This window comes from Thalassophryne amazonica, chromosome 10 (genome assembly GCF_902500255.1).
Source record: "Thalassophryne amazonica chromosome 10, fThaAma1.1, whole genome shotgun sequence".
In the NCBI taxonomy this organism is placed as follows: domain Eukaryota; kingdom Metazoa; phylum Chordata; class Actinopteri; order Batrachoidiformes; family Batrachoididae; genus Thalassophryne; species Thalassophryne amazonica.
In genome coordinates, this window is record NC_047112.1 from 26,937,519 (window position 1) to 27,009,607 (window position 72,089).

General features: G+C 40.6%; 2 protein-coding genes across 3 annotated transcripts in view; both read left to right on the forward strand.

Annotated features, from left to right (window-relative positions):
- Positions 1-11,561: 11,561 nt before the first annotated feature.
- Positions 11,562-55,927, forward strand: rorca (RAR-related orphan receptor C a). Of its 2 annotated transcripts, XM_034179615.1 has the most exons (11): positions 12,821-12,836; positions 29,988-29,995; positions 43,028-43,113; positions 43,225-43,366; positions 43,492-43,932; positions 44,085-44,206; positions 45,743-45,875; positions 51,408-51,515; positions 51,693-51,803; positions 54,728-54,840; positions 54,927-55,927. In XM_034179615.1, exons 4-11 carry the CDS (start codon positions 43,258-43,260, stop codon positions 55,086-55,088), a joined length of 1,299 nt encoding a protein of 432 aa, XP_034035506.1. In that variant the 5' UTR covers positions 12,821-12,836; positions 29,988-29,995; positions 43,028-43,113; positions 43,225-43,257; the 3' UTR covers positions 55,089-55,927. The 2 variants fall into 2 exon arrangements, with proteins under 2 accessions (XP_034035505.1, XP_034035506.1); XM_034179614.1 differs by lacking the exons at positions 12,821-12,836; positions 29,988-29,995 and adding an exon at positions 11,562-11,860.
- Positions 55,928-66,166: 10,239 nt separating this feature from the next.
- Positions 66,167-72,089, forward strand: part of sh3gl1b (SH3-domain GRB2-like 1b) — a 37,646-nt gene continuing 31,723 nt past the window's right edge. Inside the window, exon 1 of the mRNA XM_034179617.1 lies at positions 66,167-66,429. Coding sequence (XP_034035508.1) covers positions 66,385-66,429 — 45 coding nt within the window. The 5' untranslated portion in view covers positions 66,167-66,384. The remainder of the gene's footprint in view (positions 66,430-72,089) is intronic.

A 72,089-nucleotide genomic window follows, 5' to 3' on the forward strand; every position in this document is an offset into this window, starting at 1 on the left:
CATTTTGGAATAAGGTTGTAACATAACAAATGTGGAAAAAGTGAAGTGCTGTGAATACTTTCCGGATGCACCGAAGTTTCACATCTTTTTAAAGAAAATATGCTGTTCTGCTTCATCATACAGCTGTGTAAGTGGTGACGCACCACATATTCCAGCCTAAATGTCATATCTGTTGTGTATGGGGAAGAAAGGCATAAAAATGATTTTTGAAGGGCAACATATGTTGTTAACATCAAGTGTCTAATCTGTATTCATCTTGAATTATTAGTATGCAAATTTGTGGAAATACCACAGTGACACACCAGTCACTCCAGTGAGTCCATGTGACATACCAATGATATAAATGAACGCTCCACTAATGAGTTATAATCACATTTTTTTTTAATCTGTACATTCATATGTAAATTCATGCTGATATGACAGTGACATGTATGTTGAACTGTTTAATCCACACGAGGTATCCAGTATGGAAATACAAACTTTGTATGGCTAAGCACTGATGAAATAAGGTCCTCAATTTGCTTGCAAATTAATGCAAAGTGGTGGTCTAAATGTTAAAGAAAGGGGCATGTCACTGGAGGGGTGTAGATTCCATCTCATGAGCAAATGGTCCAAATTTCATGACAGCTCCAGAAGTGGGTGAATCTGTGGCATTATTATACAATGCTTTTTAAGAAGAAAAACTTTATTTGCATTTGTACATTACATAAACTGAAATTTGTCCTCTGAATTTAACCAAGCCTACCTGTAGTTCGACACAATCTAAAGGAGTAGGAGTGGTGAGCAGCCACAATCTGGCACCTGGGGACCAACACTGGCTCTGGGGAAGAAAGTGCATGAACTGAATGTGCCAGTTTTGATGGTGGGAGGAAAGCAGGGTGGTCCTAACCTATGCAGCAAACATGAAACTCCTCAAAGAAAAGAACGGACCTTTGGTGAACCTTCTTGCTGTGAAGTAAGAGTGCTACGGTTATTATCTCACTAGACTTATAACGACAAGGACATTCTGGCAGTTTGATGTGAAGTTTGCAGCCGTTTGCCACCCCCGCGTCTCAGTCATGGTGTTGTGTGGGCCGCCAGAAGAGGAGGTACTGCTGGCCCACCACCAGAGGGCGCCCTGCCTGAAGTGCGGGCTTCAGGCACGAGAGGGCGCTGCCGCCACGGACACAGCCGGGAGTGACAGCTGTCACTCATTAATTCCTGACAGCTGTCACTCATTCTTCATCATCGCACACCCATAAAACCCACGCTCTCTCCACCTCCATCGCCGAGATAATCGTACTTCTTTGGAGGTAATAGACTCAGCCGTTTGTGTTTTACAATATAATCTGTATATTGTGAGTGTTTGCAGGAGTACCGGTCCCTCTGTCTGTGGAAGCTGAGTGAGTGCTGGACGGCACTCTTTTCCCCTGAGGAATCACTGTGGTACTCTGCAGAATATTGAGTGAGAGGTGGAGGTGGCATTCCCACCGTTGTTGTTACGGGGTGTACACACACCCACACTTGACTGTCTTTGTTCTTCGCCAGCAGTACCAGATCCGACAGTCGGGGACGGTGATCACCTGGGAATTCGGGACTTGGCGGCTCCAGTATTCACCAGGTTCGGTGGCGGCGGAAATCGTGTGGTTCCGGTTCATCTCAGGACAGACGTCTTCTATCCTCGAGCCTGCCCACACGTCACCTTTGTGGATTGACTGTAATCATATTCTGAGATTGTCTGTATGTTCATTGTGCACCTTCACAACATTAAATTGTTACTTTTTGGCTCATCTATTGACTGTTCATTTGCGCCCCCTGTTGTGGGTCCATGTCACTACACTTTCACAACACATGGGGCTGTGCCCGCGTGTTGCTTTGTTTTTGAACAGGCCCAAAAAATTGTCTAACCACCATGCTGCCCCATCTGAAGGATATAGAAGGATGCATTCGAAATGAAATGCAGCCCATCTATTTGTGTAAATATCATATTCTGAAATATCTATTCCACATAACAAAGCCATGATATCATTCTAATGTTTCACTTCTTAATTTACAGAGCACCAAATTACAACATATGTCAGTTCATAAGAAACATGTTTAGGTCAACAATGTTAAGGAAGAAACTTCCTCTGTGTTTTTGATTATAGGAAGAACTGTCAAGAAACTAGACTCAGTGGGGCAACCATCTGCTTATCCATGCTAAATATGGGGAATTGACAAGGTTTTATCAATATCAATAACCATAAATGATATGCTTAGTCCGTCTGATTCTTTATCAGTTCCCTTTGCGATTCCTAATGACATTTTTGTGTGGAAAAATGGAGGCCTACAACAGGTTTTCCACATCAATGCAGCTGGTTCTGTTGTTGCTTGAGTTTGATGTCAGGATGCCAGAAATTACATCACAGCACATGATTCTGCAGTGCAGTAGTGTCAGAACAACGTGATTCATTGATGAAAAGAAATTCTAAAGTCTAAAAGCATACAATTCCAATAGATTGAAAAAACTGAAACTGGTTCTCCATTCCCATTCTTACTAACAAGTTAGAACAAAGCAAAACACAGATTTGTCCAAACACGCAGTGACAGAAATGTCACCCACTAAGCAATCATATCCAGCCTAGTGTTTGTAATGACAAATGTCTGAAAGGACAACCAGGATGTGAAGATTACAGTCCCACTAAAATAAAGTGCATTTAGTAAGTCACCAACTGTATTTATGCCAGTTCATGAAATTCGACATTTCCCAGTTGTCGCTCCAACCCTGCTGCCCATTTCCTCCATTTCCTGCAGGAGGTTTAGGAATTCAAAAGTTGCAATATGAACTACACATATTTCAAACCCAATTAGACATGATGTAGCATGAGTTCATTCCTCCAGAAAGTATTCCCACCGCTTCACGTTTTCCACAATTTGTTACAGCCTCCACAATGGAGTAAATTCATGTTTTCCCTCAAAACTTTAGTCACAACACCCCATAATGACAACATGAAAAAAAGGTTTTGTAAATGTTTTGCAAACTTATTAAAAACAAAACAAAAAAAAAACCCTAAGGAATCACATGTACCTATGTATTCACACCCTTTGCTCAATACTTTGTTGATGCACTTTTGACAACAATTACAGCCTCAGTGCTTCTTCAATATGATGCCACAACCTTGGTGCACCTATCTTTGGGTAGTTTTGCTCATTCCTTTTTGCAGCACCTCTCAACCTCTATTAAGTTGGATGGGGAGCGTCGGTGCACAACCATTTTCAGATCACTCCCGAGATGTTCAATTGGATTCTGGCCTTGGCTCTGGCTGAGCCACTGAAGGACATTCACAGAGTTGTCCTGAAGCTACTCCTTTGATATATTGGCTGTGTGCTTAGGGTCATTGTCCTGTTGAAAGACAAACCTTCACCCCAATCTGAGGTCAAGAGCGCTCTGGAGCAGGTTTTCATCCAGGATGTCTCTGGACATTGCTGCATGCATCTTTCCCTCAATCCTGACTAATCTCCCAGTTTCTGCCGCTGAAAAACATCCCCACAATATGGTGCTGCCACCACCATGCTTCACTGTAGGGATGGTGCCTGGTTTCCTCCAAACATGACACGTGACATTCGCGCCAAAGCATTCAATCTTTGTCTCATCAGACCAGAGATTTTTTTTTTTTTTTTTCATGGTCTGAGCATTTTTTAGGTGCCTTTTGGTAAACTCCAGGCAGGCTGCCATGTCCCTTTTTGTAAGAAGTGGCTGCCCTCTGGCCACGCTACCATACAGGCCTGATTGGTGGATTGCTGCAGAGATGGTTGTCCTTCTAGAAGTTCATACTCTGTCCAGAGTAATGCTGGCGCTCTGACAGAGTGACCATCAGATCCTTGGTCACCTCCTTTACTAATTAACCCCCCACCCCCACCCCATAGCTCAGGTTAGACGGGCAGCCAGCTCTAGGAAGAGTCCTGGTGGATCAGACAAAGCTCACTGTCTGTATTACTGTCAGACAATAAGTATTTATAATTCATAGTGTAAACATATCAGTGTGCAGAGCATGTAAAGTATGCATCGGCCCTCTGATGCCTTTCATTTTGTCAGTGCCGACTCTAATCTCAGTGATCCACAAGTGGTGACAAGTCAGTCCACACTGAAAAAAAATGTCTGGATGTACATGATTAAGGGACCCTTCACACATAGTGCGAAGTTTGATCAAATGCGGCGAACCAGCGTGAAACAGTTCAAATTAGTGCACCACAAAACATCGCGCCAATGGGCGGGTGTGCACGATCCCGGTGCGAGAGTTCATGTACGCAACAATGTCTTTCGAGCAGGAGCACAGTGCAAGGTGCACCACATCGTGCCACTTATGTGGAATAAATAAAAAATAAAAACCAGCTGGTACCTGTGGGACCACATCACGCTGCTTATGTGGAAAACAGAAAAAAAAGAAAAAAAAACATCCCACCCACGGGACTCGAACCCACACCTTCCAAAAGCTCTGACTGGCAGTCAGAAACTTTACTGCTGAGCTACAGACCTGTCCTTTAAAAACTGCGGGAATCTGCCTCATATCAGGAAGGACATGGAAGTTGTTTTGTAACAAGGTTCGGTCAGATCGGCACACAGAAATGATCACACAGACTGCATTTTGCTAGAACAAACAGGCGTATATTTATTCCCCACAAAAGCAGTTACATCAAACACAAGTGGTTGCAGCGCATAAAATATCTCTTTCTCTCTTACCGTGACGCCTTTAAGGTGGAGAGCCAACACCTTCGGCAGAGTGCGCTTGTCAACCGGCTGGGCGTTCGCACGTAACCCGCAGCAGACTCTGTCGGAGCATGGCTTTGCCCCCTCTTTTCTAGTGTGTGCGCGAAGGGAGGGTGAGTGGCCATCTCAAACTCCCTGGCGCACATAATTCCTTTAATCAACAGGCATCTGAAAGTTATTTCCTCTTGCAAAAACATAATAACCCCAGCTCTTCACTCCCAGTTCAGAATGACCCCAGCATGCTTCACTCCCAGTCGTTAGTGGCTACAAAAACAAATTTGTGCAATTAGTGTAATAATAACAAGTACATCATTAGGGTTACTTTAAGACAGGGGCAAAACAACATAATCTTTTCTCCACACAGAAGTATTACAAAAAAAAATAAAAATAAAATCCCACACCATATAAAAACACAGCATTTATCAAGCGAGCAATACAAATATGATCCATCTGTTCCTCTGGTGATGACCCATGGTCACAGACATACAGTCATGAACTACCATCCCTGGTTCTCAAGACCAGCACCTAAGTGGCTCTACTCTACTCTTTTCTACTCTCCTATTTTACTCTTCCTTTTTTAGATACTTAGATATATCTTTGTATACTGGCATAGTTCCACCTTAGAATTGGAATATAATATATAAGATATACCTTACTGAATTTTCATGAAAGGACATGAATGAGAAGCAGTGTGCTCTGATCATATCCACATCTACTGGTCCGGCACGCCCTCTCACCCCGTGCATGTGTTCTCCCAGACATGCGTGTCTCATGGACGGCGCGCCGCAGTACCGACACCATGTCATTTGGAACAGAGCTCACGTGGTGACATGACGGTCAGATCTCCCGCTGTGTGTTTTTGATGCGCCGTTTCAACCTGGCAGGCTGTCAATGTCTGCTCCATGCGCACGCTCGCTTGCTGCAGCTTGTCACCACGGCGATATGTTTTTATTTATGTCCACATAAGTACAGCAATCAGACACACGCGTGTCACAGTGGACAGTTGTTAGTCCATGTCTGTGCAAACACAGTATACGATTGCATACGATTCCTGCTTCATGTGCACTTAATGCGCAATTTGACCAAATTTGCACTATGTGTGAAGGGGCCCTTAAACATGTATTGGCTGTCCATATGCTATTCGGACACCATTCTTTTTCAGTGCATGGCCCTTTAAGCCCATGCTTCAAGCAAAGCCCTCATTAATAAGCAAATTTATGCACACTATACCCCCCCCCCCCCAAAAAAAAGTACAAAATCTGCTCATGTCATGCTGAGTTAGTGTGCCCATGTGAATGTGTTCAAACAGACACAGTTGCAAATATGCATAATATTCTACGTACAATGTCCATAGTGACAACTGGCAGGGCATAAAATGGTTTAATTGTCCCTTCATAAAGAAACATCATCATCATCATACATGATGAATATGATGTCATATGTTTATATCACAAGAAAAGAAATCTTGTCTCCATCCTCCCAGTTGATCTGTGAATCTTGTGCCTGAATATGCTGGTCTGGGTTCCAGCCTGCAGTGATGATGTTGGTGTAGGTGGCACCGTATGGCACAGCATGGCACACTTGATGTGGACCTGGTGCAGTTGAAAAACATAGGTAGGAGCCAGATTACAGCCACACGAGGAGGCAGAGTGAGAGAGATTAGTGGGTATTTGAAAGGGGAGCAGGGAGCGAGGTTTAGCAAGATGAGGAAGAGGAGAGGAGAGAGGATTAGGGAAGCCAGAGTTGGATCCTAAAATAATCCTCTCAGTGCGCTCGGCTTTATGCGCTGTGGGTTCGCTCACCCGGTTCGCACTACTATGTTGTTGCATGCACAACCACGTATGAAACCGTAACTTCTGCTCCCACTGTTATCGTCATCCTCCTGTATGACTGATTTCTTTCTGTGTGGATCCACATCATGCACGCATGCAGCAATAAAGTGCACTCATTCCATCCACTTTAATCTGGGATCTATAAGTGAAGTTAAGCTCCTCCTTCTCTTTTCCACGCTCCATCTTCTAATTTAGGTAGTGCTGTGGTTATGTAAACTTAAGGGTCACGGGGTCAGTAACGCTGCATGCAAAACCCGGATGGATATGCAGGAGGCGCACACAAGCAAAGACACAAACTGTGCAACATAATATAAAGAAAATAGACAACTGGGAAGGAAAAAAAATATCTATCCACAACAATAGGAGGAAGGGGAAGTTTGTGTGATGAAAAAAAGTCTTTATGGGTTTTCCCAGCATTGTAATTTTAAACAGCACATTCCTGAGGAAGAAACATATTTTTGCTTTTGTTTTTTTATGAATTAAATTTCTTTTCTTTCTTTTTTTTTTTGATAAATGGCAAAATGGGAGACCTACTGTAGATAAAAGATGTAGACAGTGTAGCCAAGTAACCATACAGGCTCAGATAATAGACAGAGGAACATAAAGTGAGAAAAGGTGTTGCTGAGATACTGCAAGTCTGCCATTTGATTGAGATATGGTTCGGGGGAAAAGGTGTTCACACTGTAGGGGAAACCGGGGCACGGTGAACCACGGGGCACAGTGAATCAGCAGCTATATCTGCAAAACTACATATTTGCAGTAGTTATGCCATATTTTTATGCATAAAGATACCCCCCTTATAAATTAGCGTTTTGGATACATTAAGGGTAAAACTAAGTGGCAAGTGAACTCAGTTTTTTCCTATCAGAAGTAAATTTTGTGGATGTCAGTGTCTTTCTATTTATTTCTCACAACAGAGGAAAGGTGGCCCAAAAAAATGTTATTATTTATAAGACTACCCCGTCCAACTGATGAGTATGTGTTATGTCTTCTCCAGACTATCACATGCACCCGGGGCACAGTGAATCAGTCTAGAAAGTGATTTACTAAGCCCCAGTATCAAGTGGATGACAAATATTACTTGTTGAAGCTTATACATTTATTTTTCCATGAATTATTTCTATAATTTGTGTTTATAAACAACTGTTTTCACGTTTGAACAGAAATTATGACAGTTGTATTAATAATAGTTTCTGAAGGACTTACATCGCTATGTAAAACACTCACACAAATCTGGTTTGTTGGATTATAGTTTGTATATGCATCAGCATATATTTAATCATTTTGAACAAATCTTTTCTGTGCCCGTGAATTAGTGTCCGGGGCACTGTGAATAAAAATTTTTAAAATCGATTTTAAACACCTGTAAATTACACTTGTGGAGACATAAATAACACAGCCTTATAAACAATAACTTGCTGTATTAAATCCACAATAGAATGACCTAAACCTATGTATAATGTGTTTATGCTGCCACAAAACAACATTTCTGATCCACTTTGCCCCGGTTTCCCCTACATGCACGCGTGAAAGAGTAAGATGCGTGGGGAGGGGTGCGGATGGTCTATGTTGTTCCACTAACCTACATACCGTAATCTTGCACTTCTCCTTATTTCATAACAGTGCCGACATTAAACGGTATGTCTTCATTCTTCCCATGCTTCCAAATCCATTACTTTCATCTGCAATGATTTTTTTTTTCGATTATCAGTGGCCCTCATATCAAATGGAACCAAGATAGATAGAAACAACCCCAAATCACTAAAGGCTGGGACAGTATGAAAAATGCAAAATAAAAATAAAAAGTATGAACCCACAGTTATTCCATGTTTTGTGATACCAACTTCATTTCATTTGTTAATACACACCCATTCTGGCCTGTAACATATTCCAAACAAATTTGGGACAGGGAAATTTAGGGATAGCAATGAGGTTGAAAGAAAAAAAAGAATGTAATTTCATACAGGTAATGCCAACAGGCATTGTAATCATGAATTGGTACAAATGCAGTATCCATGAATGGCTCAGTCCATGAGGCGCAAAGAGAAGCTTAGGATCTCCTGTTTGTCAACAAATGCATGAGAAAATTATTGAAATGTTTTAAAACAATGTTCATTAAAGAAAGATTGGAGGGGAATTGCATATTTCTCAGTGCATAAATGGTAAGGACATAAGCCTAAAGTGAACACCTGCGATCTCTGATCCTTTCAGGTGGCACTGCTTCAAGAACCTCCATTCATCAATAGCTGATATAACTACATGGGCAAGGTATAACATTGGGAAACCTTTGTTAAACACTACAATATAGACTTTCACACTTTCCACTTAAAACTACTTTGCAAAAGGAAAACTTAATTACCCTTGTCCAGAAACAGCACTGACTTGTCAGAAGCATCTAGGTTGAACCATCACAGTGGAAATATGTATTGCAGTCAGAGAAATCAGTATTCCACACCTGTTTTTTTTTTTGTTGTTGTTGTTGTTTTTTGGTGGGGTGGGGGTGGAGTTGCACTCCAGACCAAAGATAAAAAGGACCATCACTGGAGTTATAGATAGATAGATAATGTAAAATTACATTTATGGTAACTGGAACGGACTGCATTTATATAGCACTTTTCCATGTTCAAAGCGCTTTACAATAATGCCCCACAGTCAAGATTCAATATTAGTTTATTTGTAGTTAAAAACCACATAGGAAATGAATGTGCAAAAAGCTCGGTGTGTCACACACAAAGAAAACAACATTAGACAGACATGGAACAAATAATCACATAAAGACACACTGACACTGTGAAATACAAAGTACAGAGATCAAGTTAAAAGTTAAGATCAGATAAATAAAATAAGATAAGGTGCTGTAATCAGGCTTAAAGTGCACTGTTCAGGCTGATCACAGCTTGTGGGAAGAAGCTCCTTGCATGACAAGAGGTCTTACACCTAATAGAGCGGTACCTTCTTCCAGAGGGAAGAAGCTCAAACATGTCTCTTCCAGGGTGGCCAGAAGGATCATTTATGATCTGAAGAGCTCGGTTTAGGAGTCTACTTTTGTTCAGAGCCTCCAGCACAAGCAGGTCACAGTTCAGTTTTTTTGGCCGAGTGGACCACCTTATATAGCGCTCTCTTATCTTTGACAGTAATGTTTCCAAACCAGACAGTGATGGAGCTAACAAGAAGAAGAACATTCTTCTTGAAGAAGATTCACACACCAGTGTCAGGGTGCTGCCACACAAAGTGCTCACTATGTACCAGGAGCAACTTGGGGATTAAGGACCTTGCCCAACGGCCCTTCGTGGTTTTCTGGTCAGACTCAGGTTTGAACCGAAAATTATTTAGTTTCAAGCCCAACGATAAACCACTAGACCATCACCACCCCAAATATCAGAATAAGTTCATTTTGGATGTTTATATTTCCTAGAATAAGTTCAAGTGCTCTCAAAGGATTATCATTCATTTATTCATTTATTGTACCTGCTTACTCCAGTTAAAGGTCAGTAGTGACAGGGCGAGAGGCAGGGTACACCTTGGACAGGACACCGGTCTATTGCAGTACATTATTATGGTAAATGAACTGCATTTATATAGCGCTTTTCCATCTGCATGAGACATGCAAAGTGCTTTACACTTGTGCCTCACATTCACCCTTTCACACAGATACACTCCCACACCGATGTCAGGGTACTGCAATGCAATATGCTCACTATACACTGGGAGCAACTCTGGGATTAAGGACCTTGCCCAGGGACACTTAGTGATTTTTCAGTCACACTGGAGTTTGAACCGAGGATTAGAGGTGGGTGGATCGATCCTAATATCGATACCAATGCTGGTATTGATATTGAACGATCCTCGTGTAAAAAGGTCAATACTCAAGCTTTTTTTCTCTCCCGCAAACACTGACTGCTATGCACACAGATTCATCAAAGTCTACTCTCTGTCTGTACGAGCAGCGCTGCGCTGTGTCACACAATATGGAGCAGCGCACCCTTGTATTGTGGTTTGTCAGCCCTCTACCTCAGGAGATTTTGTTTTAAGTTGTGTTGAGTGATTTTTTTTTAAACAAAAATGTTGATTGTGATAATAAAGTATTTTGTTGACACGTACAATGTTTGGCGAAATTCTGTCCTAGGTCTTTTGGATCCTTTGGATCTATGAAGCTTAAATATGAAAAAGTATCAGTATCGATATCAGTGATACCGGGCCTGTATTTACTTGGTATCGGATCAATACCAAACTTCCCAGTATCGCCCACTGGATCAATACCAAACTTCCCAGTATCGCCCACCTCTACCGAGGATCCTCTGGTCTGAAGCCCAACACTTTACCATAGGGAAAGTCTAGTGGGCTGATGGTCTAGTGGTTAAGACTAAAAACAAAATATACCCACTACTCAAATCTCAGTAACCAACAAACCTAGAGATGAGATTGTGGGCTCAATTTAGTCAGAGACCCCAAATTTCTATTACTGTGTAATCCAGTAGTGCTCTGCGTGTTGTTTATTATCATGCAGGAACGTCCTCTCTGTGTTGGACAGTCTTCATAACCATCAACACATACATGATCAATGCAGTATGAGAAGATGCATTAACTCAGAAGAGGTTCTCCCACAATTGACCACCACTTCTAAAAGGGTTCTGCATGCTTCTGGATTTGGTTCCAAACAGATGTGGCAGGTGCCCAACAAGCAAATCTCAAATGGTTTAGAGTTGGTGTTGGGAAAATGCTTATGATTGTGATATAATTTCTCTGAAATGCATAAAAAGTCTGGACAACTTTAAACAATTCTTCTGGATCCATGCAGCGGCCATTTGCGTACTTCTGGAATTCTTGCACAGCATGCAAAGTAGTAAAAATCAAGTGGGTGGGTCGGACGGTGTGTTCCCACGCTGGGTGAATGTTGTGTAGTCTGACACACTGCCACTCTTTCCCACGCACGCGAAAGCCTCCTTAAAAGCGCGCCGCCTCTCGCTCGCGCGCGTCAGCTCCCGGTGCACGAGGAGGGGTGACGATCATGTGTAGTCCACGCGCGAGACACCCAGCGTGCGAGAGGAGTGCGAGCTGCTGCTTTGTGACGACCGCGCGACACTCACAGAAAGTACACAGCTTTTAATAGTCGTATTTTATTTATTTGCTTGGAAAAGGACGGCTAAAAAAAAACAACAAAAAAAAACAATCCATATGAAGATTTGTTTTGACAGTTTCCTGCTGCTCCGTTTCGGGGCGAACAAGTGCGCCGCGCTTTTAGTTCTTGTCCGGAGTTTTATGACTGGAAGAGTTGGCTAGACTTCAACCACCGACATGAGGGGTGAGTTTGTGAATGTTATCACTAAAAAAACACTATTTATTCCGCATAATCGCGCATGTCTCGCAACTTTATCGCGTGTGTATGTTTCGGTTAGAAGTGCGTCACCTGTGTGCACGCGCAAGTGAAATAAAAATGGAAGCTTACAGGAAGCTGTTTCAATGTGGTTAGCGACACAATAACGTGTGTGCTTTGGTGAACAAACTGAGGCTTTTGTGAGCGTTTGTGAAGTTAACGTTGTTGCAGCTGCGGTTCCTTTATTTCGCCGGTGAGCGGCGGCTGCAGTTACGTAAGAGAGGGGCGGCGGAGGGATCCACAAGCTGTCAAAGCACACGCAAATCAGTGCGCCACGACTGTTTTACCACCCGGAACTATTTTTGTGCACATCACCCACTTTGGACTCTATTTTATGCTGTGACACGAGTGGTCCATTCACTGAATGTTCATTTCATTTATTTAGCACACAATCAAGTCACACATTACAAAAAAAAAAACAAAAATGTTCATACATGTATATATGTAAACATACATACATGCATACACATATACATACACATAACATAAAAATACAATGTGAGGATACATGTGCAGGGGACAAGTAGAAGCCGAAGGCTTATCAAAGACCTCTCCCAACAAAAACAAAAATGACAACAATAATCAAAACAATTATATCAGTTCATAATATGTAAAAGATGTAAATCAATCAAAACCAAGCAATATATTAACATTATAAATACTCATGTAGGAGCTTTAATTTTAATCGACTTTTGTATCTGTTTAAGGTGATGGATGGATTTAAAAGATGTACTGTATTATTGTGCACTTTGGTGGACTGCTGTTTATTTATTTATTTATTATGCGTGCACGTGGCCAAAGCAGCGCCTTTTCTTAGTTTTGTTGTGGTGTGTTGGCACTTTGCCTGTTATTGGTGTTTGTTGATTAGTCAAGAGGAGTGTTTTTGTTTTCAGCATCAGCAGCAGTGAGGGTGAGGAGATGCTCCATTGACCTAGTTCTGTCATTGTCAATCTCACTCCATTTGGTGATGGTTGGGCGATACGTGTGTGCGTTATCATTGATGACACACTGCTTTCAGGAATAGATGCTGTAAAGGCACCATGTACAATAAAGAACATGGATGTTTCCATTTGATGCATTGTACCAGAGTTATCTTAACCCTCTGGGGTCTGAGGGCAGTTTTTGGACAGTTCACTCGCCTGGCATAAATGTTTTATTATTGCTGTTAACAGCTCTCCCTGCATCCCACAATCAAGTTTTATGTCTCTTGTTTTTTAAGGACAACCTGTGCTTTCATAATATATGTTTTTGTTGTGTTTTATAAGTGTAATAAAGGTTTACAATCAAAAATAAGGAAAAAGGAAACCGGAAAATAATTTTACACACACATTTATTCAAAACACACAGCAAACTATAATAAACAACTGTTTTGACACTTTATAAAAGTAATTTGAGGTCTTGTGTGAAAGACTGTACAACAAAAAGGTTCAAACAATAAACACAAATGCACATTTTGAACAATATATCCAAAATGTCTATGCATTTTTTTTGTTTGTTTGTTTGTTTGTTTTTTGTCTTCGTGGTAAACGTAACAGAGTTATTCAGTAACATTCACGTGCATACTAGTGGAGCAATCCTGATAGCTACACACTCTTTGTTTGAGCACGCGAGATTGTCATCAGAGGCTCTCCGTCTGCTTTCAGTGATTGCTGTGCGTAATGGCGCAGGGCGAATTTGGAGCCCAATAGTATGTACTCATTGCAGCACCCAGGGGGCTATTCAGACGGGCCAGCCAGTAACATATCACTCCTGAAAACGATCTTTGGCTTTTCACGTGAGGTGAATCTGCCCTACGATTGGATTTTGGAAAACCATGTGACGGTGAACCAATTCCGATTGGACACTCGCATCGCGCATGTCATCACACAGCTTCTGTCAGGAGTACAAAGATGGCCGATGGCTGGCTCGAAAGTCTGCGGAGTTAACTTTTCAGCAAAAAAAAAAAAGTAAGTTTCTATCTCATATTAAAAAGTTATTTATAATTTAGTAAAGCTTGGTCTTAGCTGTCGTATACGACGGTGTCGGCCCCAGAGGGTTAAAGCTAATTTACATCTGCAGTCCCTTGGCAAGTCACAATTAAAGCATAAATAATAAAACATCACAAAAACATGAGCTGAAAGCTGCAGAGCTGTAAATCACCCACACAGACATATACACACAAACACATTCACAGTCATATTTTACATAATATTTCTAAAATCAGTGGTTACAGAGTTGAGTGTCTTTCAATAAATTTTTCAGTTTGTTCTTGAAGCTTCAATAGAATCAGAGTTTTTAATGCTGTCAGGGAGTTTTTAATGTTGTCACAGAGAAAGCTGACTGACCAAATGTAGTATGACAGAATTCTGGTAGATCTTATGCTGTTCCGGACGAATATTAACAAATTGATGTAATGGGGAAGGAGCCAAGCCATTTAAAATCTTAAATGTAAGACACAAATTAGAAAACAGTTTATAATTCTCAAAACTAAGCAGATGAAGCTTTTCTAGAATCCTGCAGTGGTGATATTGCATTGATTTGTTTTTATCTAGCGTTTTTAAGGTTTGTTTATACAGAGATTCCAGGGGTTTAATAGTTGTTTCTCCAGCCTGCCCCCAACATGTGGTGCGATATGACAAATGAAAAAGGATCATAGCATGCATGAAGGTCTTTGCAGCATCCATTGAAATGCAGCCTCTAATATGTGTAAAATGTATCCAGTTATATCTGATGGGTTTGGTAATTTTTTCACATGTGACTTAAAATTAAGATTTAAATCAATTACCACACCAAGATATTTAAACTTCCTCACAGTGTCAATCCTCTCAGCTTTTATAACAATTTCATCACTCGCAAACTTGTTGGTTTTAGGAAAGGACACTCCTTTTGTCTTACTTATTTTAAGGCTGAGATATGACTGGTCAAGCCACTCTGTGATCCTTTCCATAGCAGCTGTCAGCTTCCTAGTTGCTAGTTCAGTAGTTTTTGCATGTGTGTATAAAACATTATCATCGGCATACATTTGCAGATGCATGCCTTGACACACCTGTGGCAGATCATTAATATAGAGACTAAATAGGGGGCCCAAAACGGAACCTTGTGGCATGCTCATTGTACACTTAATATTATCAGAAAAAACATCAATAACTTAAACACATTGCATCCTATCAGATAAATAAGAAGCCACCCATTGCAGTATGTTACCTTTGTAATACCTGTTTTTTGTTGTTTTTTTTCTTCAAAGTGTGTAAATGAAATTCAGTTTCCAGGATGGCAACCACCCAGGCAGACAATCGGTCCATTCCCACATCTCTGAAATAAGCATTTATCTGCTGCAACCAGGTGAAATGTGGGCATTCCCTTGGCCTTATCCAGCTACAGCCATCCTCAACACTCCAGTGCCTGTGTGCTGAGTCATGCACAGAGAAATGCGCTACATGGCCAAAATGTCAAAGCAGACATTCGCTCCTAATGCAAGTGATGCTGCTCATCTTCTCTGAAAGTAATGGTTCATTTGATACAAAGTCATTCCGGCGCTACCCGAGGATCCTCTAAAACAGAGGGGTCTTGCACTGATTCCAGAAAGGGCTAAGAGGGTGCAGGTTTTCTTTGCAACCACCCATTCCACCCGGTGATTTCACTGATTAACGGATTCCATCTGCTCAAAGTGATGTTAATCAGTATTCACAACCTTTGCTCAATACTTTGTTGATGCATCTTTGGCAGCAGTTATAGCCTAATGCCGCATTCACACTGGGCGCGATCAGACGCCACAAATTCACGGGGGTCGCGTGGCAGCGGACGCGCCACCATCGCCCGGTGTGTCGCTCTGCTTTTGCTGCGAAAATTCGCCCCAGTGCGTCATCAAATAGGAGGAACTTCCATTCCACTCGCCGGCTCCGGTTGTCCGTCAAGTTAACATGACGGACCTTGATCACACGGAGCGAGTTGTTGTGGAAAGCTGACAAACATCATGAGACAGTCCCAATTCGGGGAGTATCATTATTTGCTGCAGGAGCTGCGTCTGGATGACGGCCGCTTTCAGTGGTCCTTCCGCCTCTCCAGGACCCAGTTTGAGGACCTTCTGTCCCATTCATGCGCGCACATGTAAACAATAAAAAAAAATAAAAATAAATAAAAAAAAACTCCGCTGCTTGCTGTGGGGCTGCTCCTCGCTCTTCCCCAAAAAACTGTTATAATTGTGTTTAGAAACCAGTGACCATTTGCTTTATTATACATCTGTGTAGTTAATTAATAAAATAATTTCCACAGACGATTCGCTCGCACGCGCATGTAACATAAGAAGAGAAAGAAACTCTGCTGCTTGCTGTGGGGCTGCTGCTCGCTGTTCCCCAAAAAACTCTGTCATAATTGTTTAGAAACCAGTCACCATTTGTTTTATTATACATCTGTGTAGTTAATAAGTAAAATAATCTCCACGGACGATTCGCTCGCGTGCGCACATAAGATAAAAAGAGAAAGAAACTCCGCTCCCGCTGCTGTGGGGCTGCTGCTCGCTCCAAAAACTGTCATAATTGTGAAATAAAGGACAAAAGAGACATAAGTCCTGCTCGCAGGCTGGCTACCAGAGACAGGACATGTTCACATCTTCATTCAAACTCCAGACATCTCCACCTCACTACATATTCAGTCCCTGATTGGTCATCGCGGCGCGACAAGACGAAAAAGTTCAGATTTTTCAACTTGGGGAGGAGGGCAGTGTGACGTGACACGACGCAATATCGCGCCACAAACACGCCAGTCGCTCAAAATCGCTTCACTCACGTTGCTTCATTCGCGTCCATCACGTCACGCTGCGTGACTTGGCGCCAAAACGCGTCGTTCCATAGGGATTACATAGCAACCTGTCACTGCTGTCGCTCGCGTTGCGCCTGGTGTGAACGCGGCATGAGTCTTCTTGAATATGATGCCACAAGCTTGGTGCATCTATCTTTCGGCAGTTTGCTCATTCCTCTTTGCAGCACCTCTCAAGCTCCATCAGGTTGGATGGGGAGCGTTGGTGCACAGCCATTTTCAGATCTCTCCAGAGATGTCCATTTGGATTCAGGTCTGGGCTCTGGCTGGGCCACCTAAGGACATTCATAGAGTTGTCCTGAAGCCACTCCTTTGGTATGTTGGCTGTGTGCTTAGGGTCATTGTCCTCCTGAAAGATGAACCGTCGTCCCAGTCTGAGTTCTAGAGCGCTCTGGAGCAGGTTTTCTTCCAGGATGTCTCTCCTGCATTCATCTGTCCTTCAATCCTGACTAATCTCTCAGTTCCTGCTGCTGAAAAACATCCCCACAGCATGATGCTGCCACCAGCATGCTTCACTGCTGGGATGGTGCCTCATTTCCTCCAAACATGTCACCTGGTATTCACGCCAAAGAGTTCAATCTTCTTCTCATCAGACCAGAGATTTTTGTTTCTCAAGGTCTGAGAGTCCTTCAGGTGCCTTTTTGCAAACTCCAGGTGGGCTGCCATGTGCCTTTTACTAAGGAGTGGCTTCTGTCTGGCTATTCTACCATACAGACCTGATTGGTGAATTGGTACAGAGATGGTTGTCCTTTTTGGTAGGTTCTCCTTTCTCAACAGATGAATGCTGGAGCCCTGACAGAGTGATTGTCTGGTTTTTGGTCACATCCCTGACTAAGGCCCTTCTTCCCCCGATCACACAGTTTAGACTAGGGTTGGGTATCGAGAACCGGTTCTTTTTGAGTATCGTTAAGAAATTATTTGATCCACCGATATCAATAGCCTTTGTGCTTAACGATTCCCTTATCTGTCTTTCTGAGCGGCCATTGTTTTTGAGGATGTTTGTCGGGAAAATGATCATTCCTCTACTTTGATTACAGACCCTGCAGCAGGTCTGTAATCAACCATTTCTGCAGCGCAACTCCACTTTGAAGCGTGAACCAGTGAAGCAATGCTTCGATCCACTAGCTTGTTGGTTCTTTGATTCACTGCTTTTCAGAAGCGGCAAGTCCGCTTCTTAACCCCTCACAAAGCCATTAAAATATCGTGAGTCACTTTTGTGCAGATTAAAGTCACAAACTAGGACTCTTGTCTTGTTGCAGTCAAGAAACTGGAATCATCCTCCATTCCGTTGGCACAGGTCCAAACGCTGCGCGGCTCTCTGCCGAGACAGACGCCGGTCAGAATTAATAACAAATCAGCGCTTTAAATAAAATGACACCTCTTACAAACGTTGTAATACAGATAAGAAACTACAATCGACTAAAGCATTTTTTATCCCAAAATGAGGTGTGCTGCATTCTTTATGAATTGCATCCTGATGTGCAGCACAGCCAGCTGCAAGAGCTCAGCTCAGATGTATGGAAAGACATTCATGCCAATAATGTCTGAAAGGAAATGCTTTTGACAAAAACTACAGATTTTGTTTATTCCTATTTATGTCCAGAGTTTAAGGATCCAGTAACCAGTTTCACATTTATTTATTTATTTCATGTCTCAATAAAATGTTGTTCACTTTCAATTCAATTTCAATTTAATCAGCTTATAAAGCGCCAAATCACAACAAAAGCCATCTCAAGGCACAGAACAGTTCAACATAAAAAAATTAATAAATAAATAAAAATTTAAATACATAATTAAAAACAGAAGTAAAAGAATAAAACAGATAAAAAAAATAAAAACTATTCATAAGAAAGAGAATAAAAATAGGTTTTAAGTCTTGACTTAAAAATGTCCACGGACTCTGACTGTCTCACGGTCGCAGGAAGACCGTTTCACAGAGCAGGTGCACGATAAGAAAAAGCTCTTTGACCCGCAGACATAGAAAACCTGTAAAGCCTACTTTTCGTACACAAAAAATTCGCAAGAGGTATCGATAAGGGAATCTGTAAGAAATCAGATCAATAAGCGGAATCGATAATGGTATAGAAATCGATAAAATTTTGTCGATACCCATCCCTAGTTTAGACAGATGGCCAATTCTAATAAGGGTCCTGGGGGATCTGAACTTTTCCATTTTCGGGTGATGGAAGCCACTGTGCTCATTGGGACCTTCAAAATAGCAGAATTGTTTCCTGTACCCATCTCCAGATTTGTGCTTCTAGACCTGGGATATTCAGCTTGTTCCAGAAAGGGCCAAGAGGGTGCAGATTTTCTTTGCAACCACCCACTCCACCAGGTGAATTCACTAATTAACTGATTCTGTCTGCTCATAGTGATGTTGATCAGTAAAGTCACTTGGTGGAGTGGGTGGGTGCCAAGAAAACCTGCACCCTCTCAGCACTTTCTGGAACGGGTTGAATACCCCTGGTCCAGACAGTCCTGTCTGAGTTCTACGGACTGTTCCTTTGACTTCATGCTTGGTTTGTGCTCTGACTTGCACTGTCAACTGTGGAACCTTATATGTAGACAGGCGTGTGCCTTTCAAAATTATGCCCAGTCAACTGAATTTACACCAGATGGACTCTAAGCTGTAGAAACATCTCAAGGATGTTCAGTGGAAACAGGATGCACCTGAGCTCAATTTTGAACTTCATATATATAATATATATATAAAAACCGGCTGTGAATACTTATATACATGTGGTTTCTTAGTTATTTTTGTGTTGTTTGCGTTACTGGGTGCCAGTCACCCACAACTATGAAGCACATAATATAACCTGAACTAACAGCTATTTAAAAAAACCTGAATAGATCTTGGTCAGTTGATTGGTGGATATATCATGTGGCATTGATTACCCATCATACAGAAAAATAGTGCAGTTTGGTTACATTTATCATGCATTTTGGTCCCATATATTTTGCTTCTTTGAATGTCTTTGGCTGATGTGGAAGCTAAATCCAGTATGCCATAAACAGAATAGAAACTTTTGCAGTAGTCTCGGGGGCATGTTTCACAGCCATATAAGCACTGTCAGAAGAAGAATTGGACAAGTTCTTATTGTGGTTTAAAAATTTTTTTTCCCTACTGCATTGAAGAAAACAGACGTGCTTCCACACATTCTGCTTCGGTCCTCAGTGGCTCTCGCTGAGCTCAGCAGTGTGTTGGTGGTTCGCCTGCCGGGCTGAGTGAACCGCTGTGCGGACATAGAGCCTTCTGCCCCGCTGCTTTCAAAAAGAAACACCTGCATAATTTAAGGTGAAATAACAAATGACATAGATTTATTTAGGTGTTATATAAAACAAATAATGAATGTTTTCCATTTGTGCAATGGAAAGAATGTAGTCATTCATTGAAAGATGGAATGTACTGTTCAACTTGCACTAGTATTCACACCATTGCATTCATCTATTATTTGCATACAAGTACTAGGAACTAACAGTCATTACTACGAGGTCATTGTCTTTGCGTGATGGGATCTGATAAACCTCAGGACACAGCGATATTGAAGGATTATTAACCGACCGCGAGGTCTGTACGGGGAAATATCAGACCGAGGTGTTGTCAGTACGGAGTCCGTGCGAAAAACAGAGGTTTGAATATCCCTGTACATACCGAGTAAACAAGGTCAATTTTATTATATGGCTATTATATATAAACATGCAAACTTTTTGCAGTATCGCCTGAATATGAAAGCTGCTGACGGCTCATAGTCAGACCTGTTCACCTCCATGAAGAACTAGCTAACAAATGGTCCATTACGTCGTTAGCTGGTAAGCTTTCAATCTTTGTGTTTTTTCAGATGCTGTTTAGATATTTATGAAGCATGTTCATGTCCGACTTTGTTTTTCTAATCCTGTTTTTAGCTTCCTGGTTTGTAATGAAAATATGCGTTGCGGACAGATGGTCATGGTAACCGGTCCGGATATGGGAAAATATCCGACCGGTAATCAGCCAATCAGAGTGCGCGTAGCGTTGCAGCCACGTAATAATATCAGTTATCAAGTTGTTCACCAATGAATATTAGTGTATAAAGCCATATTCATTGGTAAAACAACTTGATAATGATTTTATCATATACCTATAAATGATAAATGCACACAGAACACAATGCACGTGCTCTCCCTTCGCTCACTGCCTCCGGGGGTACAGATGTGGGACCCGCAAAGAATCCAAGTCATGGCCACGGAGCTCTGCGGCTGCGGTTACCGAGACCATGCAGCGGGCGCTGCGCATCAAAACAGCGAGCGTAGTCTCTGGACCTGGTGCTGGAGTTGGATGCAGCTCAGCACAGCAGACAGGGGGGCGGTGTGAGTGGCCTGCTGCGGCGCTTACTGAGCCCGCAGACTCAGTAAGCGCATCGGAGGCAGTGGAGCAATCGCGGTGATGCCGACCGGCCTGCCTGATAAGGACGCAGAACACAATGCGCTGTTAAAAAAAAGAAGCATGCAAAATTGCACTAAAAAAATCTGCGAAACTGCGAGGCCATGAAAGGGAGTTACATTCTAAAAATAACCCATGATAGGCGAAATCTGCGAATCTATTATTATAGATGTTTTAAGGCTGTAAAAAAAAAAAAAAAACCCTCACTACACACTTTATACACTTTTCTCAAACAGGCATTAACATTTTCTCACACTCAAAGTTCAAACCTTAGTAGAAAAAAAAATAGAACCTTTTCCTATAAATAATTTTGATGGCTTTTAGAACAAACTCATTTAATTTTAACGATCAACCTACGAGGTTGGACACATAAGAAATTATTAATAGTGACTGACCAGTATTTCACAGTTACTCTGACCGCGCCTCTCTGTTGTGGCGCCGCTCCGCTGCCCGGATTGGCTGATTACTCGGGTGGTATGAAAAATATTACCCGGCCGCGAAAAGGGTGTATTGCTATTTATTCTTTAGTGTTTTATCCAATCACGTTGGCATATCATTTATAGGTATATGATAATTTTGTTTATTAAACAGCAAATTTAAAATTCATGTACAATGTTTGAGGGCTCTTGATATAGTTGTTAATGAAGAGATTTTTACATCATTTGAATTTAATGCTAATCACCACACATACATTCTGTGATAATAATAGGATTTTATTGTAGACCAGTGACCCCACAGCCACTTCAATCCACCACTACTGCTGAATCCAGCAGTAAAAGACACCCATAGACAGTAAGAAGCAAGAGATAATCTGATGTTTATTACAAGGAGGAAAACCTTCCTGAATGAATTTGTTCCTTACTGTTGTACAGTTAATTTATTTTCTTTCCATTCTGGAAATATAATTTTAGCAGCACCTGCATTAACAGGTTAGACAGGTATGATGTAACACTATCAAATAGACAAAGCTCAAAGTGGAGCTCAGGTGATCAGCTGTTTAATGGCCTGATCTGACAAGAAGTTAACATGATTGCCTTTAATTACCTTCTGAAGAAAAAGGAAACAAACCGGTCTTGATTGTTGAAAATTATGCAACGTTAAATTATGATTGACACACCACATGCTTTAAATGCTTTTGAATCAGACAAAAGCTTATTTTTTTATGCCAGTCATGATCAGATTAATCTTAAATTTAACATGGCCAATTTTTTCCATGAACTGCTTTTGACTGAATGAATAGCTTTGCCTTAAGGACAGTTACTTGGACAATGCAAGTTACTTGAGGGCTTCTGTGTTAAGTCTGTGATTATGTAATTGGCTTTTTTGTATGTTGTCCAGTAACTGAAGGATTGCTTGGTTCAGGCTTGTTTTGTTGCTAATATTAAAGTGTCTTTGAGCAAGGTTCTGAACTGCAAAACTGTTCAGCCTTGGGGCATTTTGACTCTATGAAAACAGTAGTGTATCAGTAGTATTTTCCACGAATTTCAGAGACTAAATGATTTAATCACTGTTCTAAAATAGTGCTTGCAGTGCATCGAAGTTATGAACTTCTGCAGGTACATCTGTGGTGGAACTCTGTTAGCTGGGGATGAAAGATGTAACGGCCACCAAACAGAGGCTCTGTATTCCCAGAGCACGACGCTGCAATTGGCCTCAAAGCTATCTGTTAAGTGTTTAGCCTTGGGAAAGTTCACAGCCAGTTACAGCACAGCAAGTTTCAATGTGCCCTTTGTCTGATCCTCTTGCTTGCCTCTACTGGTGGTTGGCTCTCACTGTGGTATTGTATCACTTCCTGTTCCGGAGCACAGTGGTGTTTTTCTGTATCTGTTAGCTGTTTAATCTGCGCAGTTAGATTGATCTAGTTATCTAGATTACGATTTGTTTCCCAGTGTAATCTTTACGTGCCTTAACTAAAGCACTCCTTCTGCTGAATCACCTCTAAATTATTTACACATTATTCACTTTGCGTGTTTTTAGGAATCCGCTAGGTTAGCGTAGCTACTAGCTCTTAGCCGATTTAGCATGGCGGCTTCTCCTGTCTCTCCCGCACTTTTCTGCTCTGGGTGTGAAATGTTTAGTTATTCCTCGGCCTCCTTTAGCAGTAACGGTACTTGTAATAAGTGTAGCTTATTCGTAGCTTTGGAGGCCAGGCTGGGCGAATTGGAGACTCGGCTCCGCACCGTGGAAAATTCTACAGCTAGCCAGGCCCCTGTAGTCGGTGCGGACCAAGGTAGCTTAGCCGCCGTTAGTTCCCCCCTGGCAGATCCCGAGCAGCCGGGAAAGCAGGCCGACTGGGTGACTGTGAGGAGGAAGCGTAGCCCTAAACAGAAGCCCCGTGTACACCGCCAACCCGTTCACATCTCTAACTGTTTTTCCCCACTCGACGACACACCCGCCTAGGATCAAACGCTGGTTATTGGCGACTCTGTTTTGAGAAATGTGAAGTTGGCGACACCAGCAACCATAGTCAATTGTCTTCCGGGGGCCAGAGCAGGCGACATTGAAGGAAATTTGAAACTGCTGGCTAAGGCTAAGCGTAAATTTGGTAAGATTGTAATTCACGTCGGCAGTAATGACACCCGGTTACGCCAATCGGAGGTCACTAAAATTAACATTAAATCGGTGTGTAACTTTGCAAAAACAATGTCGGACTCTGTAGTTTTCTCTGGGCCCCTCCCCAATCAGACCGGGAGTGACATGTTTAGCCGCATGTTCTCCTTGAATTGCTGGCTGTCTGAGTGGTGTCCAAAAAATGAGGTGGGCTTCATAGATAATTGGCAAAGCTTCTGGGGAAAACCTGGTCTTGTTAGGAGAGACGGCATCCATCCCACTTTGGATGGAGCAGCTCTCATTTCTAGAAATCTGGCCAATTTTCTTAAATCCTCCAAACCGTGACTATCCAGGGTTGGGACCAGGAAGCAGAGTTGTAGTCTTACACACCTCTCTGCAGCTTCTCTCCCCCTGCCATCCCCTCATTACCCCATCCCCGTAGAGACGGTGCCTGCTCCCAGACCACCAATAACCAGCAAAAATCTATTTAAGCATAAAAATTCAAAAAGAAAAAATAATATAGCACCTTCAACTGCACCACAGACTAAAACAGTTAAATGTGGTCTATTAAACATTAGGTCTCTCTCTTCTAAGTCCCTGTTGGTAAATGATATAATAATTGATCAACATATTGATTTATTCTGCCTAACAGAAACCTGGTTACAGCAGGATGAATATGTTAGTTTAAATGAGTCAACACCCCCGAGTCACACTAACTGTCAGAATGCTCGTAGCACGGGCCGGGGCGGAGGATTAGCAGCAATCTTCCATTCCAGCTTATTAATTAATCAAAAACCCAGACAGAGCTTTAATTCATTTGAAAGCTTGTCTCTTAGTCTTGTCCATCCAAATTGGAAGTCCCAAAAACCAGTTTTATTTGTTATTATCTATCGTCCACCTGGTCGTTACTGTGAGTTTCTCTGTGAATTTTCAGACCTTTTGTCTGACTTAGTGCTTAGCTCAGATAAGATAATTATAGTGGGTGATTTTAACATCCACACAGATGCTGAGAATGACAGCCTCAACACTGCATTTAATCTATTATTAGACTCTATTGGCTTTGCTCAAAAAGTAAATGAGTCCACCCACCACTTTAATCATATCTTAGATCTTGTTCTGACTTATGGTATGGAAATAGAAGACTTAACAGTATTCCCTGAAAACTCCCTTCTGTCTGATCATTTCTTAATAACATTTACATTTACTCTGATGGACTACCCAGCAGTGGGGAATAAGTTTCATTACACTAGAAGTCTTTCAGAAAGCGCCGTAACTAGGTTTAAGGATATGATTCCTTCTTTATGTTCTCTAATGCCATATACCAACACAGTGCAGAGTAGCTACCTAAACTCTGTAAGGGAGATAGAGTATCTCGTCAATAGTTTTACATCCTCATTGAAGACAACTTTGGATGCTGTAGCTCCTCTGAAAAAGAGAGCTTTAAATCAGAAGTGTCTGACTCCGTGGTATAACTCACAGCTTAAAGCAGATAACCTGTAAGTTGGAGAGGAAATGGCGTCTCACTAATTTAGAAGATCTTCACTTAGCCTGGAAAAAGAGTCTGTTGCTCTATAAAAAAAGCCCTCCGTAAAGCTAGGACATCTTTCTCCTCATCACTAATTGAAGAAAATAAGAACAACCCCAGGTTTCTTTTCAGCACTGTAGCCAGGCTGACAGAGTCAGAGCTCTATTGAGCTGAGTATTCCATTAACTTTAACTAGTAATGACTTCATGACTTTCTTTGCTAACAAAATTTTAACTATTAGAGAAAAAATTACTCATAACCATCCCAAAGACATATCGTTATCTTTGGCTGCTTTCAGTGATGCCGGTATTTGGTTAGACTCTTTCTCTCCGATTGTTCTGTCTGAGTTATTTTCATTAGTTACTTCATCCAAACCATCAACATGTTTATTAGACCCCATTCCTACCAGGCTGCTCAAGGAAGCCCTACCATTATTAATGCTTCGATCTTAAATATGATCAATCTATCTTTGTTAGTTGGCTATGTACCACAGGCTTTTAAGGTGGCAGTAATTAAACCATTACTTAAAAAGCCATCACTTGACCCAGCTGTCTTAGCTAATTATAGGCCAATCTCCAACCTTCCTTTTCTCTCAAAAATTCTTGAAAGGGTAGTTGTAAAACAGCTAACTGATCATCTGCAGAGGAATGGTCTATTTGAAGAGTTTCAGTCAGGTTTTAGAATTCATCATAGTACAGAAACAGCATTAGTGAAGGTTACAAATGATCTTCTTATGGCCTCGGACAGTGGACTCATCTCTGTGCTTGTTCTGTTAGACCTCAGTGCTGCTTTTGATACTGTTGACCATAAAATTTTATTACAGAGATTAGAGCATGCCATAGGTATTAAAGGCACTGCGCTGCGGTGGTTTGAATCATATTTGTCTAATAGATTACAATTTGTTCATGTAAATGGGGAATCTTCTTCACAGACTAAAGTTAATTATGGAGTTCCACAAGGTTCTGTGCTAGGACCAATTTTATTCACTTTATACATGCTTCCCTTAGGCAGTATTATTAGACGGTATTGCTTAAATTTTCATTGTTACGCAGATGATACCCAGCTTTATCTATCCATGAAGCCAGAGGACACACACCAATTAGCTAAACTGCAGGATTGTCTTACAGACATAAAGACATGGATGACCTCTAATTTCCTGCTTTTAAACTCAGATAAAACTGAAGTTATTGTACTTGGCCCCACAAATCTTAGAAACATGGTGTCTAACCAGATCCTTACTCTGGATGGCATTACCCTGACCTCTAGTAATACTGTGAGAAATCTTGGAGTCATTTTTGATCAGGATATGTCATTCAAAGCGCATATTAAACAAATATGTAGGACTGCTTTTTTGCATTTACGCAATATCTCTAAAATCAGAAAGGTCTTGTCTCAGAGTGATGCTGAAAAACTAATTCATGCATTTATTTCCTCTAGGCTGGACTATTGTAATTCATTATTATCAGGTTGTCCTAAAAGTTCCCTAAAAAGCCTTCAGTTAATTCAAAATGCTGCAGCTAGAGTACTGACGGGGACTAGAAGGAGAGAGCATATCTCACCCATATTGGCCTCTCTTCATTGGCTTCCTGTTAATTCTAGAATAGAATTTAAAATTCTTCTTCTTACTTATAAGGTTTTGAATAATCAGGTCCCATCTTATCTTAGGGACCTCGTAGTACCATATCACCCCAATAGAGCGCTTCACTCTCAGACTGCAGGCTTACTTGTAGTTCCTAGGGTTTGTAAGAGTAGAATGGGAGGCAGAGCCTTCAGCTTTCAGGCTCCTCTCCTGTGGAACCAGCTCCCAATTCAGATCAGGGAGACAGACACCCTCTCTACTTTTAAGATTAGGCTTAAAACTTTCCTTTTGCTAAAGCTTATAGTTAGGGCTGGATCAGGTGACCCTGAACCATCCCTTAGTTATGCTGCTATAGACGTAGACTGCTGGGGGGTTCCCATGATGCACTGTTTCTTTCTCTTTTTGCTCTGTATGCACCACTCTGCATTTAATCATTAGTGATCGATCTCTGCTCCCCTCCACAGCCTGTCTTTTTCCTGGTTCTCTCCCTCAGCCCCAACCAGTCCCAGCAGAAGACTGCCCCTCCCTGAGCCTTGTTCTGCTGGAGGTTTCTTCCTGTTAAAAGGGAGTTTTTCCTTCCCACTGTAGCCAAGTGCTTGCTCACAGGGGGTCGTTTTGACCGTTGGGGTTTTACATAATTATTGTATGGCCTTGCCTTACAATATAAAGCGCCTTGGGGCAACTGTTTGTTGTGATTTGGCGCTATATAAAAAAAAAATTGATTGATTGATTGATAACCTGTGCAGGAAGATTCCATTCCTCTTATATAAAAGTCTTAAACCACCGTACACTATACAGTGCTGACATGTTAAAATATTACTGTATGGATTCATGTTGCTTGAGTGCTATGTCGTCTTGGAAGATGGCTCGTTTTGGAGCACAGAAATAACATTGTTTGTTCTTAATCGCTTCAGGCAAAGTCAGGTTTAGCAGCCATATCTGTTTACTAAGGATGAGTAAGAATAACAAACTGCTAAACAGATGTAATAAGGCTGTTTAAGTCCAGGTAACTGCTGCATTTTATGCCTTATAATGTTGGTGCACTTTGGAGCAGCACAGGGTTACATGCTGTGAGCTGAATTCCTCAGTGTTGTTTTGCTTGTGTTGCGGAGGCTCGCTTGGTCTTAAAGCAACATACACATCAGGACTGAGTAAATGCTCTTTATCGTGCCTAATCAATGGTGGGGGATTACAGAGGAACAGAATGTGAAGCCTGGTTTCTTGCCAGAAGTAGCACTGTTGGTTAGTGTGAATGGTTATTGTTACAAAAAGGCGGAGCCCGAGGAACTCTGCATGCAGTATAGTAAAAGTCTTACCAAGTTGCCCAATTTTAATGCTATATTGGCTTAATTCTAGAGCGCTATATGGATTTTTGGCTGCCAGTACCAATATTGAGGAGTAAAAAATTTACAATACCCAGGGTTCGAAATGCATTCTTTTAACTTACTTGCACTGGTGCAAGTAACAAAAAAAATTACTTGCACCAAAAAAAGTTACTTGCACAACCAAAAGTCAGTCTTATATCAACCTTAAAACTCCTCCTCTGATGTGTCAGACTCTTCCTCTCTGGGGATAGTTTGAGGTGAGAGCAGCAGCAGTGGCAGACAGTTTTTTTTTTGTTTTTTGTTTTTTCACGTGCATGCACGAACAAATCATCCGTGAAGGTTATTTTATTCATTAACTACACAGATGTATAATAAAACAAATGGTGACTGGTTTATAACACAGTTATGACAGAGTTTGAGGGGGAGAGAGAGCGAGGAACTACGGAGCCCTGGAAGTGTCATCGCAAAATGTTTTGTGGAGAGAATGTGCGCACGTTTTATTATATTGTGCGCTCGTTTTATGATATTGTGCGCACGTTTTAAGCATCGTTTGAGTGAAACGAGGACACAATCTACTCAAACGTGGCCACAATATGTAAAACGTGCACTCAATATTGTCTTGACACATAAATGTTGGCAATTAGCCAACAAACCAGGAGACAGTGTAATACATTTCCCCATTAGAAATGGATCTGGTCAGGGTATATCATCATGGTTTGGGCGCACAAGGACATACAGAGGACTCCAGCTGCCCAGCATGGCATCATCTGGAGTTTAAGCACATTAAAAATGATGCTGAGGGCGAAGCGTCTCCCCGTCGTGAGGATGACAGTTTAGGTCATATTATGAAGTTCATTTTGAACAAAAGGAAAATGTGCGCATGTTTTATTAATTTGAGAGCATGTTTTATTAAATCATGGGCTCAATTAAAGGAAAACGTGCGCACAAATTATCATGGCTAGAAAAAAATATCACTTTAAGTGACCTCTCCCGGTTTCCATAAAGGAACCGCAGCGGCAGCCAGGTTTTTTTTTTTTTTTTTTTTTTCACGTGCGCGCACGAACTAATCGTCCGTGAAGATAATTTTATTAACTACACAGATGTATAATAAAACAAAGAGTGACTGGTTTATAACACAATGATGACAGAGTTTGAGGGGGAGGGAGAGAGGGAACCGCAGAGGCAACCATTTTTTTTCTTTTCTTTGTTTACATGTGCGCGCACGAACACAACAAATAGAGCACAGCAACTTGCTTCGTGTGAGAGTCATAAAATGCAGGGAAGATGAAGACAACACACTGGAAATTGTTTTTTCATTATTTATTCCTTTATTAGTTCATTCTACTGGTGCTTATAGTTGATAAAACTTGGATAAAGTTACTTGCACCAGTGCTAGTGGAGTATAAAATTACATGCACCGCTCAAATAATACGTGCACAAATTAGCACGTGTACGTACTATTTCGAGCCCTGATACCAATATCTCTGTCAAAAGTGGCAAAACACTTATGCCAAAGAAATGTAACTGATCCCGGATCGGTATCGGGTTCCAATACCGACGTAATTCACATATTGGAAAATACCAATCCAACCCTCCACATTTTCCGATACTGGAGAAGAGCCATTGTGAATCCTTGCAACTGTTGTTGTTTGCTCTCTGCTTGTTTACTGCCAAGCGGGGCTGTTTGAGAGAGCTCTCTTCCGCAGCGTTCTAGCGGGTGCGCCAATTTACCCAAACTGACTCCAACGACTGACCCAGACTGACCCAAATATGACTAACCCCCAGTCTCAATTCTCTTTTGTACCCCTTCCCCTTCCCCTTGGCCCTACCCCTACGCCTACCCCTTTAAAACAAGGGGTAAGGTGAAGGAGTATGCCTCTAGCCCTATGAATTGAGACACCCCTCCGCCTTAGGAGAAAAAAAAAACTGCCGGTGTCAAACTACCGTCTTCACTTTTTGATAACATGGCAACTGAAATGCAACTTGTTGCAGTAGCCTGTTTGCTCTTTTTTATTTTCTCGCCTTTCTGCGTAAATGCAAAGAAATAGAAGAAGTTGCAGATTTCTTTGACGCATTGCAATCATGTCATGTTAATTTAATTAATTTGTAATTTATAACAATAATAATATTATTAATAATTAATTGATTAGTAATTTATCAACATTAATGATGCTAGTAATTAATCAATGATTAATATTCTTTGATTAATTATTAATTGATTGATTAGTAATTAATGAATTAGTAATTAAAATAATTTATGATTATAATTTATTAATTTATATAGCGACTAATCACCTCAAGGCGCTTCACAAACATCATTTAAAAGCAGAATAAAATGAAATAAGATAAAAACACAATAAAAAATTTAAAACATAAATAAGTAAAAGAAGTAAAATAATAAAGACACACAATTATAAAATACTAATGATAAAACAGGAAAACTGTTTATTTATTTAAAATAAATAAACATGAAATATATCAGTCTGTGTGCAATGAATGTATACATTATACAAGTTTCACTTTTTGAATGGAATGACTGAAATAAATCAACTTTTTCATGATATTCTAATTATATGACCAGCACCTGTATGTATATGTGTTATGGGCTGCATCTAGTTCTGTTAACCTTATATTTCTTTTTCAAATTCTCCCATTATTTGCATCCAGCCTTATTTCCTTTAGAAATTTCCTTGACAAATAATAGCAGTCTATTAGGACGTCAGGTTATGTGTTACACATATACATGTGCATCTGTATATATTTTCCAACTTATTCCCATTGATGAAACTTCTCATTTTCTGCCTGAAAGCTTATTAGGGGTTGAGCTTATCAGGGCTCCCTCTTTGTTTACTAAATACACACATGTTACAAACCTTGAAATCCAATAGCAGGGGTTGACATTATGCAAAGATTTATGAACATACAAATTAACGTGCTGATCCTTTATCATGATTTTCTCCGTTGTGAGATATAAAAGTGTTTTATCGTAGCGTTTGTGTGTATCTGCATTATAACGCCTCAGCGCACGAGCAATGTTACGATATTCTTCAGAATGACAATATACGCGACATGCATCCAGCAGCATACATGTTGCTGTCAGACAACTGCCTGTAAAGTTTTTTGGCAAGTTATAACTTTCTAAACATCGTAATTTGTAATGAAAGCCGCTTCATTTATGTGGCTCTTTCGGCGCCATGTTTGTTTTTTCGGAGAGAGCAGTAAGCTCCTCCTACCCCTCCAAATGGAGTGTGCATCCAGATTCACTCCAAACGGAGGGGTTTGTAGCCCTTCGCCTTCCCCTCCGCCTCGCTACTAAAAGAGAATTGAGACACCCCTCTGTCTCTCGTGCCCGCGCAAAATGGAGGGGAAGGGGTAAGGGTAAGGGCCAAGGGGTAGAATTGAGACTCAGCCTAAATGAAGTACTTTATTTATTTTCTTAAATGCGCTCCATTCTCAAAACAGTACATTAAAATCAAACGGCACTCACCTTTGCAGACGTACAGCGGGATGCACCGCTGCCTCGTCAGGGCTTGTAACATCAGATATCAAAGTTCAGAGTCCATTGTATGTCCCCCCAACCGATTGCCAGTGCTCAGAAACATACTTTCACATTCCTTGTTTATTGTTTCAGCATTCTGAAGAGGCAGCGAGACGGAGGGAGGGAGAAAGAGCGCTGTCTATTAATGTACCGTTTTGAGAACAGAGCGCATTTCCAAAAACATTTAGTTATGTTTGGGTCAGTCTGGGACTGTTTACGTCCATCGTTGGAGTCATTTGGGTTAGTTTGGGTAAATCATCGCGCCTGGCTCTCAGGTTCAAATTGTCTGTTCGTCGAGCATGGATTTTCTGAAAAATTAACTGAATTGTTGCTGAAAATGTGTGCTAAAAAGTTAGCCACTTCACTGCCCCGAGGCTGTAAAACGCCAGCTCAGTGTGCAACTGAGGAGGACAGCGAACAGAGATTCCCTTTCAGTAGACACCAAGAGCTGTCTGCTGAAAGGGAAAAAGTCTCCATTAAAATCCTGCGTGTGAGCGTCGATGATGATACATTTATTTTATAGTTGAAAGGCTTTGTGTTTCACAAAAGTTCGAAGTTTGTGTAGCACGAAAACAGTGAGAGGAAGAAAAAGAGAGATGGAGGGAGAGAGAAAGTGAGCGAGAGAGAAAGAGAGGGAGACAGGCAGAGGGAGAGAGTGCTGTCTTTTCTCTTTTAAGTCTATAAAAATAAGGCTATAAAAGTCTCTAAAAAAATAAAAGTACTTAATTCTTTCACCAAAATATTAAATCTAGGCTTTCATCTTCGATTCACCTCCTGGCAAATTGTAGCTCAAGTTTCAGGTCCCCTTATATAAAATCAACAATAATGCTAATAATAATAATAGTAATAATATTAAAGCAAACAGAGCTGTGGTATCTGATCGGAAAATTATCTATCGGCAGATATCGAAATTCAGGTTTCGGGATTGGATCGGAAGTGAAAAATTTGTGAAACCCCATGCAAATCATGCATCCCTACTTGATTCTGTTTTTATTTTTTTATTTTTTACAGTTTTAAATGTGAACTTTATTATAAATAAATCTAAAAAAAAAATAAAAAAAAAAATCTAAATATAACCAACAACCAAACAGAGCTTACATGTCATGTTGCCATCACACTGCCTTCACTCCAATTGGCAGTCGCTGTGTTGCATCACTCAGTATTTGCATAAAATAGACCTCGCATCTATTTTGGACCCACCTAACTGACGGCGTAATGATTACCTGTCTCTTGTCGCTATAATCTGTCCAGTCTGACTGAAAATGAATGTCAGCTCTTTCTCTTGAAGCTAATGTGACCAAGGGGTAATAGGGGTACCAGAAATGCTTGACAGCATTGTAAACTGCCATCAGACCACCTTCTGCTAGACAAACTATGTAATGACACCATTTCCAACAGCCAAAGCATATTTTTCCATTGTTTGTTCAGTAAAAGTTTTATCAGCAAGAATAATGCCAATAGAGATATGGTCAGGAAAGGTTTGTATCGGCTGATATTACAGGTGAGGTTCTAGGTAATTTGCATTGTAAAAGTGAACAGTAATTAAGAAATTGTAACAACAAAAAAGAGAAAAATGTTTCAACTGAAAATTATATAAAATGGCTTTAAGACATTCTTTGAATGTCCACAAGATTGTGATGCATCTTCTGTGTTTTCCTACTGAAATAATGGTACTGTTGTTATGCTGTAGCCCACTGTATTGCCACCTGGGGGGGAGTCAAGTTGGCAAGAAAGATAGAAGATAGGGATGTACTTTAAAATGAATTAACATTTGTGTATCTACAATAATCAGCCTCGGCAGAGGTATTCCTTCTCATAGTGGCCTCCAGTTCTGTATATTTTTGTCACCTTGTTCATTGGGAACATGATTTTTTTTATTATTATTATTATTATTATTATTATTATTATTATTCTTTAAAGCAAGACATTGCTGGCACGGGTGGCAGCCAAGTGATTAGTGCACTTGGTTTCAGTGTGGAAGGTTCCCGGTTCAAACTCCGCCCCTGCCACATTTCTCCATGTTATGTGGAGTTGTGTCAGGAAGGGCATCCGGCGTAAAACTTGTGCTAAATCAAACATGCAGATCCACTTTGGATTTGCTGTGGTGACCCCGAGTGGGGGGGAAAAAAAGGGAGCAGCTGAAGGGACTTACTTAAAGCAAGACATTGCTGGCTTGAGATAAGTAGTATATCAACTACAGTTTTGACTAAGGTTATTTCCCCCTATTTTTGGCTGACAGGTCCATCTATCTATTTTCTAAACCCACTTATACCAATTAAGGGTCATGGGAGGGCTGGAGCCTATCCCAGTGTTGCAGACCGAGCAGTCCGCAGCCTTCACTGTGCAATGCATCATTTTGGACCACAGCAGCACGTCTGAGATGGACCCTCTTCCCACAAAACGATTAAATGGATTAATGGGATTATTAACCATCAGATGACAAGGTAAAACCTCTTAAATCATTCCAAAGTCAGTTTTAAGCAGAAACAAGGCCATTTTAAGCAGAAACACAGCGAAACTCTGTGACGCTTTGAAATGACCGACATGCAGTGAGCGCATCAGCTAGCAGCTCGTGTAGCTGCGGAGCTCTGATCGCTCCCTCCGTCTTTTATGATGAAATAATACTGAATTTATGTGGAAATGATTGTTGCACAAAAGCTTCAGATATCTGTCACTGAGATAGATGATGACTGGAATGCAGTTTTAAGCAGAAACGAGGTGATAATCAGTGAACCGCGGCTAATGAAGCATGCAGAGTGAAAGCAGAGTGGACCGATTTAAGGGGGACTGTTCGGTCTGTGACACTGGCAGTCAGCAGGTCATCATTCCATTATGGCCTGACACATATAAACAAACATTCACGCCTACAGTTGATTTACAGCAGGGCTGCCCAAATCTCTTCCTGGAGGATGCCTGCCTGGCATATTTTCCTGCTCTCCCTGCTCCGCCCACGGCTCATTAACACTGACAGGTGTGCTCAGCCACTGAGGAACTGTGAAACACCAATAATCAGGTGTGAATAGAGCAGGGTGACATGAAAACATGCAGGGCAGGTGCCCTCCAGGAACAGATGTGTTTTGGAAGTGTAAGGAAGTCTGAGTGCCTGGAAGGAACCCATGGAAACACAGGAAGAACATGCAAACTCCACACAAAGGACCATGTCGGAAGTAAACCTCGGACACTGTCACCGTGAGACAACAGTGCCAACCACTAGGCCACCTGTCCCTGGCTGACCGATGCTGTATTTAAATAAAATTTGTTTAAGTCAAATTTTTGTGTTTATAGTTACTTCTCATGCTGTTGTTATTCCATCTCCCGACTGAGTTTAACCTGTGGTGCATATTTCAGCAGTTTGTGGTTAGTGTAATGCAAGTTGTACTATCGAGTTCAGCCTCTAATGGGGAGGGAACAACAAAATGTCACTGCCGCTCACATACAGTAGCTTTGTTGAAATGGAGGCCCTGTCTTAAGAGTAGTACTGTGTACTTAAGAAAATATTGTCAAACCTGACTGAGCACAATGTTTAACAGGGTGTTGCACGCTATAGGCACATATACGATTCCTCCCAGGAGGACAGTTTATATATACAGGTTGTTAGTATGTCAGGCAAAGGTAAAGTGGAAGGTAAATAGGACCTTGAGGTCTGTCTGATAAGGTGATAACAGGTCAGTCTTCCTAGAAATGGTTTACAGCTCTGTGGAAGGAAAGACGGACCAAAATCATCACCACATAAGTGTAAGAGCACTTAATAACGCTTCAAAGTGTGTGTGTGTGTGTGTGTGTGTGTGTGTGTGTGTGTGTGTGTGTGTGTGTGTGTGTGTGTGTGTGTGTGTGTGTGTGTGAGAGAAAAGCATTTAATGAAATGATAAATCCTTATATTCAGCTGAAATCAGTTTGCGATTTTAGTCCATAAATAACTTGGATAACTCATCGCTGCATGCACGCAAAATTGTGGATAGCATGTTTCTCTCTGCTCAGAGTCATATTTTCAATGCTAATATTTCAGATTTTAAGATCGTCAAAGCTTAGGGGAACTGGCAGTAACTTTTAACACAACAGTGTAATTTTGCTCGATTACTCATAAAGAACACAACTAACTCAGAGTAAAGAGCGCAGCGCCGAATCGGAGCTCTGTCAATGATTTTGTGTATGTGCCCTGTTGCCTAGCAATATGTTGCATTATGGGTAATGACAAAATATGGAGTAACTGCACTACAAACTTGTATTTACAGTGAAAACTGTACATTGTTCTTGTTTTTAAACATTTGTTTGGCAGTGGACTTGGACTGCAGAAGGGCTGTATGGTTCACTGACAGTATTAGTTAAAAATAGATTTATGCTTGAGCTGAAACACGGCTCATGTTTCACTCCACATGTTGCAACATGTTGACAGCTACTATTGGCTACCTGTGTTCCCATGCTGCAGCCTTTATTGTACAGGAAGTGATTGGAAGTATGTTAACGCAAGTTGTATCATTTCCAGCAGGGATCCAAAGTGGTCGTCGACTCTATGCTGAGCCTCGTCCCCATTTTCATCCACCACCTTCACTTTCTAATGTTGACTCATTTATTTCCATCTTAAAACCCTCAAGAAACCAGATTGTTGTTCCTCACTTCCCAACACCTCCTCCTTTGCTCAACGGGAAACTGTGTCAGTGGAGCAGCTCCTGCTCAGGGCTCTGTGTGGCTGACTGACAGCTGAACCAGCCAGTCAGAGATCAAGGCTGTTCCTCAGCAGCCAGTGGTAGCGGAGGACAGTGAAGGGAGGCTGGGCTGCGCTGTTGCCACGGTAACCACGTCTGAATGAGTGTGTTGGTGGAATGTGGCCAGACTGCAGTTATATAACAGGCTGAAGGGAAGGAGGGAGGCGGAGGGAGGCTCCAAAGGGGACTGATGAAGGGATCAACAGAGAAACGGATCCCCCCCTGCACCCCCCATGGCAGTTTATTTATTTATATGACTTAGCTGCATTCCGTCGGACAGTCAACATCTGTCAAATATGTCACCATCAGTAGAGGCTAATAACATCTTTGTGGAAGGGAAATGGGCCCTCTCGCTTTCTATGTCTCCTTTTTACACACCAGAAGTTTCAAGTTGAAGCCGCTCGCTAACCGCGTTTGCTACGCCTCGAAGTGCATGACGCACTTCTACCCACACTGTGTGACTCGTGGTTGTTCGGTTCTCGCTTGTGAGTAGTTTTATAAAGGATCCTTTCGAAAAAAGCAATTTTCTGAAGCGCTGAGAAGGCCAGTTAATGCGGTTGCTGCAGTATAAAAGGCTCTTAATACCCAATCTGACCCAACAAAAGTGGTTTAAGAATTGTTGGCACATCATTTAATATACTTGCTATATAAAAAAAATTAATTGATTGATTGATTGATCATTGAAACACAATCAATCAATCAATCAAATTTTTTATATAGGGCCAAATCACAACAAACAGTTGCCCCAAGGCGCTTTATATTGTAAGGCAAGGCCATACAATAATTATGTAAAACCCCAACGGTCAAAATGACCCCCTGTGAGCAAGCACTTGGCTACAGTGGGAAGGAAAAACTCCCTTTTAACAGGAAGAAACCTCCAGCAGAACCAGGCTCAGGGAGGGGCAGTCTTCTGCTGGGACTGGTTGGGGCTGAGGGAGAGAACCAGGAAAAAGACATGCTGTGGAGGGGAGCAGAGATCGATCACTAATGATTAAATGCAGAGTGGTGCATACAGAACAAAAAGAGAAAGAAACAGTGCATCATGGGAACCCCCCAGCAGTCTAAGTCTATAGCAGCATAACTAAGGGATGGTTCAGGGTCACCTGATCCAGCCCTAACTATAAGCTTTAGCAAAAAGGAAAGTTTTAAGCCTAATCTTAAAAGTAGAGAGGGTGTCTGTCTCCCTGATCTGAATTGGGAGCTGGTTCCACAGGAGAGGAGCCTGAAAGCTGAAGGCTCTGCCTCCCATTCTACTCTTACAAACCCTAGGAACTACAAGTAAGCCTGCAGTCTGAGAGCGAAGCGCTCTATTGGGGTGATATGGTACTACGAGGTCCCTAAGTTAAGATGGGACCTGATTATTCAAAACCTTATAAGTAAGAAGAAGAATTTTAAATTCTATTCTAGAATTAACAGGAAGCCAATGAAGAGAGGCCAATATGGGTGAGATATGCTGTCTCCTTCTAGTCCCCGTTAGTACTCTAGCTGCAGCATTTTGAATTAACTGAAGGCTTTTCAGGGAACTTTTAGGACAACCTGATAATAATGAATTACAATAGTCCAGCCTAGAGGAAATAAATGCATGAATTAGTTTTTCAGCATCACTCTGAGACAAGACCTTTCTGATTTTAGAGATATTGCGTAAATGCAAAAAAGCAGTCCCACATATTTGTTTAATATGCGCTTTGAATGACATATCCTGATCAAAAATGACTCCAAGATTTCTCACAGTATTACTAGAGGTCAGGGTAATGCCATCCAGAGTAAGGATCTGGTTAGACACCATGTTTCTAAGATTTGTGGGGCCAAGTACAATAACTTCAGTTTTATCTGAGTTTAAAAGCAGGAAATTAGAGGTCATCCATGTCTTTATGTCTGTAAGACAATCCTGCAGTTTAGCTAATTGGTGTGTGTCCTCTGGCTTCATGGATAGATAAAGCTGGGTATCATCTGCGTAACAATGAAAATTTAAGCAATACCATCTAATAATACTGCCTAAGGGAAGCATGTATAAAGTGAATAAAATTGGTCCTAGCACAGAACCTTGTGGAACTCCATAATTAACTTTAGTCTGTGAAGAAGATTCCCCATTTACATGAACAAATTGTAATCTATTAGACAAATATGATTCAAACCACCGCAGCGCAGTGCCTTTAATACCTATGGCATGCTCTAATCTCTGTAATAAAATTTTATGGTCAACAGTATCAGAAGCAGCACTGAGGTCTAACAGAACAAGCACAGAGATGAGTCCACTGTCCGAGGCCATAAGAAGATCATTTGTAACCTTCAGTAATGCTGTTTCTGTACTATGATGAATTCTAAAACCTGACTGAAACTCTTCAAATAGACCATTCCTCTGCAGATGATCAGTTAGCTGTTTTACAACTACCCTTTCAAGAATTTTTGAGAGAAAAGGAAGGTTGGAGATTGGCCTATAATTAGCTAAGATAGCTGGGTCAAGTGATGGCTTTTTAAGTAATGGTTTAATTACTGCCACCTTAAAAGCCTGTGGTACATAGCCCACTAACAAAGATAGATTGATCATATTTAAGATCGAAGCATTAAATAATGGTAGGGCTTCCTTGAGCAGCCTGGTAGGAATGGGGTCTAATAAACATGTTGATGGTTTGGATGAAGTAACTAATGAAAATAACTCAGAACAATCGGAGAGAAAGAGTCTAACCAAATACCAGCATCACTGAAAGCAGCCAAAGATAACGATACGTCTTTGGGATGGTTATGAGTAATTTTTTCTCTAATAGTTAAAATTTTGTTAGCAAAGAAAGTCATGAAGTCATTACTAGTTAAAGTTAATGGAATACTCAGCTCAATAGAGCTCTGACTCTTTGTCAGCCTGGCTACAGTGCTGAAAAGAAACCTGGGGTTGTTCTTATTTTCTTCAATTAGTGATGAGTAGAACGATGTCCTAGCTTTACGGAGGGCTTTTTTATAGAGCAACAGACTCTTTTTCCAGGCTAAGTGAAGATCTTCTAAATTAGTGAGACGCCATTTCCTCTCCAACTTACGGGTTATCTGCTTTAAGCTACGAGTTTGTGAGTTATACCACGGAGTCAGGCACTTCTGATTTAAAGCTCTCTTTTTTAGAGGAGCTACAGCATCCAAAGTTGTCTTCAATGAGGATGTAAAACTATTGACGAGATACTCTATCTCACTTACAGAGTTTAGGTAGCTACTCTGCACTGTGTTGGTATATGGCATTAGAGAACATAAAGAAGGAATCATATCCTTAAACCTAGTTACGGCGCTTTCTGAAAGACTTCTAGTGTAATGAAACTTATTCCCCACTGCTGGGTAGTCCATCAAAGTAAATGTAAATGTTATTAAGAAATGATCAGACAGAAGGGAGTTTTCAGGGAATACTGTTAAGTCTTCTATTTCCATACCATAAGTCAGAACAAGATCTAAGATATGATTAAAGTGGTGGGTGGACTCATTTACTTTTTGAGCAAAGCCAATAGAGTCTAATAATAGATTAAATGCAGTGTTGAGGCTGTCATTCTCAGCATCTGTATGGATGTTGAAATCGCCCACTATAATTATCTTATCTGAGCTAAGCACTAAGTCAGACAAAAGGTCTGAAAATTCACAGAGAAACTCACAGTAACGACCAGGTGGACGATAGATAATAACAAATAAAACTGGTTTTTGGGACTTCCAATTTGGATGGACAAGACTAAGAGTCAAGCTTTCAAATGAATTAAAGCTCTGTCTGGGTTTTTGATTAATTAATAAGCTGGAATGGAAGATTGCTGCTAATCCTCCGCCCCGGCCCGTGCTACGAGCATTCTGACAGTGTGACTCGGGGGTGTTGACTCATTTAAACTAACATATTCATCCTGCTGTAACCAGGTTTCTGTAAGGCAGAATAAATCAATATGTTGATCAATTATTATATCATTTTCTAACAGGGACTTAGAAGAGAGAGACCTAATGTTTAATAGACCACATTTAACTGTTTTAGTCTGTGGTGCAGTTGAAGGTGCTATATTATTTTTTCTTTTTGAATTTTTATGCTTAAATAGATTTTTACTGGTTATTGGTAGTCTGGGAGCAGACACCGTCTCTACGGGGATGGGGTAATGAGGGGATGGCAGGGGGAGAGAAGCTGCAGAGAGGTGTGTAAGACTACAACTCTGCTTCCTGGTCCCAACCCTGGATAGTCACGGTTTGGAGGATTTAAGAAAATTGGCCAGATTTCTAGAAATGAGAGCTGCTCCATCCAAAGTGGGATGGATGCCATCTCTCCTAACAAGACCAGGTTTTCCCCAGAAGCTTTGCCAATTATCTATGAAGCCCACCTCATTTTTGGACACCACTCAGACAGCCAGCAATTCAGGGAGAACATGCGGCTAAACATGTCACTCCCGGTCTGATTGGGGAGGGGCCCAGAGAAAACTACAGAGTCCGACATTGTTTTTGCAAAGTTACACACCGATTTAATGTTAATTTTAGTGACCTCCGATTGGCGTAACCGGGTGTCATTACTGCCGACGTGAATTACAATCTTACCAAATTTACGCTTAGCCTTAGCCAGCAGTTTCAAATTTCCTTCAATGTCGCCTGCTCTGGCCCCCGGAAGACAATTGACTATGGTTGCTGGTGTCTCTAACTTCACATTTCTCAAAACAGAGTCGCCAATAACCAGAGTTTGATCCTCGGCGGGTGTGTCGTCGAGTGGGGGAAAACGGTTAGAATTGTGAACGGGTTGGCGGTGTACACGGGGCTTCTGTTTAGGGCTACGCTTCCTCCTCACAGTCACCCAGTCGGCCTGCTTTCCCGGCTGCTCGGGATCTGCCAGGGGGTAACTAACGGCGGCTAAGCTACCTTGGTCCGCACCGACTACAGGGGCCTGGCTAGCTGTAGAATTTTCCACGGTGCGGAGCCGAGTCTCCAATTCGCCCAGCCTGGCCTCCAAAGCTACGAATAAGCTACACTTATTACAAGTACCATTACGGCTAAAGGAGGCCGAGGAATAACTAAACATTTCACACCCAGAGCAGAAAAGTGCGGGAGAGACAGGAGAAGCCGCCATGCTAAATTGGCTAAGAGCTAGTAGCTACGCTAAGCTAGCGGATTCCTAAAAACACGCAAAGTGAATAATGTGTAAATAATTTAGAGGTGATTCAGCAGAAGGAGTGCTTTAGCCATATTAATTCCCATACATAGCCAACAGCTGTGATGGCGGGTTACCACTGGAGGCCTTGGAGGGTTCACTACCTTTGTCAGCTGAGGAGCATTTTATTTATCCTGAAGGAGAGGGAACAAGAGAGATGGTGAAACTTTATAAGTCCAGGCCTGAGCTAAAGCAATTGACCTGCTATTCTGGGCTTGAGGAGGCCCAGCTACTTGGATAAACAACGTAATGAAAAGAACCGGCTGTTCTTGTGTAAGAAAGCTGACGTGTCCCGTGTATTCAAGGTGATTAACGTATACACCATTTCATCTATCATTTACAGGATGCATTGTGTTCTCAACATGTCTCCTGTTTTTTCACAGTGCTCAGTGCTTTCCACAAATGTATCACATTATCTGCTGTGCTTAATGCAATGCTCACTTGCTGCCTGTTTGGCATTTTTTATTTATTTATTTAACTAAAACAAGATGGATGTCTTTTGTATGCTGTGGTTTGTTTGAGTTGCAGTTAAGGATGTGTGGTGTCAAGACTACCAAAGGCTGCTGCTCACTGCCAGTCAGAGTGAAAGCAGTATGACAGCAATGTTGATCGGTTGTTTGTTACTTACTATATCTGTAAAGTTAATGTTTAAATTGTAAAACATCAAGCGTCAATTGCATTTCTTTGCCGTTTTGGGTTTGATACTGAAATGTTAGGAATAATTGCCTTTTTTATGTATGTATCAGTATCGGGTTTTTTTTATTCCCTAATATCTGTATCGTATCAGCCCCCCAAAAAATCGGTTGGGCTACTTTTCAGCACATTTAGGCCTAACTAAATTTTACGTACCTAAAGAATGACAGAATTGAGCTTTTCTTCCATTTGACATTTGCTGTCAGAAGTAGGTGAAACTGTATATACACAATATATGGGTGTTATATTTAATTCCCCTGAGTGTTGGGGAAGCTGTGAGCAGGCTATTACTTTCACTGGCATCTGTGTGCCTGTGGATGAAAATCAAAGAGGTGATTTGGTTTTGGAATAGTTTGGTGATGGTCAATGTTGTGGGTGTGTGTGTTTTTTGTACACCTCAACAGCTGAGAAGCCTTGATGGATCGTTTGATTTTGGAATAGTTTGGTCAAGGGTCCAGGTCAAGGAAAATACATTTAATCTCATAATCTCATAATCGATAAGCCTAGAATGGATATTTACAATTGGAGTAATTTGGTTAAATGTCAATGAAAACATGGTCCAAAAACACTTTTTTTGGGGGGGGGGGGGGTAGTATATCTCAGCAACCAAGAATATCCACATATATTGATCATCAAAATATTGTTTGTTATTGATTGGTATGAATGACTTCATAATGGAGCAACACAGAAGTCATATGACGACATAATACACAGTCAAAAACACCATATGTATATTTACTTGTCCATCTATATCTTGTGTATATGCACCGTGCAGGGTATCCATCAGCCCTCTGATACCTTTCATTTACACAGCTATCTTTTGTCTTCCAGCTCAAATAGAGGTCATTCCTTGTAAAATCTGTGGGGACAAATCATCAGGGATCCACTATGGTGTCATCACCTGTGAAGGCTGCAAGGTGAGGTGTCATTCATCAGCCAAACAAAACTGATCTGCAACACCTTTTAATGTATTATTTATAGGCTTATTGCAAGTTAAATATCAGTCTGATTTAAAGGTTTTTGTTTAGGGTTTCTTTCGACGCAGCCAGCAGAACAATGCTATGTACTCGTGCTCACGACAGAGGAACTGCCTAATTGATCGGACCAACCGTAACCGCTGTCAACACTGCCGGCTACAGAAGTGCCTTGCTCTTGGCATGAGCCGTGATGGTGAGTTACTGTGTCCACCCACCCCCAGTTTTTCTTATTACAGTAAGCTGGTAGTTCATGTTAGACTCCGAGCCCAACTCCTTTCATGTATAAATGTTTACTTTACACATATATTCCCTTTACAGCGGTGAAATTTGGTCGTATGTCCAAGAAACAACGTGACAGCCTGTATGCAGAAGTGCAGAAGCATCAGCAGTCCCAGGAGTGTTCTGGGGGTGGTACCCATGAGGAGAAAAGTGACACGGGTCTCCATGCCCGCACCTACAGCAGAGGCTCGAGTACTGCACTCAGTGATCTGGATGACATCACCACGCTACCCGACGGCCTGCTTTTTGACCTGCCGTTGACCCCAGAGGATGCAGGTGGAGACTACTGCAGTCTGGACATCAAGGGAGGCAGTGCGGGCAGCAGCTCATCCTCTCAGAGCTCACCAGAGCAGACCAGCCTAGACTTTGGCGATGGAAACCATACCATCAAGCATGAGTACCAGCTGTTGCATGACTCTGGACTCTTCTCACATGCCATTCTCAACCCACTACCTGAGGCCTACTCCGTGCTTGAGTTAGGTAAGCATTCATCTGATGATGCTTACGGTTTGCACACTAAATCAGTCTTTATAGTAATTTCATAATGTGCCAAGTATGGCGATACAAATTAAAGTTTTTCAATAAATGTGGCATAGCTGAAGATTAATGGATAAATGTTTTCTGCTGATCAGAGCGTATAACCCAGAGTGTGGTCAAATCCCACATCGAGACGAGCCAGTACAGCGCGGAGGAGCTGAAGAGACTGGCATGGACACTGTATAGTCCAGAAGAGACGCGATCGTATCAGACCAAGGTACATGACACAGTACCACAGTATAATACTGCACTGAAAGCAAATGATAGGTTTATAAATCAGATTCTGCAGTCTTAACATCCAGTTTGAACCATTTTAAAGGTCAATATTTTCAAATCAGTTGTTGCTCAGTCAATTATTTCTGGTTGACCACTTGCAGAACAAGTCATCAACAGAGTCACTTTTGAATGTTAACATTTTTAATGCACATTTTCTGTCTCAACAGTCAAGGTTACATTTTTGTTTTTGCTATCTCTGGCAAGATATGAAATCACACAAACAGACTGTCCTCATAAAGTCAACAGAGAACAATTAAATACAACCTTGGCAAAAATTCCGAACGCTGTACACATAGAGAAATTTTGCCCAGCCTTTTTATTTATTTATTTATTTATTTTAAAACAAATTAACAACTAACATTTAACACAATAATTTTCTGGATCCATGAAACACAACTCAAAATAAATTTAACTAATTTAATCATTATTTTCCTTATTAAATAGAGTGGAAAAAATAATGGACTCACTTAATGAGTTGAAAAAAAATTATGGATTCACCTTGTAGCTTGAATTTCTAAAGCAACTGCCAACATACGTGAGTCTTGAAATGCAGACCAGTCTTCAGTAAAAAAAAAAAAAAAAACTGCTTACAGCCCTTAATGAGCTGTCATATTTGTTAATTGAAAGGAAACATGGCCCCAACAAGAGTGCTGTCAGTTTAAATATAATCAAAAGGATTATACCGTGGAGGGAAAAAAAATATCTGCAGACACAGAAATTAATGTTTTTGATATTCACTGATGAATCATAAATCTACCATTGTCCATGCAGGGAGAAGACATTCTTCAACTTTTGTCTGGTGTCGTTGCAGTGGAACATATCGGTTGATAAACAAGTAAATTTTTCCACTCATTTTTGAGATGGGGGTCCATTCGCCCCCCCCTTTCCCGCTTGATCTGGAAAAGAAAATGCCATAGATTACAGAAAAATACTTGATTATTTTAGGTATTGTTCCATATGGCCACAATTTTCAGTGAGTGAACAAAAATTTCATCCCACATCTTTTTTTTTTATATATATAATGTCTGCCAAGGATGCAATAAAATGATAGGCATTTTTTTTTTCTTTGGATTACATCAAAACTGTACGGATTTTTACGAAATTTGCACCACAGATAGATATTGGGGCTCCACTGAATTTTGGAGGTTATCTGGATTCAAGATTTCACTTTGTATAGGCTTTGAAGGATTACATCAAAACTACTTCAAGGTTTCTCACCAAATTTGTCCCACAGATAGATATTAGAGCATGGAAGACTCCACTGAATTTTGGATGTGATCCAGAATGGCGGACATCAGAAATCTCAGATTGCTCTTGTTTTAATTATTTATTTATTTTTGGCAATCTGGGTGAATAACCTTTTAAGTGTTGTGATTTCATAACTTGTCAGGAGTTGTATAACTTGTACAAAGTCAGCATGAAGTGTTGAAAATTCTCATAAATGGCTTTCTCTGTATCTCTTATTTGTCTCCTTCAGTCAGCTGAGGTGATGTGGCAGAAATGTGCCATTCACATCACCAGTGCAATCCAGTATGTGGTGGAGTTTGCCAAACGCATCTCTGGCTTCATGGACCTCTGTCAGAACGATCAGATTATCCTCCTCAAAGCAGGTCAGTGTGTGACAGTATCTACGTCATGTGGTTCTTTACAGTACTTACACATCAGTAAGAAGCTGTTGGTAACAAGCAGTTTAAAAGGGCATCATATTATTCAAAGTCAGCATTAATATACCTTTTCCACTTAAATATATATATATATATATATATATATATATATATATATATATATATATATATATATATATATATATATATATATATATATATATATATATATATATATATATATATATATATATATATATATATATATATATATATATGGATTTTCACTCTAGATATCTCTAAAGTCCCACTATTATATTTATGCATGGGGCTTGGTATCATTCAAAAAATTTTAATACCAGTGGCAGTGCTGATACTTTGACTTCAATACTAGGTTCCTGAATAATACTTTTTTATAACCAATATTTTTTATATCTATTTTAATCACAAGAAGTTTTCATGACAGTACAAACCTTTATTTTATTTATCAGCTCCACAGCACAACCCGAGCAGTCTCATAACATAAATACATCAACTGTTTCAGCACTCTGGCCTCTTTTCACTCAACATGAAAAACATATAAACTGATATCCATTTACTACAACTTGAACATCTGTTAACATTTTAAATAAACATTATAAAATACATTATCACTTACTGAGGTGTTGCTGGGCTGGTAGCATAGATTTACTTTTACGCTACCTGTCTATAAGGTATCCCAATACCCACCTGCTGTGCATAAACTGATGATGTCATAACGCGCAGCCCAAGAACTGTCCACAGAGGAAAAGATGAAAAGGCGAGAAGTGTGTGTTGGTCCCAATATGAATATTACAGATGATTTTCTCATGGATAGTACGACAATGAACAGCAGCCAAAGCAGCCAGCTTGATGAGGGCGCACTGGTGAATTTGGAGAGCAGCGCGGTACCAGCCAACACGACAAAAGTTAAAGTGAGCTAACTTTTTATGTACGCGTTTGCTGGGTGTCGTGCATTTTGAAATTACATTAAATATTGTTAATGTGATTCCACGTGTTGTGTATCTCAGTAAGTGATAATAATGCAAATAACATGCAGTTGTCGTGCGGTATGCATTTTCAGAGGCCCGACGTCCATTTCCAGTCGCCCAAAATGACAGATATTTGCCCGAGGACTGGGCATGGACGTCGGGCATCTGAAAATGCATACCGCCCTCCAAAAGCATGTTATTGTATTAGTATTGCACTGAGACAAGTACGGGACATCCTGAACCACTGGCGTGTTTGAGTTGTTGGTGTTTTTTCCTTTATGTATCTATGATGTGTTTGTAACATTGTGTATTAGCTTGCCAATCATCAGTATTCTTTGGTTTTGGTACAAGCGCACGTACATGATTGTTGGTTCATACTTACTGAGATTCACAACTGTGATATCAAAATTTTGTTTTGAACAAGTGATTTCTCCAGACTCTATGTCGAAGTATTGTCTCCACCAGTGTTGCCACAGTTACTTTGAAAAAGTAATCCAATTACTGATTACTCCTTGAAAAAGTAACTTAGTTACTTTACTGATTACTCAGTTGTAAAAGTAACTACATTAGATTACCGTATTTTCTGCACCATAAGGGCGCACCGGATTATAAGGCGCGCCCTCAATTAGTGGGTACTTAACCCTTACAAAAAGCGCACCGGATTATAAGGCACAGCCTCAATTAGCGGGTACTTAACCCTTACAGAAGGTGCACGCTAAAACATATAGTCTACAAAAAAAAAAAAAAAGGTCACAGAAGCAAAACGGTGAGTTTATTTGAACTTTTTAACAACTTTGAACTACCGGTATTTAACAGTATGGTACTCGCATTGTTTTTTATTATGGTTCTGTCACAAATCCTTCGAAGTCCTCATCTTCTGTGTCTGAATTGAACAGCTGGGCAATTTCGCCATCAAACACGCCAGGTTCCCGCTAATCACCGCTATCGTTTTTGCCTTAAGCCGAATGATGACTGTGGAGATGCTTCTCCCGGCTGTTCTTTGTTCACTGACCCATTGCTCGAGTTGGTCTTCTAGCTGTGGCCACCTCGCTTTGTTTCCGCGGAAACTCCGTTTGGTCTTTTTAACTTGGCGCAGTTCATTTTCTTGTTTCCTCTCGCAGCTGCTCTATTGCCATGAACAACCGCGTAACTGATAGCCTGCAGTTTGAATTGTGCCTCGTAAGCATGTCTCTTCGCTGGCGCCATTTTCCGGGGTACTTAGACAAACAAATGTTGTTTTGCAGGATACCTGTAGTATACGGTAACTACCGGAGGAGTGCCGGAGGTAAGTGTACATACCACGGCCTCACGGACTCTTCTCTGATTGGTTTATCGCTGGCAGCGTACGTACTCTACGCTACCAGTGTACGTACTTTACGTATTACGTAATGTTCTCCGATTGGTTTATCGCTGCCAGGGTACATACTCTACTCTGCCAGCATACGTACTTTACGTATTACGTCCCTGTGTCAGCGGGAAATGGTCTGATATTCCGACGGTCAAAGACAACGTCGGTCATTTTTACAGATTTTGGAATTCAGTGCGCACATAAGGCGCACCGGATTATAGGGCGCACGGCCAATTTTTGTGAAAATTTAAGGCTTTTAGGTGCGCCTTATGGTGCGGAAAATACGGTACTAGTTACTTTCCCCAGCTGCCGACAACAACCCTCTGCCACCTCAACATGACAATGATACTTGTTTTGCTAAAACTCACTTTATAGTCACCCTTTCTTGACTTCAATGAAAATAAATACTTGTTTTATAAAAAGTAAAATAAAGACCTCTTTCTTGATCTCATATTTAACTGTTGACAGCACTGTAACAGTAAAACTTGCCATTTCTAACTTACATTGTTTATAAATGTAACTATTAAATTCTTTCTAACATTTTTCTAACATTTAAATTCTCTCTAACATTTTACTTGTTGAAATTTTATTATTATTATAAGTAGTATTAATAGTTGTAGTTAAAAAAAGAAAGGCTTCAAAACTGGACCTTCAATCTAGGGGTGTTGTGGGGGCACATCCCTGCCCCACGCCCCCATTCCATCTGGATTCGCCCCTGCTTTGGCGTTTGAGCACAAAGAATGGATAACATTTATTTATGCAGAAAACATGACCAGATTTACAGGTCATCATGTGCTTCTCAGAAAGAGAGTTTAGGTGCATTTGAGTGGAAAATAGTGTTAGTTGTTGACGCGTTGCGGAGGATCAGCTGTTTTTTACAAGCAGATACAGAGTGGCTCAGCTCAGAATTCTAAATAAACGAGGAAAAAAAAAAGCATAAAAATGTCTTTGTAAAGCTCAGTGCAGGTGTGCTGTTTTCACCGCGCTTTAAGAGGTGAGAACAAGTCGTAGCTGCTGCAGAATGATGATGTAAACAAGGGGAGAACAATGAAAATCCAGACAGAAAGGACCAGGTGGGAAGCGATCCCATGACTTCTTGTTGTGAAGCAACAGTGCTAACCACTAAGCCACTTTGCCACTGCATTATTAACATTCTGTTATAATACATTGTTTATTATTAATTAAAGTAACTCATAGAATAGTTAGACTGAGTGCATGTACAACAGTAGAAAAGAATTCCAAACATTTCACCAAAAGTAGAGAAGCTTGAATCTTCGACTGGACTGGGTTGCTGGACGCGAGGATGTTTCACTTCAAATCGCAGAAGCTTCCTCAGCTAAAATTCTTGCTCTGGTAGTCTGACTTCTGTCTTGACTTGTGTAGAGAAGAATAAACAGAAGCCACAAAAGCTGGAGTTTTAAACCTAACCAGACTCCTCCTACCGTGAGGCAGACTGCTAAAGGCTAGTGACTAAACAATAGCTCTAATTAGCACCTATTGTGCTGTAGTTAGCACCCTCCTAATGACAGGGCAGATGTCCCTCCTAATGATGGGACGGACGCCTCTCCTGATGGCTCCCCTGACAGCTCCCCTGACGACGTGAATGACTCATTACCATGAACAAAAGACTGAAACTGCTTTGACCCGAGTACCCCATCTCTTGAGGTCCACCTGCGCCCTCTCTGCGGTGCTGGTATAGGGTGCCAGTGGACCTCAGTCTGCAGTTCATCTCCACTTAAAGACACTAACCACACGTTTGAGGACAAGGAAGTAAAAATCTTAGCCAGAGAAAGGAAATGGTTTGAGAGAGGAGTGAAGGAGGCATTGTATGTGAAACAGTTGAAACCCAGCCTTAACCGGGGAGGGGATCTGAGACACGCTTTGTCCCCTGTTTACAATGGTGTACTCAGGTCAAAGCAGTTTCAGTCTTTTGTTCATGGTAATGAGTCATTCACGTCGTCAGGGGAGCCGTCAGGAGAAGCGTCCGCCCCAGCATTAGGAGGGACAGCTGCCCTGTCATTAGGAGGGTGCTAACTAGAGCACAATAGGTGCTAATTAGAGCTATTGTTTAGTCACTAGCCTATAGCAGTCTGCCTCTGGTTAGGATTAAAACTCCAGCCTTTGTGGCTTCTGTTTATTCTTCTCTACAAGAGTCAAGACAGAAGTCAGACTTCCAGAGCAAGAATTTTAGCTGAGGCAGCTTCTGCGATTTGAAGCGAAACGTCCTCACGTCAAGCAACCCAGTCCAGTCGAAGATTCAAGTTTCTCTACTATGGAAACCACCTGGACAACTGAGAGCCTTCACAGAAACATTTCACCAAAACAAGCTCTGAGATAATACAGTATTAAATGTGCAATATGGAATTGATCTCCATCAAGTGGCTGTAACCAAATGGTAAGTTGGGTGTTCTGCTGGTCACAAGTGTGTTATTTGAAAAAATTTATTATATAAATTGATCATGCACAGTCCCAATAAAACGATCCCAATATGTCAGATTGCACCATTTCACTTCAATTTTTACATCAGTACCAGTTTCTCATTAAATGTTAGCTGGTTCTAATTACCTGGCTGGAAAATCCTGAAACCTGATTCTCTAAATCCGTGCACGTTCTCCCCTCCCACCTAGTCACGTGTGTGGTGTCTGAGTGGGGAGGCACATGCAGCTCAGCATTCAGCACAGCATGAATGTTTTAAAAGCACATTATCACACTGTTTCACATTAAATATGCAACACACCTCTATGTTATTCACACACATATCAGTGCGTTTGCTGTTTCAAAATGCAATTCAGATGCAAAAATAATAGTCAGCACCTCTGGGGTCAAAACTTGTACTGTGCACAATTTCTCCAGTCGTAGCCACAGAAACCGATAACTTCTTTAGGGTTGTCTGGGTGCCTTGATCGCTTTCCTCAGTCGTCTCCTTCTTGTACAGTCACTCAGTTTTTGAGAATCATTACCTCCACACAGGTTTACCATAGAGTATTGTACTGTTTGTATTTCTTCAAAAAGTCCAAGACATAATCACTGTCACATCACGAAATGCTTGTTTGCTCAAACACTGCATAATATGATCCTTCTGCAGTATATATGAGTGCACATCTTTGAAATAAAAAAATATACGTGTATATAACTATTTGCTGCTATATGATTTATTTATGGTGTGTCTGCTGTCTCCAGGCTGCATGGATGTTCTTCTGATCCGTATGTGTCGGGCCTTTAACCCCATAAATAATACATTGCTCTTTGATGGAAAGTTTGCCAGTCCTCAGCTTTTCAAAGCTCTTGGTGAGTCAACACATTCACGCTCTCATCTCTCTGCTTCCTTCCCTTTCTGTCATGAAATTACGTGACAAGTGACTTTCTTACACTTTAAGACAAGTTGTGATCATTTTCCATGTTTTCTGTTATTTCTCTTAATGATGACATGCTGTTTGTTTGTTTTTGTTTTTTTCCCTGCCTCAGGCTGTGATGACCTTGTGAATGCTGTGTTTGACTTTGCTAAAAGCATGAGCCGCGTGCAGCTGACTGAGGAGGAGATGGCTCTCTTCACTGCTGCTGTGCTGCTCACACCAGGTAGGATCATATTCCAGACATTCATCTCTTAAGGTGCCTTGACACTTGCACAAATTTGATCTCCACACTGGCACGTAATTTAGCGTGCCAGTGAGTAAACACGTCGTAAACTGTCCATGAACTGTGCGAGACTGCGTACAAGTGCGCAAAGAAGATTTTGAAATGTTTAAAATTTTGTGGCACTTGCGTGAACTCGCCGTGAACATTGTGCAGCCTATTCTCAAACACTGCGTGTCACTGCACGCACAGTTTATGATCAATTTACTCATTGGCATGCAAGATTCTGGGCCAGTGCGGGGATCAAATTTGTGCAGATGTCAATGTGTGTACCATCTAATTACACACGTTGGTATGACGAATTGCACACCAGTGCAAAGCCACAATTCATGCAAATGTCAAGTTGCCTTTACCCATGGACTTGTTTTTAACATCACAACCATTGTGCGGGTTTGGCAACCGTCTGCATGTCTGGGATTCCGTAGTTCACATATTCTTTCAAGACTATTGCATACAAACACTGTACCTTAACACCAGAACTGATGCGCATACTGACCTATGCACTGCATTTTGAAAACCATTCTGAAACTCTTGACGAAAACAATAGTGGTACTTTTTGACTTTGGTGTCAGTTACTCATGTTTCTGCCATTCTGCCAGATAAACTTGCACTCTGACTCTAAGATTATTTTTCTTCATCCTTCCACTATTCTTATAACCATGAGGAATTACTAATTATTTTAGGAATTACCAGGTACACGTTGAAACCAGTAAGCCCCATTTGCAGATTTCTTGCCTGTTCATGTGTGTTGTAGTTGTCTGCATAATCACTTTTTTGTCCTCATCTGGGGGAAGAAAAAAAATCAACCAGAACCTGTTTTACCTGTGAATGTTTTCCAGAAAACTGCAACAAAGCAGGCTGCAAACTTGACATATCTGTCACAAAGATAAAGGGGGTTCCTCTAACCTGTCTATCTATGGACTATGAAGGAAACCAGAATGCCTAGATTTAATAGTAATGAGCAAATGTTTTAGGCACTGTATAGTTTTAAAATTTAAGTCGTATTAGGATATTTTTTTTCTTCATCAATGTGTCAAAAAGAAAAACTATTTTTGAAAAGTATGAATATTGCTATGACAAAAACAAAATGAGAATTTTTTAAAAGTAATTAAAGAAAATAATCAATTATTAAGTTACCACCCTTCCAGATGAGCCCAAACTACTTGAAATGAAAAAAGAGGTGTTTTTTTTTTTTTAAGTTATTATTTTTTATTTTTGTTTTGTTTTTAGGTGTACTGCCTGGTACACAACAACAGAGACAGCTGGTGATCACTCAATTTAAAAAATAATTGTAATAACTTGATTAATACATCTGAAGGAAATTCTGTACAACTCTCTCTCTGTACAACTTAAAACTTAACAAATTGACAATGCAATGAAGATAATTGGAAAGAAACAATATCAGTCCCTCAGCTCACTCTATGAAGAGTCTGTCTTGAAAGCAGCTCAGAGGATACTGATGGATTCAGCTCATGTCCTTCACACAGAGTACACTCTCCTTCCCTCTGGGAGAAGGTATAGAGTCCCTCGGAGCAGACTGAATAGACTCAAAAATTCATTCGTCCCCATGTCCATCAAATTGCTAAACAATAATGTCTAAAACTGGAATTGTGCAATACTTATGGTGTTTCTCCTGACTTCCTGTCATGTTAATTTGTTATGGATGTGGTTGTGTTTTTACTTGTATCTGTTTGTTTTCCTGTTGTAAAGGCACTTAACATGAGTCCAAGACAAATTTCCCTGAGGGGACATTAAAGTGTATTGTATCGTATCGAAATTGTATTTTTAAAGGTGATAAAATAAATCTTATTTGTTTCTAAATTACACCCACGTGCACATGTGTAGATTTTGTTTTTGGTCATTTGCGTTGAGGTTCAGCCAGGGATAAAGTGATTTGATGTTAAGAGGGGGGGTGACCATTAAAAAGTCAAGGTCACAGACCAAGATCATTTTGTTCCTATGCTCAGACAAGCGATATTTAGCATGGTTCTTTTGAAGAACTGGTTGAAGATGAGTCTATGGATGCCAGTTATATACATCTCCTTTCTATTGATCACTTGACCTTGACAGGTCAAACCTAGTCATAACTGCTTACAATGATTATATTTCATCTGCAAAACAGATCCAAAATTTGCACAAATAAGTCACTGGTTCATATGGTGAAATATAAAACTTCACAGAAACAACATGGTTATATTACATTTACTTCAAAGGCAAAGGGAAAATATGAATAAATTTATGCAACAGTTATGTTCTTGTAATAAAACATGAAGTGGCTAATGCTGAATGCACACATAACCATACATTATGCTATCACAGAGAAATAATTGGAATGAATTGGTGTCCGATGGGGTGTATTAGTGGTTAGCACTGCTGCCTCACAGCAAGAAGGTTGTGGGATTGATTCCTTCCTGGTCCTTTCTGTGTGGAGTTTCTGTGTGGTCCTTTCTGTGTTCTCCCCATGTTCAACTGGGTTTCCCCTGGGTGCTCCGGCTTCCTCCCACTTCCAAAGACATGCAGGTTAGGTGGATTAGAAAATTTAAATTGACTGGGAATGTGGATCTGTTTGTCTGTCTGTCTGTGGCCCTGCGACAGACCGGTGTCCTCTGCCTTCTCACCCAGTGACCTCTGGGATGGGCTACGTTTCGCTTTCTGTCTCCCTTCTAGTTATTTCTTTATTTTGGACAGGGCTATATACACACATTAAGGAATGTTTGAAAGTTTTATTATTATTTTATTTTATTATTATTATTATTTTTACAGTTAAGACTTAAAAAAGCTTCATTTATTTTTGCTGTTAGACCTTATAAGCTTTGGTCATATGACAATAAATCAACACGTCATTGTTTTGCCACTTCCTCTCTCAGACCGCCCCTGGCTGACAGATGTCCAGAAGATACAGAGGTTGCAGGAGAAGGTCTATGTGGCTCTGCAGCGCTGCCTACAAAAATGCGGGGCACCAGAAGAAAAACTGGCAAAAGTACAGTACAAAACCTGCTGTACCTCAGTGCTTTTATTAAGCTCCTTTAACCACTTAATTTATTTGCTTATTGTCTTCCCTTCCAGATGGTGTCCAAACTACCTGTAATAAAGTCGATTTGTAACCTTCACATCGACAAACTGGAGTTTTTCCGTCTGGTTCATCCCGAGACGGCGTATACCTTCCCTCCTTTGTATCGGGAGGTTTTTGGCAATGAGATCGCCTTCCCAGACTCCACGTATGGCTAACAGTGTTTAACAAAATAGAATGAGAGTGAGATTCAAAGTGGGACATTGAGGTGCAGGGAGAGAACGATAAATGTAGCAACCAGCTGAGGCAAAACCAACAGCTCAATGACAATCCTGCACGCTACACTTTAGGACACACTCCTCCCACCTCCTAACTCCCACTCTTGTGGAGTAGGTTTCACCTCCCTGCAAGCCTGTCCATTCTGCTACAACCCAACACTACAGGAACTCCTGCTGGGTACTCGGTGCATGTTACCTACGTTTTCGGGAATTAGAAGATATTGTTAAATTGTAGCATATATAATTTTCAGTCTCAAATATTTTTATGAGGTGACTTTAAACCATGTTGAATTTCTTAAGTGTTCTGCAGTTTCTGTAAGCTATGGTTGAATGTACCCCCTTTTCCCCCTTATCCGTTCAGCATAGGCCTAGGCTGGATGTAGAATGTACATATTTAAAATCCAAACCCACTTTGTGGAGATTTGCAGAAAAGATGCCCGATTCAGTTGTCAATCTCATAACACTATGTTGTTCCATTCAATATTTTTGGTAGCGCCCATAATGTACAGTTTTGGATCATACGAGAAAAAAACTGTTTAAAGGGACCATGATCAAACTCAGACTTGTTAAAACTGTATGAATCATGTGTGCCGCCATGCACCTACAATCCTTTGCACGCAGCACAAACGAAATAGCACTTATGCTGATTTTTATAACATGTAGGTACCAGCACAACCTCAGACACTGATTATGAGCTCTTTTATTTTATTTTTATATAATTAATGACCTCAGTCCAGATGCCCTTTCCCTTTGAAAATGCCACTTATTGTATGAGTGAAGAATCACAGAGGTTTTGTGAAAGTATTTTCAGATATTTTTTTTTTTTTATGTATTCACATTTATGTAGACATGCAAGAAGAAAACAGTTGAGTGAGGTCTGTCAAACAGATACTCAACGTCCAAATACAGTGGTTCTGGAATGGGCAAATCCAGAGGATAATTAGCACTGATAAGACCTTTTAAAATCTAAAATCAACTCTTGGAATAAGATTTTACGGGTTCACACAAAAACTGCCATCTGTTAATCCTATGTAATGATGGTCACAGATGGAGGTTAAGCCCTCTGACTTTAGATATGCTGTACAAACATGGTGCTGGGAGACTAAACACTGTCGGGTTATGTGTCTCACAGAGAAGCATCTAGAACTGTCATACCTCAGCTCTCTCCTTAAGAGTGCCATTGCATCCCTTTAACCAGTCGGGTCAACAACAACAAGAAAAACCCTTTGAGAGTATTAAAAAAACATGTAAAACTCAAACTGTTATACTGAGGCAGGAAGGGAGAGCAAACAAGCAGGTAATTGTGAGATTTAAAGGGGCTGTATACATGATTATAGCACATTATAGCTCATCACAAATATTACAAGTTGTAGCTAAAATGTCAGTTTGCACTTGTGTAAGAAGCATCCTGTTTGTGTGCCTGCTTCTTTTAAAAGGAAGGGGTTGTTGCTGGCCACACCCCCTTCCTTAGAAGCAGTACCTCTCATCAGCCCAGTCTCGCGTTTTTTTTTTTTTCTTTTCATGTTCCCATCAGGAGATGAGTCACATTTTTGTGACACTTATTAAATTTTTATTTTACTATTTCTAACCCTTTCCCTTCCCCTAACCATAATGCTGCATTTACACATAACGACAAGTCACGAATGCCACAAAGTATGCATCTTTGGCCGCTGATCACAAATGAGATGATTTGAGGCAGAGGCGTCAGGTGTCCTCAGGAACTGCTGCAACCTGTTACCACGCATTACGATTAATGGCACATGTTGCTGGCGAATTATCAGGAACCATTACACACGGTCAAGAATAATGTCTGCGCTATTGTGTGTAACAGCGCGTTACGTTCTGTCATGTTGTGAATGAGGTGAATTGTCTCCACATACACACACACACACACCCATATTCATATTCATCCATCAGCTGCTGAACAGTTCAGATCGCTCCAGTTTGCTCCTCAAAATCCACAGCAGAAGAACTTTGTGATTGCATGCTTAGTTGGGCTCTGTGCCATGGAGTGGCGCAGAGAGGAGGAGGAGACTAAGAGAGCCAGGTGTGTGGCTCCACGCAGCTCTCTCGTCTCGCGCATTTTCAAAAGCATCAGGCACAGCACCAGCACGTGGAACACCTGCAGGAGCACTCTGAGGAGCATTGGAATTAAACTTATAACCGAGTTGCCGTCACATCTTCAGCATGCTGCAGCAATGAAACTGAATGCGGTGCAGCAGGGTTTAATTGTGCGCATGTCAGAGAACGCTGTCACGCTCTAAGGATCACCACTAATCAATACGCTCAGTTGTGACCTCCACGACATGAGGTGAAATGAGGGTGGTGCGTAACATTTGTGGAAGATTTTTTTTTGCCAGCCAAAAACATGCTCCACAAAAATCACTAATATCACGCAACAACATGCACTATTAAGACACCATTTCAGATGCGTCACGTCACATTAAGAATGTCAGGAATGTGCCAAGAATGACACAGATATGACATTTGTAACGCATCCTGCCTATGTGTAAACGCAGCATGAGCATAGCCTCCACAGATCCACCTCGCGTCACCCCACATTTCGTGGTACCATCACGAAATGAACTTATGCTCCCATCACGCAAATGTGGCACTTTTCATGATGGTATCACAAACAAAAAGATTAATTTACTTTTCATCATGCCATCACAAAATGGCGTGAGATTGGGTTGTTCCCGTAGTCTGTGGGGGAATGTCACTCAGACCACAGCCCAGCTCAGTGTGTGTATCTTAGAGAAAACTGGTAATTTACAGACTTCTGTGACATAAGTCACACATCTTTAAAATGAGCCTTTCCAGGCATAAATTTTACGTCCCACAGCAGATTTTCAAAACGTAGATAGAATTATGGGATTATTGAGGAAGTTTAACACAAAACAATAACCATGTTTAACTGTAAACGCTGGATTAGTGTGAAAAGTATGACCCCTTTAAGGTGCTTGGACTTGAGATTTATTGTCTGCTGGCCACCTCTCACCACCACGGGGTCGGGGAGATGGCGCTGTCACATACAACCAAAGTGTTCTAACTGAAGAATCATGTACCCTGTCAGTTATTTCCCCTCTCCTTCACTACCTCACCCTCTTCAGACATGACATAGTACACTGAAGTGTTCCCAGAGCTATCAGCTACCCCCCTGAGTTAGCATTTCTTCTCTCATTCTGAAGAACTCTCCCTTTTTAAAATAACCAGCAGTGAAATTTGACAGACAGTCCACTCTTTTAAAGCTGTACAGTAAATAATTTTAGAAAAAAGCTGGTTTCTCACTGTGCTTATCTGAGAACATCAGATGTTATCTGTTATTTGAGAGAGCAACAGAGACACTCTTTCCAGGAAGACCTACATAGATACAGATCTGTCTGAAGTAGGACAAAGCTATGCCCAGATGAGACTTTTCACCTGTTGCATATTGTTGCCATTGCAGCAGAATCCTGAAAAAAGCTGATTTAACAGACTAATTCATACATTTACTTTATTTCACTTTGACACATAACAAGACATGCATTTATGCAAGTAAATATAGGCGGTCAGTTTCAGTGTAATGTTTCAGCCTGGCTGGCTTTGTACTGCTGGGACAGTGCTGTTCTCTATACTTGGCCTTAGTAGTTTGAAGAAGTCCCTTATTTTAGCGTTTATGATAACGGCATGGAATGATTGTGCAATAATTGTGTTCCTATTATCCTCAGCATACTGGGGCCTTGTTGCCATGTGTTAGTTTATTTCATAAGCACTCCTGCACAAATACACAGTTAATATTGCAGAACAACAAACGGTCTCTTAAATTTTGCACCAAATGCACCGCCAGCTTCTGCACAATCCAGCTATCAACTGACGCAGCCAGGTGACAGTTCTGTTTTTACAGAACAAGAATGTAGCGTGTGATATATTGACACAAATCCAGGAATGGCAAAATTGTTTGTTTGAAAAGCTTAAAGCAGTTCTTTAGATCTGCATTTGTTTTTTCCAGTTCATTACTCAGGGAGATAGCTGAGCTCTGTAGTCAGCAGCTTGTGCAGTTACTCTACAATACACCTCGCACCAACATACAACATAGAATAGCTTCACACTTTGATCACACTACATGTTCTTCTGAATGTTAAATTACAGAAGCATCAAAGATTTTACCCATCAAATATTAATGCAAGACGGTTGAATTTGAGTTGTAGATTAAATAGGATCTAAAAGAAAAAAGTAACTATAAAAGTTGGATTATAATCTCTGCATTTTGTGATGTTTTTGTTGTGATCTTTTGTTTCTTAATTTTTATCCTTGTATGTGCTGTTTTCTCATTGGTTTAGTGTCCTTTTTGTTTGCGAGAGATGTAATTCTGTTTTAAGTGTTTTTTTTTTGTTTGTTTTTTAAAGGTCTCCCTCAAGGGTTCTTTTTCTCACAATCCGTCTGTTTATATTTTCAATCTACTTTAAGATTATCGAATCAATATAGACTTTAATGAGAGATAATTTATGTATAAAAGTCAAGACTTTAACACAGTAAAGCGATATTGCACAATGACAATACAATATATGGATTTAAGAATGTAATAAAGGCTTTTTTCAGTTAAAATGGTTTGTTGTGGTTTTATCTTGTGATATAACCCTCAGATTATTGACTCATTTGATACAGAAAAAAACTGCAAACTTTAAATGTGTAATATCTTTTGTGCCTTTCAGCCATACGTAAGAGTAACATAAGCAAACTGCATTTACCAGATTTATTCCATTATTACAACAGTTATATGTGTTAGTTTGGATTTCTGAGTTTGTTCACAACCTACATTCAAAATTAAATATAACACAAACCATTAAATGTAACACTTTAGTTATTTTGTGTCCAATATCTGCTTTTATTGAACCATGTATTTATAAGTGTGCTAAGTCAACGCCTGTTCTGTACCTTATTACAACACACGTAAGTCGAAGTGTTTACAGGTTAAACCACTGATGGATAACTAGACTGAGGCATGGTTGGTGCTGGGAGAATGTGACAGATTCAGGCTGTGGTGGGGTGAGTTCATGGGCATGAGCTAGTATTCAGTTAACCAGATGTAATTTAGACTCAGGAGTATTTGAGAAAAACAAACATCCAAAGTCCAGCAGAAAGAGTGATTCAAACACCAGAGCAAATATGAATACTCAGCCTTGAAAGTTGGGATGTGACAGTAAAAGTGAATCTATGCAACTAAACCTGTATTTGGGGCAGGATTAGTTTTACATGGGGAGGTGAAATGTGATTTTTACCATAAAACATTTATGGATAAACCCCGTTTCCACAGGGTACGCATATGTGTGATTAATTACAGAAATGTCTACTTATATGGGTTTCATATAACTTGAGGTAATTTCTGGCTTTTTTTACAGAAAGAAAAAGTCAGAATTGTTACAGATACAAACAGCATACAGTCCACAAAAATGACTGAAATGGCACTTTCAGAGGAGACTAAAATCACAGAGAAATGGATAATTACCCCCCCATTGAAAAATAATTCCATGTGATAAGGGCTTCGTTAACTTTATATGGAAACAAAGTTGACATTGAATTAATTTATTTAGTACCATTCAATGCACACATTAAGTGCATACATTAAAATTATTAGGTGGATAACAGAGTAAAGTGATTAAACACTTATTTTCATTGTGGTCCGCTACTCTCTATAAACATTTAAATGAAAACTGCCAACCTGACAGTGACTGGTATCTTGCCAAAACGTAAAAAAAAAAGACTACCACGAGGAACAACCACCATGAAGAGGGACTGATGGGCAAGGCCATTCCTTATATTCATGGCAAATTTGGAGGCAAAATTTCAAAAATTGCGACCAGTAAAGTTGTTTAATTTAATTTAGTGTATGAACTTGACCTTTGACCTTGAGCTTGGTCCTTTTGTGTGCTTTGTTTGTAGTCTTACACACCTCTCTGCAGCTTCTCTCCCCCTGCCATCCCCTCATTACCCCATCCCCGTAGAGACGGTGCCTGCTCCTAGACCACCAATAACCAGCAAAAATCTATTTAAGCATAAAAATTCAAAAAGAAAAAATAATATAGCACCTTCAACTGCACCACAGACTAAACAGTTAAATGTGGTCTATTAAACATTAGGTCTCTCTCTTCTAAGTCCCTGTTAGTAAATGATATAATAATTGATCAACATATTGATTTATTCTGCCTAACAGAAACCTGGTTACAGCAGGATGAATATGTTAGTTTAAATGAGTCAACACCCCCGAGTCACACTAACTGTCAGAATGCTCGTAGCACGGGCCGAGGCGGAGGATTAGCAGCAATCTTCCATTCCAGCTTATTAATTAATCAAAAACCCAGACAGAGCTTTAATTCATTTGAAAGCTTGACTCTTAGTCTTGTCCATCCAAATTGGAAGTCCCAAAAACCAGTTTTATTTGTTATTATCTATCGTCCACCTGGTCGTTACTGTGAGTTTCTCTGTGAATTTTCAGACCTTTTGTCTGACTTAGTGCTTAGCTCAGATAAGATAATTATAGTGGGCGATTTTAACATCCACACAGATGCTGAGAATGACAGCCTCAACACTGCATTTAATCTATTATTAGACTCTATTGGCTTTGCTCAAAAAGTAAATGAGTCCACCCACCACTTTAATCATATCTTAGATCTTGTTCTGACTTATGGTATGGAAATAGAAGACTTAACAGTATTCCCTGAAAACTCCCTTCTGTCTGATCATTTCTTAATAACATTTACATTTACTCTGATGGACTACCCAGCAGTGGGGAATAAGTTTCATTACACTAGAAGTCTTTCAGAAAGCGCTGTAACTAGGTTTAAGGATATGATTCCTTCTTTATGTTCTCTAATGCCATATACCAACACAGTGCAGAGTAGCTACCTAAACTCTGTAAGTGAGATAGAGTATCTCGTCAATAGTTTTACATCCTCATTGAAGACAACTTTGGATGCTGTAGCTCCTCTGAAAAAGAGAGCTTTAAATCAGAAGTGCCTGACTCCGTTCTATAACTCACAAACTCGCAGCTTAAAGCAGATAACCCGTACGTTGGAGAGGAAATGGCATCTCACTAATTTAGAAGATCTTCACTTAGCCTGGAAAAAGAGTCTGTTGCTCTATAAAAAAGCCCTCCGTAAAGCTAGGACATCTTTCTACTCATCACTAATTGAAGAAAATAAGAACAACCCCAGATTTCTTTTCAGCACTGTAGCCAGGCTGACAAAGACTCAGAGCTCTATTGAGCTGAGTATTCCATTAACTTTAACTAGTAATGACTTCATGACTTTCTTTGCTAATAAAATTTTAACTATTAGAGAAAAAATTACTCATAACCATCCCAAAGACGTATCGTTATCTTTGGCTGCTTTCAGTGATGCCGGTATTTGGTTAGACTCTTTCTCTCCGATTGTTCTGTCTGAGTTATTTTCATTAGTTACTTCATCCAAACCATCAACATGCTTATTAGACCCCATTCCTACCAGGCTGCTCAAGGAAGCCCTACCATTATTTAATGCTTCGATCTTAAATATGATCAATCTATCTTTGTTAGTTGGCTATGTACCACAGGCTTTTAAGGTGGCAGTAATTAAACGATTACTTAAAAAGCCATCACTTGACCCAGCTATCTTAGCTAATTATAGGCCAATCTCCAACCTTCCTTTTCTCTCAAAAATTCTTGAAAGGGTAGTTGTAAAACAGCTAACTGATCATCTGCAGAGGAATGGTCTATTTGAAGAGTTTCAGTCAGGTTTTAGAATTCATCATAGTACAGAAACAGCATTAGTGAAGGTTACAAATGATCTTCTTATGGCCTCGGACAGTGGACTCATCTCTGTGCTTGTTCTGTTAGACCTCAGTGCTGCTTTTGATACTGTTGACCATAAAATTTTATTACAGAGATTAGAGCATGCCATAGGTATTAAAGGCACTGCGCTGCGGTGGTTGAATCATATTTGTCTAATAGATTACAATTTGTTCATGTAAATGGGGAATCTTCTTCACAGACTAAAGTTAATTATGGAGTTCCACAAGGTTCTGTGCTAGGACCAATTTTATTCACTTTATACATGCTTCCCTTAGGTAGTATTATTAGACGGTATTGCTTAAATTTTCATTGTTACGCAGATGATACCCAGCTTTATCTATCCATGAAGCCAGAGGACACACACCAATTAGCTAAACTGCAGGATTGTCTTACAGACATAAAGACATGGATGACCTCTAATTTTCTGCTTTTAAACTCAGATAAAACTGAAGTTATTGTACTTGGCCCCACAAATCTTAGAAACATGGTGTCTAACCAGATCCTTACTCTGGATGGCATTACCCTGACCTCTAGTAATACTGTGAGAAATCTTGGAGTCATTTTTGATCAGGATATGTCATTCAAAGCGCATATTAAACAAATATGTAGGACTGCTTTTTTGCATTTACGCAATATCTCTAAAATCAGAAAGGTCTTGTCTCAGAGTGATGCTGAAAAACTAATTCATGCATTTATTCCTCTAGGCTGGACTATTGTAATTCATTATTATCAGGTTGTCCTAAAAGTTCCCTAAAAAGCCTTCAGTTAATTCAAAATGCTGCAGCTAGAGTACTGACGGGGACTAGAAGGAGAGAGCATATCTCACCCATATTGGCCTCTCTTCATTGGCTTCCTGTTAATTCTAGAATAGAATTTAAAATTCTTCTTCTTACTTATAAGGTTTTGAATAATCAGGTCCCATCTTATCTTAGGGACCTCGTAGTACCATATCACCCCAATAGAGCGCTTCACTCTCAGACTGCAGGCTTACCTGTAGTTCCTAGGGTTTGTAAGAGTAGAATGGGAGGCAGAGCCTTCAGCTTTCAGGCTCCTCTCCTGTGGAACCAGCTCCCAATTCAGATCAGGGAGACAGACACCCTCTCTACTTTTAAGATTAGGCTTAAAACTTTCCTTTTTGCTAAAGCTTATAGTTAGGGCTGGATCAGGTGACCCTGAACCATCCCTTAGTTATGCTGCTATAGACGTAGACTGCTGGGGGGTTCCCATGATGCACTGTTTCTTTCTCTTTTTGCTCTGTATGCACCACTCTGCATTTAATCATTAGTGATCGATCTCTGCTCCCCTCCACAGCATGTCTTTTTCCTGGTTCTCTCCCTCAGCCCCAACCAGTCCCAGCAGAAGACTGCCCCTCCCTGAGCCTGGTTCTGCTGGAGGTTTCTTCCTGTTAAAAGGGAGTTTTTCCTTCCCACTGTAGCCAAGTGCTTGCTCACAGGGGGTCGTTTTGACCGTTGGGGTTTTACATAATTATTGTATGGCCTTGCCTTACAATATAAAGCGCCTTGGGGCAACTGTTTGTTGTGATTTGGCGCTATATAAAAAAAATTGATTGATTGATTGATTGATTGAAAGGTATCTTCATAGGACTGCTATATGTGAACTTACAAGAGACTGCAATTATAATTTACACGCTTTGTCACACCTTTAAAAATTCAAAATTATGCAGGTTTTTTTCATGATGATGTCATCAAATGACATGATTTAAAACCTTTGCTATCTTCCGGATACTCTCATCAAGCCCTTTAATTTGGTGTATTACACAACATGTTTCACCTAATTTAGGTGACCTTTGACCTCAAGCATAACCTTGAAGGTCAAGGTCAATCGCTTATCCCAAGTAACGGCTTATGGGCAAGGCCAATCACTGTGTCCACGCTAAATTTGGAGGCAAAATTTCAAAAATTGCTACCAGGAAAGTTGTTTTGTTGAATTTCGTGTTTGACCTTGCTGTGATCTTGATCTTAATCATTTTGTGTGCTGGAATGTACATTGCTCGGGCTGGTATATGTGAATTTGCAAGGGTCTGCGATGTAAACTGTGTGCTGCACAGCAAGTTAAAGGAAACCCTTAAAAATCCAAATTTTGCATGGGTGTTTTTGCATTATGACATCAAATGACATATATTCTGCATCCTCTCATCGAGCCCTTTAATTTGGTGTATTACATGACATGTTTTACTCTAATCTGAAGTTTAACCTAATGTAGGTGACCTTTGACCTCAAGCAAAACCCTGAAGGTCAAGGTCAATTGCTTATCCCAGGTAATGGCTTATGGGCAAAGCTTATCACTATATTCATACCAAATTTGGAGGCAAAAGTTCAAAAACTGTGACCAGGAAAGTTGTTTCGTTGAATTAAGTGTTTGATCTTGCTGTGACCCTGACCTTTGACCTTGAGCTTGATTCTTTTTGGTTCTGAAAGGTATCTTGCCATGGTGTGTCATGTGTGAAGTTACAAGAGTCTGTGATTTAAACTGTGTGCTGCAACGCGAGTTAAAGGTGAAAAATGCAATGATTACAAATAAATAAAATACATACTGACTAACATCTTGCAAAATTTTGTTTTGGCAAGGCTATAAAGAAATTACAATCTCACTTTTAAAGAAATCTGCATAGCTGTACTCCCCAGTACATATCTTAAAAGCTGGATAAAATATAATGTATTCATTCTTGTATATTGTAGAAGACTGAGCTGCTATTTTACGATTTTTAACTTATCAGTTCTGTCTTTTTTAAAATCTCTTATTCTGTGTATTTTAGCGACATCATGAATGTGCCTGAGATATTGTATGTCCATCTGTATCTATTCTAAACTATTATGTCATCACATAAAAATAATGATGCATTTTTGAAGGAGAAAAAGGGGGCACACATTCTACCTATTTGTATGTATACGTAAATATTTCACTGCTTTTCAGTGTTTAAAAATATTTCTAGTACTGTAGATAGAAAATATCCCACTTTTTTCAGACGTAGCACCGTCTGTAATGATTGTGTATGCCTACTACGTCCTACAGGGGGCAGTGTAGACTCATTTATGATGCCTCTGTAAAACTCGGAAAAACGGCTTTCTACATGGCTTGTGCAGAATTATACTTTGTAACATACTTGTGTTTTGCAGTTTTTCCCCCCTCCACATGCGGTCACAATTCCACCAAATAATCCAGGCGGTTTTCTCCTCTGTTTATTATTATTTTTGTAGTGGGACTGGCCGTCACTGTGGCTCGACGTGGCCGCGCTCGGCTGGCGTGTCCTGATTTGGAGTGACGGCTGTGAAGTCCTATGATTCCTGCTGCTGCTAAACATTTACGCACTGGCCGCTTTTCTAAAAACAAAACAAAGCAGTATCGATCACTGTACTTATACTGTAACCTGTTTGTGCTTTCGCTGGAAGTTGAGGACACTCCGCTTTCAAGATGTCTGTAGCGGGCTTGAAGAAACAGTTTTACAAAGCCAGCCAGGTTTGCAGAAAAAAAAAACTTTTTTTTCTTTTGGCTAAGCAAACTGCTAGCGCTAGCGGCTAGCTCAATTAGCATTATGAGCTAACGGATACGGTTTTAGCTAATGTTGCTAATGCGAGGCGTTAAAGTGAGGTGTGGTGCCAACAAGACTATAAAACGTCTTGTCAGCCTTCCAAAAGTAATTTCGTAGTTAGCAATAAATATCCGCTACTTGAAGTATTTTTGTTTTCTCTCATGTTGGCTCCTAACAATAATGATAAACATGTATGTTTACCGTCGAACATTTATTTAAAGTTACGTATATAAAAGTGCATGCGGTTATTTTTTCAGTTTGTGATTTGACTGTCGGTGAGGTAGTTCACACTCAGTACCAGCTGTGGTAAATATTTAACTAGCTTTGTTTACCAGTCAGGTCTCACATAGCCCCCCTCCCACCACCACCACCAAAAAAATAAAAATAAAAATAAATGCACCAATCTGAGCACATTGTAGGAAAACATCTGTGCGTGTTATTCCCTCCAAAATATTTTACAGAATTTGTTTGGGTGTGACAGTTTAGACTGAAGATTAGATTTTAGTGACTTTAAGGTAAAAAGCTCTGTTACTTTGTCGCTGTTTTCTCTTTGAGGCTGCTGCTCAAACTGGAAATGGCTTATCATAGGAAGATGAAAGTTCTTGTGATTTTTTGATTTAACATCTTAAAAATGTGAGGCAGTCTTGTTTTTAATTTTCATATAAAGGTCTGTTTTTTGTCTTGGGTGTAGGACAGTCATCAGATTTTTCTCGTTTTTCTTCCTGCTGATTCAAGCAGGAAGACATTTGGTTTCCTGACAGGAACAAACACAAACCCCTGCTGGTTTGAATGTGTGCAAAAGTAACCGTAAATTTCCTGGTGGGACTTTTGGTACTAACTATGGTAAAACTGTGAGTAATTAGAAACGTTTGAGGGAGATAAAGAGTAGTGTAGTGTATTAATGCAGTGACTGAAGAAATGGTGCAGAGGAGAGTGTGTTCCCTTTATTTGACTGCATTGCAGTTTATTTTCTTGCCAAAACTCCATGAGACTCAGTTGACATAGCTCAGGAAGTAATCTGTGGAATGGATGTCACAGCACACACATCCTTGTTTTTACTTTGTCACTTTCCCTGTTTTCTAGATAAGCCTGGTTTGTTAAAGTAAATTTGAAAACCAGAGTGGCTCAATGGCCACTCATTTCCATTACTGAGAATTAACATATCTTGCCATCAGACTGAGTTACTTTTTTCTGATTTTAAATGTTTCCATTTGCTAAAAATAACACTGGTCAACACAATTTTTCTTGCATGGAGTTTTCCGAGCGGATTTTTTCACATCACATTTTTGAAATATGAAAACATATTCCTTATATCAAGCATTGAAGCAAAAGCTGCAGTCTCACACACATTTTCAACACCACAAATTATGTTACGACTCTTGTTCACATTTCACGAACAAGGTTTGCTTTTGAGGCTGCTTTTGTGCATGATTAGTGGAGTCAAACTCGTGAGTGAATGAGCAACTTTTGTATAATCCATCAATACGGAACATGCAGATTGCAAAAAAAAAAAAAAAAAAACGTGATAGTGGAAATCTGGGCTCAGATTCAGCACCCCATATTTACCATAAATGAGTTCTCAAAGTGGTTAGCACCATTGCCTCACAGCGAGAAAGTCATGGGTTCGATTCCCACCTGTGGCCTTTCTGTGTGGAGTTTGCGCGGATTCTCTCCAGGTACTCCGGCTTCCTCCCACATCCAAAGGCACGCAGGTTAGGTGTATTGGTTACTTTAAAAATTGTCCGTAGGTGTGCGTGCGGGTGTGAATGTGTTTGGCTATATGTGGCTTTGCGACAGACTGGCGTCCTCTCTGGGGTGTACCCGTCTCATGCTCTGTCTGCTGGGATAGGCTCCAGCCCCCACAATCCTTAATTGGAGTAAGCAGTTGAAGATGAGTGAGTGAATTCTCAAAGTATATGCAAGAATTTTCTTTTTTCTTTTTTTTTTTTTTTCTTTTTTCTTGATCGGTGAACATAAGTGTGTACATAAAGAGAAGTCTGCAGTGGCCCTGAAGTGCAAAGCACAACAGCAAACCGCACAACACAACAGCAGAAGAGAAATGACAACATTAACCAAAATGGAAAAGGTAGGTACCTTCGGGCAACACGAATTGTTGCTGATTGGATGGTGGTCCGCCCTGTCTTGTGAACCGGAAAGTTTACGTTTTCAAAATATGAGCGCCGCTAGTGAAAACGTACGTGCTCTTAAACTTGAAGGTCGCATGTGAGTGTCATCACCGTCTTCTAGCCTTTTCCCACAATCACTGCAGAAGTTTGGCTTTTCCTCAGACTCTTTACCACAGTTTTGGCAATACATCGCAGCATGTTTGTTTGTTTCTGTTTGTCTGGCTCCTGAGTATACAGTCTTCCGGTTCACAGGACAGGACGGACCACCGTCCAATCAGCGACGATTCATATTGCCCGAAGTTACCTACCTTTTCCGTTTTGGTTAATGTTGTTGTCATTTCTCTTTTGCTGTTGTGTTGTGTGATTTGCTGTTGTGCTGTGCGATTTGCTGTTGTTTTGCACTTAAGGGCCACCATAATGGCCATGAGAATATTAACTGATTTTTTTTTCTTCCCCAAAACTTGTCATCTTTCAAAGCCATTATTGAATTAGAACTTGTTGAAATATCTGAGAAAATCCACAGACTGAGGTATATCATGAGAAATGGTTAGATAATGGCATTTTTGTTTGATGCTGCTTCAGGCACCAAGCTGAATTGAATTTAGAAATGTAGATGATGCATCATTGATTAAAACCACATTAATTGTTTAGTCCATATAGAATGTTGTACCTATCAAAATCTACAGATTTCCCTTCACATTGCTTGTTTTTGTTTCAAACTTGAAAGAAGCATGGTAAATGTTTTGCATTTTAGTTGGTGTTGCCTAATGTCTGCTTCACTGGAAAATCATTGTCTTCAGTAAGTCATTGCAGTGAATGATGAAATAGACCCACACGGACAGCCGGGCATTTACTGCGCACGCAGCCCGGAAGTCTCCCCCCTCTTTGGCTAGCAAAGGCAGAGCTGTTGAGAACAAATCTCATTCGTTGTTGTCACGTTGCTAACTGGATATGAAGTACATATTTTGCACTCTTTAAAAAGTGTACTCATAAATTAATTGGAATTTATTTATTTTAGGGCTGTCAAAGTTAATGCGATGACACATTAACGCAGATTCCTTTTAATGCCAATAATTTTTTGCATTAATGTGTGATTAATGCCAGCACCTTCTGTGACCCTTTTCCCGTGTCATATTTTGGGACATGAGGAAGCCATGCAGCAGTGATGATGTGGATCCCAAAGCAGTAACAACCCTCCTTGAGCTGAAATGCTTGATGAAGGCATTTTTTGATTGCTCTGTATCACATTTATTCAACTCATGTCCCTAAATAAGTGCATGTATTTTGTCTGGTTTGTTATAAACCCAGTGTCTGACAGGTTTTGCTCTGTTTCAGAAGCATGGAGTGGTAAGAGGTTGAAAGCTGGAATGGGCTCAGCTCACCACTATGAAATAAAACAAAACAAAACACATTGCTTCAAATACACACAAAGTCTGTTTCTTGTGATATTTCCTTCATCCTGGCCGATCAGCTAGGGATTTCTACATAAAGTTAACAAGTGTTTCTTCACTGTCATCTGTTTAACTCCTGTTTATACAAAGTACTAAAGCCTGGGGGCTACATCATTTCGCTAATAATATTGGCCAAAGTAAGCCTTCAATAACATATTGGTGTCAGTGTTGTTTTTGCTGATATGAAAACTTTATTTCATACAATAAGCAATGCAGACAAACAATTTCACCTATGGAAATGGTGCCATTACATAGTTTGTCCAGCAGCAGGCCTTCTGACGGCAGTGTTTACAATGTTGTCAAGCATGGCTGGGATCCAGTGTCACGACAAGATGTGCTACCCGTAGAGAGGAGCTCCACCGTGTGCATATGCACTCATGCGCGCTTCTCTCTACCCCAGACTTAACGCCTTCCCCCGTCGAGTTTACCTACCTCTCTTTACCGTGCAACTGCGCATATGCATCTCCCGTTCGAGCCAAACTCCCCGTCATCTAACGACAGTATTCTGCTTTAAAGACAACGTGTACATGCAAGTCTTTACTTTTTTAAATTGAAAAGACACATTGCTGTATTTTTATGTAAAGACAAAACTTATGTGGGTTTTTGTTTGGTGGGTGAGCTCAACTCGATGGGTGAGGTTGCGCGGTGGAGCCATCCAGTGCATGTGCAGTTTTAGGTTCCTGATTAAATCATATGAGCCAGGAACAAATTTCCATTTGAATTTTAAATGTGAAAAGGTGAGAAGATTTTTGAAAGTATGAGAGCCAAGAACAGCAGTTAAGCAGATGGATGAATGAATGATGGATTCAGTGAAAAAGGAGATGCATTTTAATGACCAAACTTGATATGCCCCAGTGGTGCCATGGTTTAAGAACACTTGTCAGCTTCCATATGATTGAAAACTACTCTTAATTGCTGTCACACCTTAACATAATATGAAGTACTTCATTCCCCTGTTCATATAGATATCTTTTGTCTTCCTGTATTTTGCTTCAGCAGTATGGTGCTACTTTGACCATTTTTATGCATCATAGTTGTCAGGATTTCATTCCTCCCTCCTTCCAACAAACACTTACAAATGAAATGCTGCATCTATTAAAAAAACAAACAAAAAACATGTCCCCCCAAACACACACACACACACACAAACCAGTCGTCTCAAACCTGCTCATAAAGAGCCAGCAGTCTGCACGTTTTCATTGTAGCCACAGAATCAATCTTGTGTAGGTTATTAACACTACTTTGAGTTTACGGGAGAAGTTGATCATCTGCTGATTTGGAGACTACTGGCCTAAACTGTAGGCTTCAAGTATGTTAAAGTTTGCTGAGTGGGAAAAGTAAGAGATTGAGTGTGAAAGTTGTGGTTTCCCTACCAACAGTTTTTCCAGCTAATTTTCATATGCTTAAGTTCATTGGAAATGTGACTATAAAACAGTCCTGTCAGTCACTTCTCCTTTTGTCTCTTGCTGTTAAAACTGGTATCTAGGCCCCTGTACGTATTTGGCAAACAGATGATTCCAACATTTTACAGTTTTACTTCACAAAACCAAACAAGACCACATCTCAATATTAATCACTTATTCGCATGCAGTTCTTGCCAAAACCAGAGTTCATAATATTTTTGTATTGTGAAAACCAGGAGAGTTAGATGGAGCCAAAGAAAAATCTTACAGATCACGTAGTTAGGACAAAGCTCACTGCTCAGATCAGCGGCGACATCGACAGCGGGCGATGTTCTTCTCTGACGCCTTGCTCTCACTGCCTCCGATGCGCTTACCGAGTCTGTGGGCTCGGTAAACACCGCAGCGGACCACTCACACCGCCCTCGTGTCTGCTGTGCAGCCGGCACCACCTCCCTGTCTACTGAATGGAGGTGCGGCCAACTTGGCAACAAGTCCAGAGACTAAGCTCGCTGTTTTGATGCGGAGCGGCCGGTGACACCTGTTGTCCGCAAGGACAGACTCGCGTCGCTTCATTCGCGTCCATCGCGTCGCGCTGCATGACATGCCA

Bases quoted from the DNA above. Each gene is read 5' to 3' on its own strand.
- rorca (XM_034179614.1), top strand. The intron at 43,367-43,491 runs GTGAGTTACTGT...TTCCCTTTACAG, and splicing joins TCTTGGCATGAGCCGTGATG to CGGTGAAATTTGGTCGTATG. The intron at 45,876-51,407 runs GTCAGTGTGTGA...TGCTGTCTCCAG, and splicing joins GATTATCCTCCTCAAAGCAG to GCTGCATGGATGTTCTTCTG.